Here is a 55332-nt window from a genome sequence, read left to right as displayed (position 1 = left end):
TACAATGAATGATAGATCCTTTTGTGGGGCTGTTGCTGGAGGTTTACATTACAATGAAAAGCCATTAACTAATATTTCATATGAACAACAAATCTTTGGTGAGTTTTTTTATATGAATTTAGGGGCATCCATATTTTTTTAAGGATTTAAATTCTGAAAACACAAGTTAAAGATGGGGATAATTTTGGAAATCAATTTTTTTAATAACTTTAATTTGAAATGGAGTTTATGAAGATATTTAGTGGGCTTCAATAACACCAGCCCAACTGACTTTGTTGTTTATTTAACTGTTCGCTGGAAGCCTCATATACTCTCCTCTTGTTTCGGACCTGAGAGAGACTACGAAAGCCTGCAAATTCCCCGGAGATAAAAAACAATATATAGAAAAAACCAGGCGTGAATCCTGATGATAAAAACAGGTGAGCAGCTATACACGGATTACTTAATACTAGTTGAACTTGAAGCATCGTGCATCATTCTCCGTAATCTTCATGAGCAAAATAGTTAATTATTTCATTGAAGATAACTCAATGCTTTTGATTTTTAATTCTTTGATTCTTTGGCCGCTGAGAAAACTTGGAAAAAAAAAAGGTTATATTACTTCTATCTTCTTATTTTCTTTGAAGGATATATAATTGAAATTTGATTGAACCAATTGAAATGATTCTAGATGCATCTAATCCTTCTATGCACCTGTAGTTGTTTAGTTTAGTTTTCTGGAATCATTTCTGAGATCTCCTGGAGCCAGAATGATAATATTTTCCAATTACTAGTTGTATTGTTACTAAAATGATCGATGTTATATGTAATTAATATTTTCTTATTACTTTTATGTTGAATGGTACTACTATGACGTTATTTTCTTGTTACTTTTATGTTGAATGATACTACTATGAAATTATGCTCTACCAAAATGTTTTTTTTTTTGGTTACCATGACCTGATAAGTCCAGTGATGATAATTGGGGTTTACATTCCAGTACCATATTGTTTCACATGTTGAGAAATTGAATGATTAGTAGAAGATTCATTTGCAGAATTTTGTTTTGTTTGGATAGGTTTTGTAAACTAGGTTCAGAGGTCATCCTTTGAGGTGCAAGCTGAAGATATTTATTGAGTTTAATTTACATAGCCCGATGGTTGCTTCCAAAGCAGTTCTACAGGTTTTCTCGAGGGCCTCGCCTTGTGTGTATTCATATGATCGGGGTATCTATAGTTCAAATTCAGTTCTTTCCCCTAAATCTAATGTAATCTGTATAAAGAACAAAGGAATTGGATACACCAAATGGCATAACGGTTTGCAAAACCGCTTGAGTGTGTATGGTTTTCGCTGTGGAGAACCTGGAGATGGTGATTCTCATGGAAAGACAAGTGGTAATAGGTTGAAGTTTTTTATTTGCAAATGCCGAGGAGTTGAAAGCACTGGTGGCCTAACTGCAGATGATGGAAGAAGAACATCACTTCCTGTTAATGGGAAATCTAGTGTGCCAAGAAGTCAAGATTTTGAGTTTACCCAACAATCAAAAAATGAAAATGGAGGTTTTGCATCAAATGATAAGTCAGAAGCTTCTGGAGCAATTATAGATACAATCGATAAGGCTTATTCAACATCAATTGAGGAAGAGGCATGGGATTTACTAAGAGCATCCATGGTTTATTACTGTGGGAATCCTATTGGAACAATTGCTGCTAATGACCTAAGTAGTTCTACCATCCTGAACTATGATCAAGTATTTATTCGTGATTTCATACCATCTGGAATAGCATTCCTTTTGAAAGGAGAGTATGATATCGTACGGAATTTCATTCTTCACACCCTTCAGTTGCAGGTAATATGCATATCTTGTTTAGTTATCCAATTAGCTGTTGCAACCAGTTGCTTGATTCATGTAGGTGAGTATTAGCTTTCATGAAATGAGCATTTTTTTCATTTTTTCCGTTGTTTTTCAATATCCTTAATTCAGTTTTAGTGCTGGAGTTTCTTTTCCCAGTGATAACCACCACATCTCCTGTCAATACATTGCTGTATTTAAAATGCTTCTACATACCTGATTTTTCTGAGCAATTGAAATTAGGCAAGCACTTATCCTTTGACTATGTAGTTCTAAACATACTCTTAATGAGAGCCTAACTATGTAGGCATTGTGGGCGGGAAGATTGTCTTAAATAGATATTGTAGGTCCAAATGTCTTGGCTTTCAGGGAATTGGTTTAGAAGCTTACAGGAGGTTATCTGCTGATAATGTATTGGTGGTTGCAAGTTTCTTTCTGTCCTTAAATTTAAATTCACATTCATGCTTGGTATTTTCTATTATTTGATGGCTCTGTTGGAAGCACAAATCTTGATTCCTACTGTCACTTTGTAAATTCATACAACTTCGGTTATTATTTCACCGCTGAAGTAAATAAACTTGTTGCAATGATAGAGCTGGGAGAAAACCATGGATTGTTATAGTCCTGGTCAAGGACTGATGCCTGCCAGTTTCAAGGTGCGCACTGTTCCACTAGATGGTGATGATTCTGCAACTGAAGATGTATTAGACCCTGATTTTGGTGAAGCTGCAATTGGTCGTGTTGCACCTGTTGATTCTGGTAAGAAACTAGTCTTGCATATATGTTTGTGTTGAATCAATTTTGAGAGTGTTCTTTACAAGTTCTGTTTGTACTTCCAGGATTGTGGTGGATCATATTATTACGAGCGTACGGAAAATGCTCTGGGGATCTTTCAGTGCAGGAGAGAGTTGATGTGCAAACTGGCATTAAAATGATTTTGAAGCTGTGCCTTGCTGACGGTTTTGATATGTTCCCAACTTTATTGGTAACTGATGGTTCATGCATGATAGATCGTCGCATGGGAATTCATGGCCATCCTTTAGAAATTCAGGTTATCTACTTTCTTTTTGAAACTTTTCATTGTGTTTCTTAATACCTCTAATTTTATCTCATCCCTCCAGCCCAAACTTTGCAGAAGATTTTTGTCTATTGCTTTTTAACATCATATTTATCATTATGTTTCACAAGTTTTTGTATCATCTTATAGGCACTTTTTTATTCTGCATTGCTGTGTGGACGTGAAATGCTTGCTCAGGAGGATGGATCTGCTGACCTTATGAGAGCTCTGAACAATCGTCTAGTTGCATTGTCATTCCACATCAGGGAATATTACTGGATTGATATGAAAAAACTTAATGAAATTTACCGTTACAAGACAGAGGAATACTCTTATGACGCAGTTAATAAGTTCAACATCTACCCAGATCAAATTCCTCCCTGGCTGGTGCAGTTTATGCCCGATAGAGGAGGCTATTTGATTGGAAATCTTCAGCCAGCTCACATGGAATTCCGTTTCTTTTCTCTTGGAAATTTATGGTCTATTGTAAGCTGTCTTGCTACACTGGATCAATCACATGCCATATTGGATCTCATTGAAGCAAAGTGGGCAGAATTAGTGGCAGATATGCCCTTCAAAATATGTTATCCTGCTCTTGAGGGTCAGGAATGGCGAATTATAACAGGCAGTGATCCCAAGAACACGTACTACATTCACTTTATCATTATAATGTTCTTATTAATTTCACAACTATGACATCTTATTTCCTGTTTCCTGGTTCTTACTTTAGACTTTATATTCTGTTGCAGTCCTTGGTCTTATCACAATGGAGGTTCTTGGCCTACATTGCTCTGGCAGGTTGGTATAATTTTTTTAAATTACATTAAATGATTTATTGCCTCCACTGCCTTGAGACTAGCCTCAGTGCTATAATAGAATAATATCCATCTCTTTTGTGCTATAATATGCCACTGCATGAAACATGAATGCTCTTGATATAAAGAGGCTTTATGTTTCATTTAAAGTCTTCTTTAGGGTCAGTGTATATATTTTTACATTTGACTTATGCTTGTCCAGAAATTAGTTAAAGTTTATGGAATATAGTTAGCTTGCTTTTAAGGTTAATTAGACGAATTACTTTAGCAGGAGGAGCTAGATAGAGGCTAGACCGGGCTGTAGCCCAGCCTAGCTTTTTGAAAAAATAATTATATATTAGGACGAAAATACCCTTAACAAGTGAAATGTAACTACTAGATTTTACTCAATTTAATTCTTTTTACCAATTTCAACCCTCATTCTTACTCGTTTTTCATTACCAATTACAACTCTCATTTTCACTCATTGTCTTGTCAGGATTTTGCTTATTCTTACAATCATTTCTTTATTTCTCTACCTCTCTCTCTAACTTTTTTTAAAGTATTATAGTATAATTTATGAGTTTTTATTGTTTTACTCTCTCAAAGTCCAAAATGGCCTTCGTTTTTAAAATAATCATATATATTTTAAACTTTAGTTTGTGATTTTCATTTGTAATTTTTAATTCTCTCAATATTAGTTTCTAATATTGTAATGTTGTTAAAGATGTCAATTGATTTAGACATATTATATATGTAAGTTGAATTTTTGAAATGTGATTTTGGGGCTTAGTAAGTTTATATGTAGGAAGTGTGGAGTAGGATCCTTTTTATAAACATAAAGATAATACCCAAATGAGGATCTTTTTAATCAAATTTAATAAATATAGTGTTTCTATGGATTGTAAGACATAATAAAGAAAATCTACTCATTATTAAGACTAAGAACTTAATGAAATTATTGATTAATTAAGATTCAGCCACAAATGAATTTTACTTTTTGAAACATCACAGGGCAAAGTTTTAATAGCATTTTATTATTTTTATATCACATGTTTATTTTTTACTTTGTTGTAGTATTTTTTTAGTACTTTTTTTGAAGGAGTAAGATTTATTGGGTTCCCCTATTAATGTGTATATAGTTTATTATTAATGAAATTTTCTCTAATCATCAAGGTTTATGTAAAACATATATTAAGTAATTGTAAATAATATTTACATGATATAAAGTTTGATTTTAGCCCGGCTGGAAAAAAAATTCCTAGCTTTGCTCCGGACTCTAGCATCCGTCTTCTTTTGTTCCTGAAAAAGATAACTTTTCTTCTGAATTACATAAGGCTATCTCATGTAGGAAAAATTGTCTTGGAACTTTTCTTTTTGGCTTCGCAATTATGACCCAGATATATAAAAGTGAATCCCAAATCTCTAAACCTAAAACAAAACATTTTCTCCAGAGATTGACATAAATGCATAGTTGAGGACCGTGCTATAGTTATGCACTTCTTGGCCTAGGTGCAGTTTTGATAGACACTTAATTTCAGCCAACAATCACGTTGATGAGGAAAGTCCACCAAGAGAACCACTGGTTTATTCCAGAAGAAGAAAAGATATGGTAAGAGGTAATTCAAGAACTCAAATTAAGGGCAATCAATCTACAAAAATTAAAGAGCTGATTTCAAGGGAATAAATGGGGAGGATATTATCAGAATAAAAGAGATTACATTGGTATTATATATACGGCAACTAGCAGACAACATGGCATCATGAGTATAATTTTCGTTTTGGCTCTTTAAGAGTTGTAGTCGGGTTAATCCTCGAACAATTGTTTTAATTCTTTGATTCCTCTTTTGTTTTCAATCTTCTCTCAAATTAATAAAATCAAGCTCCATTTTTTTATACACCGTTTTCACTCAAATTGGTCCGACCTGCCGGTCCTTTGACTCATGCCAGAGACCAAAATGGAGTCACACATGGTGTCGGACAAATTTGTTAGAATGAAAATGGTGTATAAAGTGGAGCTTGGTTTTATTAATTTGAGAGAAGATTGAAAACAAAAGAGGAATAAAAGAATTAAAACAACTGTTCCAGGATTAACCCGACTACAACTCTTAAAGAGCCAAAATGAAAATTATACTCATGTTGTCTGTTGGTGGCCGTATATATACTACCAATGTAATCTCTTTTATTCTGATAATAATCCTCCCCATTTATTCCCTTGAAATCAGCTCCTTAATTTTTGTAGATTGATTGCCCTTAATTTGAGTTCTTGAATTATCTCGCTCTATCTTTTCTCCTTTTGGAATAAACCAGTAGTTCTCTTGGTGGACTTTCCTCCATAATGTGATTGTTGGCTGAAATTAAGTGTCTATCAAGTTTGCTCAAAATAGTGAACAGCAACAATCAGTTTAATGGTCATCTGAGAAAAAAATGGGAGAAAACTGCCTTTTGACATTTGATCAATAAGCTTGAAATGGTCAAGAATACCAAAATGGTCTGTTAAGGCTAATAAAACAGAAGATACATAGTTTAATTAGTAATTTTCTATGCGTATTGTGCTGAGCATTTTTATGTAATTCTATTCATTAGAAAATCTTGATATGGGTTTGTATTTCTAGTTCCTTTGACATGTTTGGACAATTGTATTAACACTTACTACTGTTAGTCTGGGACATGTATAATATGTGGCTGTGTATGAAGATGCAGGAATCACAACTTTCCGTTTAACTTTTTTAATATTGCAGTTTTCGTTTGAAAATAAATCTTAGAATATTGACTTCATTTCTGGTGCTGTCTCAGCTTACTGTTGCATGCATAAAGATGAATAGACCAGAGATTGCTGAAAAAGCTGTCAAACTTGCTGAGCGGCGTATATCTGGAGATAAGTGGCCTGAATATTATGATACAAAGCAAGGAAGATTTATAGGGAAGCAGTCACGGCTATTTCAAACTTGGTCAATTGCTGGGTATCTTGTGGCGAAGCTCCTCCTCGCCAACCCAAATGCCGCAAAAATTCTTGTAAATGAAGAAGATTCAGAACTTGTAAACACCTTTTCGTCCATGATTAGTGCTAACCCACGTAGGAATCGTGGCCGAAAAGTATTGAAGCGGTCCTTCATTGTATGAGTTTAGACTATGAAGCAATGAAGGGTCACAGCATGGTAATACTAATACCATACTGTTGTGAAGTAGTTTCGTTTTAGCAAATACAGTTTCTGTAAATATGATATATAGCCTCATAGTATTATCAAGATTGATATAGTGTCACACCACTTGATCCTTTTCCTTCTGGTTTTGTAACCGTGGACCATTTTTCTCTTTTGAGGACTTGAGGAAAATATGAATGTGATTAACGCAATGATTTGTCAGGTTTTGTTGCTCTAATTTTTCATATTTATGTTGGCTGATGTTGCAAGCAATTGTGAGGACTGGCACTGGAAAAGAAATATGTTAATCGGGTGAATATATTTTAAACTGCATATATGAACATGAACTGTATAGGCATGTCTTGCAATTGTGAATTAGACAATCTCAATAGATTTCTGCTTTCTTCCAAGTTCTATGGACATAAAATTTGATAAAAGAAACCCGGTGAGCAAGGTACCGTTCAACATGTAATAGGTGCAGCATGCAGGTGAGGTTGTGAAGCTACTTGGGATTAATATTTTTGTTTTCGTCCAAATTTGGAGTTAAATTAGCCCAAGTAAAACAGAGAGGAAAAAAAGATGTTACATTCAGAGAGAGAGAGAGAGAGAGAGAGAGAGAGTGAACATACCAATTGGAAAATATTGCTTAAAGCGTCAAAATTGATTGTTGTTTTTAGGTGTTAATCTTCCGATTCCCAAAAACATTTTAGATGGATTGGTATCTTAGTAATACTCTGAAAAGGATCTATTTCTGTTTGTTAAATATTGTTATTTCAGGTTGCAACTTAAAGAGTCAAAATTGAGTGCTTTTGCCTATAAATATAATGAGTAATGTCTCATTGCCTCGCACCAAATATCAATCGTCGCTGACCTCTTTAAGAAGTGCCTTCAAAATTACACCATTTATCCAAACATCAATAATAATTTCTTTAAGAAAGGCTTAATTTCAAGTCATTCATATATTCTTATGCATTTATCCATTTAATAATCTATACCATATATGTTTATGTTACATCTACTTCACTTCATGCTATAAGTCTCTCCCTTGTGGGGAAAAGTTTCTTCCAGTTGACATTTTAGGTTTAGAAATCACTCAACCCCACAACGTATTTTTTCCTGTTTTATAACAGATTCAATTTAAGGACGGATCTGATATGAATCAAACTTAAGACATCTTTAAATAATACACCCAAGAGTTCTAATTAACCACTCAATCACCCAGTGACGATTAATCATACNCTACTTCACTTCATGCTACAAGTCTCTCCGTTGTGGGGAAAAGTTTCTTCCAGTTGACATTTTAGGTTTAGAAATCACTCAACCCCACAACGTATTTTTTCCTGTTTTATAACAGATTCAATTTAAGGACGGATCTGATATGAATCAAACTTAAGACATCTTTAAATAATACACCCAAGAGTTCTAATTAACCACTCAATCACCCAGTGACGATTAATCATACTTAAGTTGGCATTTCAATATTTTAACTTTCATGGCATGGATGCACCCAAACAATAGTTACACATTTGCACAAAACACAGTTATATTCATATAGCAACATTATGTCCAAATTCCATCTCTGCTGCAATAATATAAGGAATACAATTGACCCACTGGGATTTTTTATATTACATCATGATGACCGTGACTGAATGTAACTTAATAAGGTAACTAATAAAACATTATGCAGTATAAGAACAAATACTTCATCCATCGAGATCAACCCCAACAACACGTAGCAACTTCCAATCAGGAGTTCAGAATTTACATTAGATTGTTCTCCGCCACAATGCTGTCTAACAATGACTCGCAACCATCTTCAAGTAGATCTAAAACCTGCCATGGCAAAAGATTAATAAGTTGAGGATCATACTAAATTAAATCAATTTTAAGAGGGCCTGTAATACTCAAATACCACCAATATTAGCAATAAGCTGCTTTATATAGTAGAAAATGCTGAGAACCAAAAATTGTTATAAGATGACGCATACTTCAAATAAGTAAAGAATAAATGACCAACTGGTGTCTTGGATATATAAATTAGAGGTCAATGCATTTTGGGCAATATTAGGCAACATCATTAGCTTAACGGAAGCCAGAAATATATCTAACATAACTCATACAATTTCTAGGCCAGGTAAGCACATCCATACAAATGCCAGTATTTGCTACAGCGAAGAGCCCTATCCATCTTTTAATTTCTAGACCAAATAATTATATAATTTCTTACACCAGGCTTCAATGCTACGGCAACAATTTATTCACAGGATAACGACCCAAGATAGGAAATAAATATGTATGGATTAGCTGCTCCTTTTTCTAAGGGAAATCTATACCAGCAGCCATTGCTCTGTCATCATGCCATTGTCTTTAATGCTTTCACCACCATCACAACCAAAATGTCATTGCCAATATCAACTTATATTAACCAGCACTACCATGCTTCCAACAGGCTATCATCATACCCAAATAAACAAGCACCACCACCACCACTTGCAAACCAGCATCACCATGCTACCATGATCATGATGGCCACCACCACAACAAGCTGTCAGTTCAAAACTTTAACTAACATCCCATGAGCTATACAATCATTGCTTTAGAACTACTGCAATAATGTAGCCACACCAAGTAAAACAGAGAAAAGAGATACCACCTTCAATTCTAGGAATGAACCAGTGCTCATCCGAATGTGCAAAAAGGTCACTAAAGTGGGATAACTTAATTTCACAAAGGATCGATCCTATCTTATTTATGAGTTGGCAAATCCAAAAGAGCCTCAAAACATGCCTTCTTAAGAAATAATTATCATTAAGCCACTAGAATAAACTAGTGTTTGACATAATAAATCAAAAGTGCCACAACTAATTTATCATGTCTCAATTAATATATCATCATAACAAATGACATTGCTGCATATCATTTATTCTGGAAAGTTTCATCTCCTAAATATGCACAAAAAGAACCGAGGTATCTGCTCTTCCATCTCACTTTTCATAATGTAATTGATATATAATAAAATACACATATATTACCTTCTCAAATCCTTGAGGTCCACCGTAGTACGGATCAGGCACTTCTGTTTCATCATGTTTCTTACAATAAGAGCACATCAACCTAACCTGCAACATCAACCAACGCATAAGATTACAGATTTAACAATCCCAATAAAATTTTACAAACTACCCACGCTATATAGCTAACCTTTTTGTGTGCATCCTCAGGAAGTGGTTCCTTAAATTTCCACTTATTAAAAGCACCCAGTATATCCTCTGCACACAATATAGAGGACCATCCAAACCATAAATTTAAGCCCGAATGATCAAAAACAAAATAAAAACAGCATCTTAATACTATTATACCACTGTTTTGCTTGTCCATTGCAAGAATAAGATCAAAATCTTTGAAATCAGACGGCTTGATTGGTCTTGAAATTGATGTTATCTCAATCCCACGCCGTTTTGCAGCCGCTCTCATTCTTGGGTCAGCCAAATCACCCTTGAATGATAATAAACCATTGAAGAAATTCGTTAAGGTGTAACTTGAGGATGATAATACCAATGCAGGTTACTCATAAGAAAACAAAAGAACGTCCCCAGTGATCAAAATTTTGTATTTTATGCGGCTTTAAATGCACCCAAAAAAGGAAAAGAATAGAGATTGGTAGAAATACCTCATGGAAACCAATGGTGCCAGCAGAATCAATGTTGAAGTTAGAATCAAGGCCTCTCTTTTTGACAATATCTCTAAACACACCCTCTGCAGCTGGGCTTCTACAGATGTTACCTAAACACACAAACAGAACAGAGAAGGGTTTGGTGGCTGACGAAGCCATTGACGCTTTTATTGAAGACCCGGANCAAAATTTTGTATTTTATGCGGCTTTAAATGCACCCAAAAAAGGAAAAGAATAGAGATTGGTAGAAATACCTCATGGAAACCAACGGTGCCAGCAGAATCAATGTTGAAGTTAGAATCAAGGCCTCTCTTTTTGACAATATCTCTAAACACACCCTCTGCAGCTGGGCTTCTACAGATGTTACCTAAACACACAAACAGAACAGAGAAGGGTTTGGTGGCTGACGAAGCCATTGACGCTTTTATTGAAGACCCAGATGAAGAAAAAGAAGTGGGTTTATAAATTTGATCAAACTTGATGGAGATATTGGTGCAGCGCTGGGTTGGCGGAAGAAGAGTGAGAAACGATGACGTTAAAGAAAGAGGATGGCAAATTCGTAAATTACAAAATGTCAAAACTCTAATCGTAGGGGAAGTAGTGTGCAATGAAAGTGATGAATGCATCACTTTCATTGCAGCTGAAAGCCTGGAAAATGAGGATGAATTTGAAAGTTTTGACAATGGGGCTGATGATTAGATTGAATTTAGTTAGTGGGTTGGATATGACTGAACAATTATAGGCCTTTGATTTTGTTGGGCTCAAGAAAGAAGATAGATGCCGAATTATATAATACAAGTTAAGTTTATAAGCAACAAAATCAGAACAATTTTTTTTTGATAATTTTAAAACATAAAACTATCCTAAAATTACTTTATTGAATCTTATTTCCCCCTTAGTTAGCAGTAAATATCTATTTTCCCCCTATTCCATAAGGAATAATACTACACATACATCGTTCCCATACAACATTTCTCATACAACATTATTGGACAAGATGTGATTGGGTGAAAGTTTAATTTTAAATTTAAATTAACCAATCATATCTTGCCACATAATGTTGTATGAGAAATGTTGTATGAAAATGATGTATGTGTAGTATTACTCATTCCATAAGGGTTTAAGGGTTTTACGGTTTAATTTAACGAAATGTATTAGTCAGAAAACACTTCGATTGTAAGGAGTAAATTGTTATTTCATGTAGTTGAAGGGAACTTTGCTGCTTTATGATACCTCAGGAGGCAAATTGTTATTAACTTTTATGTTGTAGGACATAGTTCAAAAATTATTTTTTAGAATAGTGAAAAATTTGGCATTTAGTATTACTTGGGAAAAGACCTAAAAAATCCCAATTCAGTCAGTTCCCAGTTTGCCTGTGCCCATGGAAGCCAAGTGTTACCAGCATCCCTCAGTAATTCCTGTTTGACAATTTATACAAATCAAATATCATCTTCCCACTTCCGTTAGTACCCATCATCCATCAACACTGAATTTTTTACAAAAACTCGGCTCAAAACCTGGTAAAAGAAAAGCTTAAAATTCCCAAAGAATCATGAATGCTGAGCCAAAACAGAATGAACACTGATTTTGGGACCTTATACTACTACTCTAGTATATATACTATATATTGTATCATACTCAATTAACTTGCGCCTTTACATTATATGCTATGTATCAGTTACAACAAGGATGACAAATCTCAGTTTCCCAAAAAGAAAAGCAAGCCTCTGCCTCTACCATATTGTGCAAGTTTTAGCTAAAACATTTCAAACTCCACATTCTCTTCTGTAACCTGCAACTCCTCACACTTTATATTCTCCTTTTTCTGTGAAGCCATGGCCTGCGAAACAACAGCAGCATCACATGACTTAGGCAGCTCCGGGGGTATTGCACACCGTATGAGAGCCCAATTAAGGCCTTCGAAAAAAGGGTGTTGTTTAATTTCTGCAGCACCTTTCACAGATCCTAGTCGGTTATCAGGTTCCTTTACTAGTAGCCCTCTAATCAAGTCTCTTGCATGAAAGCTAACGACTGGGTAACCAGGGAACCTAAGGCTCTGTGATACCACATTTGATAGTGTTTCATCATTTGCTGATCCCTTGAAAGGGGTCCTTCCATATAATAGCTCAAACAGAAAGATTCCAAACGTCCACCAGTCAACAGCACTCCCATGACCCTCCCCCTTGATGATTTCTGGAGCCAAGTATTCATGAGTTCCAACAAAGGAGTTTGATCGGGCACTGGTTGGTTCCACTATAAGCTGTGGCAGTGGACTAACCTGAGCAGCTAGGTCAGATTTTATCTTACGAGATTTTGCAGCAGCAACTGAGAGAAGTCTAGGAGTGAAGCATGAGACTTGCCAGGATGGATGGAGGCAAAAAGGGTCAATGCAGCTAGATTCAGTGCACGGACTTGATGCCTTTTTTGTGGGTTCCACAACAGGTGAGGATGATTTAAGCAGCATAGGATTCACAGCACATCTGAGTGACAAATCAAAATCTGAGAGCATGATGTGCCCATCTTCTCGAACCAGGATATTTTCTGGTTTTAAATCTCGATACACAACTCCAAGCATGTGTAGGTACTCCAATGCAAGAAGCACTTCAGCAACATAAAACCTGCACATATGACGACTCCAAATTAGAACTGAGAATATATATGGTTCATGACATGAAATAATGGATGAACAATCATGCGCTAGCTCCTAAATTTTTAACTGAAACTTGATGAGGTTTAGCCTCCATTTATCCCAGTGGTGTCATGTTTGACCAGTACTAGTTAGACTGACAGAAGAAAACCTAATAAAAAGTAGTTCCACAACGATGTTAGCTAACTATTTATATATTCTGCATGACCAAACAGAACCACTTAATCTATATGTCAATGCAATTGCCATCCAGTTCAATTGGTAACAACCGAAGAACAAGTAATGATCTTCCAAAAATAATTCCCCTAATGTCACCACAAGGTAAGGGTTTTGGCCCTAAAACAGCTTCTGATTTAATGCCGTCATGAAAAAAATTTAAATAAGATGAATATGTCACCTAGAACCCAAAACAGAAGCACTTATGAAGAAGCAAGAAAATATGAATGTGGCTAAATTTATGAAATAACAAACATGAGATACATCATAGATTCAAACCTGGCTGCTTGTTCAGAGAAGCATCTGCTAGGTTGCTTTTGCCGTAAAACGTGCAAATCTCCACCTGGACAATACTCCATCACCAAGCACGAGAATTTCTCTGTTGTAAAATGAGAAAAGAGTGTAGGAAGGAATGGATGATCCAACATTTGCAGTATCTCTCTTTCAGTTTGGGCCCTAGGCATTTTCTTCCGACCCATCAAAAAGTCATTGTCCATCACTTTTAACGCAAATAAGCAGCTTGTACCAGTTAGCTCAGCAAGATAAACAGTACCAATGTCCCCACACCCGAGCTTCTTGATAAGCTTAAAGTGCCTTAAACCCAAGCATCCATGATGCTTCTGAGCATGGCGAATGGCTTCCCATCTCAAGTCTTTTGACATGTGAGGCCTACTGCCACCACGACTAGATCCACTAAGAGTGCTATCCTCACTAATGCTTGTGCTACTACTGTACTCACCAATGCTACTTTTAGAGCTTTGGGAGAATTCACCCTTTTCTCTTGATCTTGATTTCTCATCCACTTTTGTCACTACTTTAGCTCTGTTACCACTAATCAAACTTGATCCTGGTTTGCTTGTACTTGTATCTGTAACATTTGAGTTAACTTCAATGCTCATATTAGTACTGTTGGAAGCTGGAGAAGCTTTCATATTTTCTTTCCTTTCATTGTCCACAGCAGAGTTGTGTGTATGGCTGTCCATACAACTTGTACTAGGACGCAGATCATTATTAGCACTTCCATCACATGGATTAGAACTGCTGGACGCAGAAGTTGAATCCTGCTTTCCTTTTTTCTTAATAAAGCTCTTGTTCCGAAAGACTGGTTTGATTAGACCTGGACTACTGCTAACACATTTGTTCACAATATTACCAGCGCTGGAACTAGAAAGAGAAGACCCAGGATTCAACTTGCCTTTTAGCACCTTATCTGGCACTGCAGTGTTGACAGGAACCTCAATTGAGGCAGAAGCTATATTTTCCCCCTGCTGCACTTCCTTGCTGGCAACAGCTACACATGAAGAATCTATAGAAGTTTGCTTTTGAAGCTCTGGCTTTGATATTTCCTTCTCAGTCTCCGTTACAAAAGGAACAACCTGATCCAGCGATGGTACTTTGGTCATCATTGCCTTTGATGTCATTGGCATATCCAAGGGGGTAGATGGGTAAGTAGCTTGGTTTGGAGACTCCGATTTGGGTGCTTCAGGCATCTTCTCGGAAATATTTGATGTTATTTTTTCTGGTACAAGAGAAATTTCAACTACATTTCCTTTACCTTCATTCAGGGGAAGACCAGATTCATTGGCCTCAACTACTACAGCCCTGTACAAACGCTTGATAGTTCCTGCTTCTGAGGACCTTGAAGAACCTGATGGTTTGGACAATCGCTTCATAGCAGCCATCTCTGCAGCCTGAGAAATGCATAATCCTCTAAGAGCCTGCTTCAAACTCACAGGCTCTGAAATTCCAATCCCCGATGCTTGAGACGAACCGACTCTAATTGGTCTTTTCAAAGCACTCTTCCTTAAAGCATCCAGACCCCTCGCTGAAGTTCTAACATCAATGGCTTCAAAAAGACTATTAATATCATCCTCTATAGAATACTTATTTCCTGATTTTGGCACACAATTTTTTTTGCCTTTCTCATCTACACTAAAATTAAAATCTAATCCTTCAGTTGATTCAACAATTTCACAGGTACTGGAGAATGTATCCATCCTTGTTGGATTCAATCAAACACTAGAAAAGAGCAATACAACAGCGCAAATTCACACTAACCCATTTCCGAAGAAGAATTTCGAAGATAAAGATGCACAGAGTACAGAGAGAATGCCATATATCCAGCAAAGTTCACTTCTATCATACCGATTCCCAAATTTGAATAACCAGTTAATAATATTCTCACTATTTCCAAAATGATGCATCCCAGTCCTGCCATGATAACCAAATTTCAGATGATTAAATAAATTAAACTCATGCTTTAACTGTCAAACAAGTACTAAAATTAGGGTACAAAAAATTATTGAAATTAATTAATCGGTTATAAGTCAAAATTTGTATACAAAAATGATTAAAAATTATTTAATTTCTCAACTACAATCATATATTTTCATTTTTCAGAACAACTAAGTTGAACAAGCAGATAGTCATAACAGACACAACTGCTCACTTAATATAAAAAATTTAGTTATCAATAAACCACGCAAACATCCAACGTGTCTTTCATAAACAAAATCTGGTCATGTGATTACCATATAAACGGTGTACAACAACTATTTGGACTCTTAAAGACAATAAAAGCTTCAAACTTGAAAATAAATTTACAGCCCAGAAAACAACTGGGTAAACTCGTTTGGAGCTCGTCTTAAAAGTTCCTAGAAAAGTTAATTTCTAAACTTCAAAAAGATTCCAAATTCAATAAGCAATGTTTATAATTTCAAAAACATACACATAAAAAATCCATCACCCCCTCAAGATTTTGCAGATACATCATGCCTAATACTGAGCCGATGCACAGATAAAACCATCCAGATCTTTCCAAACAATTAAAGAAACGATAAAATGAAAAAAAAAAAATTTACTTTTTATCTCAAATCAGCTAAAAATGCTAAAACAATCTAATAACAATTTTCTTTTATTAATTGAAAAAGTTATTATCGCTTATTTATTTAAAATATATTAATAAATACATAGAACCGACTAGTTTTTTTCATTTTAAATGGACACATTCTGGGAACTCCACTGATCATCAATTAGACGAAAACAAAAATCCGTCGGAAATAGAGAAAAAGGTTTTAAATTTTTTAGGATTCCACAAAGTTATGGAGAATCATATAAATCAAAACCAAAAAAAATAAAAGTAATCAAAGAAAGAAAGAACAGAAGAGAACAGAACAGAAACGAAACAAGAAAGCTCAAAAGTGAAGATTTTAATGAAAAGGAAAAACAGTGACAGCAACAGTAAGAGAAGGGAAAAGGGTACCTGAAAAAGGATCAGGACCGTTGGAAACAGCGAATCAAAGATGATAATCAATCAGAAACCCAGAACACAAACACGACGCCGCTATTGTTTATGAAGAGGGGGAAAAAAAAGGAGATAGTTGAGATAGTTGTTTAGGGTTAGGGCACGAGAGAGAGAGAGGTTGAGGAGTGAATGAAGAAAGAGAAGAAGAAGAAGAAGAAAGAAAAAAAGTTGAGAAATGCAAATGCAAATCACGAGAAGTATAAGGTAGACTGCTGTTTTGCTAAGCTATACTACTGTTAATAGCAATAACAACTGTTCTGTGTTCTCTCTGAAATGGCGGAAAAACTATGAAAACAAAAACCCACATTTTATATATATATATATATATATAAATCAATTATATTTATACTTCTGCTTCTTTTTCTTCAAAGTTCGAACCATTTCTATTGTTATGCTCTCCATCATGTTCTAGGCTATAACTGGTTTTTCCTTTACTCTTAAGTTTTTAACAATTATGAATATTGCTTACTACTAAAATAAATATAACAAAATATCTTTTACATATTAATTTGTTTACATATTTTATTATTTTATCTTTTAATTTGCGAATAATTACTAAAATCAGACATGTGAAATATAAATACGACAGAATAACCCAAATTATCCAAAAGTAGAAATATCCATTGTACCCCCAAAGTTTGTCTCCATCCCTCTCATTTTCTATTTGTTCACCTTTGACCACTATAATTTTAGTTTTACCTTTATTTTCCTTAGAGTAATGCTATACATATATTTTTATACAATATTTTTCATACAACTTGATATGACAAAAGATGATTGGATGAATTTTTTTTTTTAAATTTAAAATCAGTCAATCATATTTTATCACATCAAGTTGTATGAGAAAATATTATATATATAATATTATTAGAAGAATAAATAGTTAGTTTGTAATTGTATAATGTTATGTATGCTAGATAAATTGACAAAATTGCCCTTTTACAGTTAAGTTTAACGTGAATTCAAGAAATGACGGTAACATTGGGTATTTTTCAAATCAAGAGGGGAAATGTTCTTTCACAATACATTGGGGGTCATAATGTTATACGGCCTTACAAATATTTACTTTCCATTTGGTGTACAATTTGATGGAGACTATATAACCTTAATTAACAAGTTTTGTATAAGCTTTAAGAGTAAATTAAGTTAAAAGTAAAAGTGATTGTTGAATACCTGAACAAAATTTTTAATATTAATTAAAACTTTAATTAATAATAAAACAACCTTAATCCCAACTTAATTATTTTCCTTCAAAGCTTGGATACCCTTTTGGGGCTCTTTTCTTTTGATGTACCTGCTGGTGGTGGCCCTACATACAAGAATATCTAAGAAGAAAACTTTGTGTTATTGAGACCATAAAAAAAGCCCACAAAACCTGTAGCTTCATCAATAGATGAAGAAGAAGAAGAAGAAGAGGAAGGGGGCCACATGATAGGCCTTTTTCTGGGCAACCATATTAATTATAATCAACATGTAAATGTAAACAATTTCAAAATATTGTCTTATAAATAATTTTTTGTAAAATATTACTTTATGCTAAGTTGTCTGGCGCTTAAATTATGTTGTATCATGAGTCAGGCAAAATGGCACGAATTGTTTTAGTGTACACTTTATAGCGTCTTTGGCAATATATTTTACACCATCATAAACATTTTAAAAATGAGAAATGCTAGATGTATAAAAATTTTTATAAATAATCTTTGTATAAAGTAATGTGGTAACTGCTACATCACTAGTTTATGAAAAGAAATAGAAGATTGATGTGAAACTAGTGGTGTAGAATATGTCACCTCACTTTGTACAAAGGCTCTTTGTAAGAGCCTTTGTACCTCTAGTATTTCTTTTTTAAAATAGAGTAATACCTCAACTACATTTGGGATTTTCAAAGAGACGAATACTAAAACTCCCCCATTATCAGTCTATTATGCCTAGATCTTGACATTTCATCTACTAGAAATGAGTAAACAGCTTTTTCCCATCCAAATAATGGTTTAATGATATTTTTTTATCCACATACTTTTAAAATATCATTTTATTATCAAAATTTATATTTCATTTCCGATTCTGACATTATTGTGACCCCACACCACTATCATTCTTTTTTCCGATCATCACTTACCAAAACCTCTTAAACCTTACTATCGTTGACCTTATCAATCACCAACAATCGAGCGATTAGGTTTGCACAGCCGCCCCTCTAAAGTCAAATTCTAATCAATCTCAACCACCAAATATAACATTTTACCACCAAAAGACTCATCAGCCTCCCCTCTTCAAAAGTATTAACAGTCTAGACTAAGTTTACTCTTTGTTTGTCATCAGAATATAAATTTGAGTAATAACGTAGTATTTTAAAAACTATAGATGAGAAAATATCATTAAACCATTATTTAAATGGAAAAAAGTCGTTAACTCTACTAGAAATTTAAAAACTTCTCTTGGGCTAATATCCCTAAAATAATTGTTTTAAAATATTTACCAAAAAATAAAAATAGTGATAGATTAGAAACCAAATATATAACAGTAATGTATATAATACAAAAAAGCAACAGAAAAAGCATGTTATCTGTCTAATCTTCTAAACTTGTCGTTTGGCTAATATCCCTCAACAACTAATAGCCCTTTACCACCAAATCAAATAATGTTTTTACTTTAAATTAATGCCTTGACCAACACAGGACTTTTCATATGCTTTCCTCCCAAGTATTCCATCACTCAAAAGCTCAAAAAGCTCTGGATCCGAGATTATTATCCGGCCGGATATGTTAGGAACCCGGGCATCAAACTTACCCAGTAATTTAAAAAAAAATATATTATTATTTTTCAAATATGGGTATAAAATTCGGGATTAGATAGACTTGGGACCCATACGAGTATTACTCGGATCCGTATCAAGAGTTATTTCCGAGTGAATTTCCGAGTCCACGTCTAAACCCACATGGGTCTACCCGGACCCTGATTTTTGCCAAGCCCAGCTCAAAAGCACTAAAAGAAGTTTTTCAACCCCCTTGAGGTTTAACCAAATAGATTTTTCCTATGATATTTCAAAAATAACATAAATCACCCACCATTAGTGACCCGTTAGTGTACTGTTAGAACTTATAACATGATAGGTTAATAATATTTTACCATAATTTATTTTTGTTGTCTATTTTAAGACCAAAAACTAAATGTCAAGAAGATTTTTATTATTACTACAATCACAGGGGGATTTTGTAATTTGATGATATCTCAAGGGATTATTGTTATAAACCCTAGTTTGCTTTCCAATTTAACAGACCCTGTTGGTCCCAGCCTCAAACACGAGTGATTTACAACCCTCGTCAGTGTATAAACAAATTACAAATATATAGCACTTGAGATTTATATCTGATAATGAAGCTCTCCATATAATGTAAAAAAAAAAAAAAATGGTTTACCAACTAACAGCAATATAGAAAATGACACAATATGTTAATTACGGAATTGAAATGAAGTACAAACGCATAATTATAATTAGATCCGAATTAAGATTGTTAATTTTTGGAAGTTTCACCTTTTCATTACCAGAAGAGGGAATTTTTTTTTTTTTTTAAATCTGTTTGTTTTAGTAATGCCAATATTTACAGCACAACAAGACAACTTAGTTATGATTAGAGTAATTTTACTTTGGCCTTTAGGTTGGAATATGAGAATGTTTAATATTGTTAATCAACGAATTTTAATTTATATAAATAATCCAAAATTATAGAATAAGGTATGGATCTAATTCCTTTATAATTATAAGCTTGATTAGGTGGGTTTGTGATTATGATGTGAGTAATGGCTTACATCTAATAAATTATGAAGTGAAGAATATTTAATTTATATATATATTTTTTTTTATAGTTGATAATTATATATAGAAAAAATTATAACCTAAGCCTAACGAACCCGAAAGAGCACGACCTTAAATAAGAAAGGGATGACACTTAAGAAAAAGAGCAAAGAAGTCAGAATTTACACAATTTACAGACCCAACCACAACCTTAGAACAACCAAAAAAACCAGCCCGGGGTGGTTATACAAAGGCCCTTTACGATTTATAGTTTATTTTGTTTTATGGTATATTTGAAGTAGTTATATGTAGAGTTTAAATTTACGTAATTGGTTAAGTATAAAGCATAAATCAATAATTAATTCCACTAATCAAATATTTGTTTAAAAATGAGAAACAGCTTGACTTTGCCTTTAAAAGTTTCGAAAGTTGACACAAAAAAAAAAAAGTGAAAGAAAAAAGGTGGAAGGACACAAGAAAAAGGCATAATATCCCACCACTTTAATATGTTGCTAACTAGACAAATTAATTGAACTTGAAGTCATGATACCTTAACGAGAAAGAGAGTTTGATTTTCTTTATAATTATGATAACATACAACAAAATAATCAAAGATGAAAGAAGAAAGAGGTTTGCTTTATGGGTTAATTAAGTGAAGTTACTTTTACTTATCTTGATAGGTGGAGACCCTTATTGTTTTAACCATTATTATCATTATGGGATCTTTGACGAATTAGTTTTAGGGTTTGAATGAGCGCCAATTTCTTTAAACAAACAATACTATCAACCTTACCTTTTCTCTTTGATTACTTACTATTTATTTCTCAAGTTCAGCTATGTAAAACTGTATATTACAAGTTTTACCTTATGAATTTTTAAATTTTACTAAACCATCTATCTTGCCGTTGTTCTTCAATGAGAGCTTCTAATAACTGGGGTGTTTAGGCTAGTTTGTGCGTACCTCTACTAATTTTCGGATCTATTGAATATCTTACAAATTTAATATTTTAAAATAAGTCACAAATATAAAAAATGACTCCAAGGATCGAAACTAGAAAATTAATGAAGGGAGAAAATTTTATTAAAAGCTAGACCAACCGCTTGGAGTTTGGATTTTGAAAATTGGCCTACACCTAATAATATTATGAGTGATGTGGATATCGGATACCATAGTAGATAAATCAAATCTCTGTCACAGCAACATTAACAAACATTAGCTAAGCACCAATTCTCATTAATTCATACTTACTATTTTTGTTCTTATTAATGTGAACGCCGCAATTTCGTGATCAATAACAGCTAGAAAGTACGCGCTTTTTCATTTTATGTGTGATTTGGGAACACTTTTTACTTTTTATTTTTGTAGTTTTCTTTTGAGCTGGAATTCAAAACCCATGGGCTTAGTGAGTGAGCCCAATAACATCGGTAATGTTCATTCTATTGGTTCGTGTCCAAAGTCGGTCCATGCAGCGTTGAGAAGAGAAAGATAACGACAATTGAAAAAGTACTTATATGACAGAGCATGAGCATCCTTGCTGTTGTTCTGAAAGTTTGGGAATATAACATAAATCCAAATGACTAAAAATATTCATCGTTTAGCTCTTCGTTTCCCATCTTACTTGACGGTGAATAAATTGACTCCACAACTTTGACACTTAAATAATATAACATATATCTAATTTATATAATATTTGTCAAAATAGCTGTGTTTTAAAACTAGGTCCGACCTAGTTAGTTGAATCGGTTCAACCGGAACCTGGGGCCTTTACTGGGGATGTTTTCAATACTGGGGATGTTTTCAATTTTGATTGTTAATGGCAAACATTAGAAATTAGGATAATGATTGGTGAATAATTGATGACTGGAGGTGATTTCCGGTGAATGAAACGACTGAAAATAGTAAAAATCAATTGTTAGAAACAGCGGGCTGTTGTTGGTGATTAGCGAGGTGAACGAGAGTGGTGTGAGATGAGTTTTGGTCAGGAGGTTAAGGAAAGAGTTTTCATGGTGATAGAGCGTGTTGTGGACGTCAGAAACATACCTTATTTGGCATGAGTTGTTAATGCCGACGATATAATTTAAGGTGTTTTTACAGGATTTCAAATCTTTTACATGATGACATCACTGGTCAACCCAAGACTTGATCGCTTTGCCGGATTTCACTCCGGATTGGGTTTTAAAACACTGCAAAATATATCAAAATGTTTCAATAATACACACGATTAGCACTTTCAAAATTAAATCGTTTTAAAGAACTTTAGAAAAACTATTGTCAAATTACTGAATACATTAACCTTAGAAATATATATATTTATATGTAAATTATTTCTAGTTGATTTCTAAAGTGAAAATCATATCAACCCAAAACTAGTGACAATGTTATTGGTTTATGTCAGTATATTATTAAATCATTATCCATCGTTTGACTTATTACTATCTGGTTCTATGATATTACTGTCGGTAATGTAGAATTGTCAAAAAAAAAAAAAAAAAAAAAAAAGGGAATGGCGTTTTTCGAATTGCTGGAAGTGGGTGTCCTATAGTGAAAGTAACATATTTATTATTTTTAGAGTTAAGGACATGAAGAAGTTGTACATGTTAGATTTAGTGGTTATTAGTAAACGTGGGTCATTTTCATTTACTTATGTAACGATAAAGGAGAGGAGAGGAAAGGAAAGGTGTGGTTTTGTCTTTTAGCTTATGTGTTTACTGGTTTAGAGAAGTACGTGGCTGTAGACAAACCAGCTAAGTCCAACAAGTGGAACAATTTAATACATTGAAATTGACATGGACTAATCAGCCTTTCTAATCCACAATCGTGACTTAATTTGTCCATCTATATATCCATCTATGTTCTATCCATAATTGATGTGAACCTAATTCAAGCTTGTCATTTATAACGTCGGGAGAAATATGTCAAGCTTATCGATGTACTTAAAACTTATGAATACAAGAATGTGGCTGACATGGTGAGTTGATCATGATCATGATCTTAGAAGAATTATTTGTATAATTAAGTAAAGAACCAACAAAATAATAATGTGTATTATTATCATAATCATGATATTCAACGAATGTGACATAAAATTCATAAGCTAAGAATTAAATTGCTGCCAATAATAATAATAATTTAGTTGCTACCAGCATTAATTCTTTATCAAACAAATAATAATGATAATCTTTTTTTTTTTTTTTGGGGGTAATCGGGGTGTCCAAACCAGCTTGCACATACTTCAATCACTCTTCAGAGCCCATTGAATACTCTATAAACCGAAAGGATCAGATAAGTCAAAGTAATAAGTGACCCTAAGATTTGAACCCAGACACTTAATAAAGAGAGCAAACCTCCTTGACTGTCACACCAATCATTTGGGGTTAACAATGGTAAGTATCTGAACACGTTTTCAAAGGTATTAAAATCAATGTGGTTTGATTCTTAAGGGTTGAAAGTAGGGCTGCAAACGAACCGAACAGTTCGTGAAGAACTCGATGTTCGTTTGATAACTGTTCGCGAACAGTTCGATATTCGTTCGATAATATGTTCGATCGAATTCGAACATGGGCTTTTCGTTCGATTATGTTTGCAAACATTATACGTTCGACCGATCCATTCGTTTGCGAAAAATCTGTTCGATTGTTCGTTCGTTTATGTTCGAAAAACATAGTATGCATTATATATATATATATTTTTTTTCATTTTTATATTATGTTTGGTTTAGTTTGGATGAATTTTATTTTAATGGTAATCAATAATAAAATATTATGATACTTTTGTTTTTCTTATATATATATAATATGTTTGGATCTTTTTTTTCCAAATGTCATTAATAATTAAATATATAAGTATATAGCATTTTAATTAAAAAGTAATAAATTATTATGATACATAGCATGACAAATTTAATAACATAATAGATTGTATAATCAAGTGATAAATAATATAGTAAATCCAATAACATAATAGCTTCTTATTTTTCCAAATGTAATCAATAATTAAATATTATAAGATAACATTTCAATTAATAAATAATAAATACAGTATGGTAAATTGATTAACATAACATATTGTATAATCAACGGATGTATAGCATAACAAATTTAATAATATAATAGATTAGTTAAATATAGTATGATAAATTGATGAATATAACATATTGTATAATTAAGTGATCTATAACATGACAAATTTAATAATATAATAGTCTAATTAAATATAATATGACAAATTTATGAACCTAACATATTGTATAATCAAGTGATATATAGCATAACAAATTTAATAACATAATAGCTTAATTAAACCTAAATTAATCATACATTTGTATTGATCATATATTACAATAAACTTTCATACCACTATGAATTTATATGTATTGATACAAAATATAGATGTAGACAATAATGATAATATATATAACAAATTAATCACACATATGTATTGATTATTTATTACAATAGACTCTCATTTCACTATGAATTTATAGGTATTGAAACAAAATATATATGTAAACATTTAAAATATTTATGATAATTTATGTAATGATAATAAATGTATGATCAAGGGCGGATCCAGCCTACTTTTGGCCCACCCTCAATTTTATTTAAAAAAAATACTAATATATATAATTTATAGATTTTGGCCCATCCTAACAAAAATATTAATATGTAAGTAGTTTTTATTTTGGTCCACCCTAACAAAAATTTTTGGATCCGCTACTGTAAATGATAACCTAAAATTTTGATAATTTCATAACATATTTAACTTATGATTAATGTATGTATGATAGTAATTTTGTATATACACAATTACACATTATATATATATGTCTATGCAAAATGCAAATTCCTTTTGTTTATGTCATGTTTGATATGGAACCAAATTTGTTTTGAACAATTTATTGTTCTGTTAAATTTATTTTGAAGTTTTATTATTTATGATGGTTAGTTATTTTAATTTACTGAGTTTTTATTGATTTATTTAAAATATAAATATAGATAGAGAGTTGATTTATTTTCAAATGTTGAATTAAATGGGTATGAATTATAAATTGTTGTATATTTGTTTTGTAGAGCATGAATTGGAAAGTTGTTGTATATTTTTTATTCGAACAGCTATTCGAACGAGTTATTCGAACATGTATTTACAAGTTATCGAACGAGTTATTCAAACATATATTTACAAGTTATCGAACGAGTTATTTGAACAGGTATTTACGAGTTTGTCGAACAAACACGAACAATCATAATGTTAATCGAGCAAACACGAACAGTCATTATGTGTTCGTTCCAGTTCAAACACGAAATCGAACAATCCTTCATGCTTATCGAATGAGTTTCAAACAGGGCTGTTCGTTCTTGTTCGGTTCAATTGCAAGCCTAGTTGAAAGGGATGATGGCGGTTTTTCTAAGCAAATACATACACATTTTTCCCAAACTTATAATTAAATGATATTAATTCTTGATAAACAAGTAAAGACCTCTCCTAATCCAAATTAATCTTAATCTTTTGATCTCGCCTAAATCTTTGCCTCTATTACATCCAAAGTAAAGCAATTTCCATTTCACTTCAACGTGTTGTGTTGCTTCAAAAGTGAAGCACTTTAAAGCGCCATTAAGCATTTTTCTTCCAACACCTTCAAACTACCATTTTAATTTTGTAAAGAAATTGTCTTCAGCATAATTTATTTTAATTTCAAAAACTAAAATAGTATTATATTTTATAATATATTTAATAAATCAAATCGAAAAACCAATAGATATTGTTCATGTGCGATTTTGATACCAATGACCCGCACGTGCAAAGTGCTAAACTGTTCTTAAAAATTACATGTGATATAATTGATTCAAGAGTTAATCAATATAATTGAATACAAAGACTGAATAATAAATGAGAGATAATTTTTATAGTAGTTCAGATGCTTAAAGTGATACCTACGCCCACTGTTTCTTTTATATATGAGAGTTTACAAGAAGTCGCGTATAGCGAACAATGAGCGGAGGTACAATAACTGAGTATTCAGAGAGAATATCAAGTCAGTCTCTTTCTCATAAGTTATCTTTGCTCTGAAAATAAAGACTACAATCAGAATCAGAACCCCCAGAATGAGAGGTAGAGTCATCTATATATAGTAGCTGAATTCAAGGTAATGATTACAAATCTGCAAGTGCGTAGGTGTCGAGCAAATCCTTCATTGCCTCCCATTGGTTGATAACTTAGGAAATATCCTCAAAATAGAGGTGGGCAGGGACCAGTCCCAAGCAGGCCCGGGCCTGGGCCCGTTTGGGACTGGTCCCACGCAATGGGTCTGGGACCAGTCCCAGGCCCATGAGCAAAATGAGGACCCGGACCGGTCCTAAGGACTGGTCCTATGGGCCCAGACCGGTCCTATAGGCTTGGACAATTTTTTTCCCCCTGATCTTTTTTTATATTTTAGGAGCGAAATGAAATTTTGTAGGGGTTTTTAGTATTTTTCAAGGGTAGATTAGTAAATTTCTAAAAATTTAATTAATTTTAAAAAATAATAAATTAATTACTAGTTAATTTTAATTTTTAACATAAATTCATGTTTCACACATTCAAGCTTCACAAATAAACAATTAAATGATTTTTTTTAATTAAATTATTCATTTTCATCATCAACAATATTTACATCATTCAAATCTGTATTCCTAAAGAGTTCGAGTGGTTCGGGATCTTTAGGGTGTTGTTGTAGCCTTCTTTTTGCAAAAGTCCAATCTTGTAAACACGTTATCACTTCAATCATCTCATCGGTTAAAGAACATCTTCTGCCTTCAATAATCCGACCACTCGTTGAAAATGTTGACTCGGATGCAATTGTAGAAACCGGCATAGATAAAATGTCACGTGCCATTTGGGCTACAATGGGGAATCGACTTTCATGTTGGTTCCACCACTGAAAAATATCCATATCATGTTGTTCCTTCATCGTCATAAAGGACATGTCCACTTGTAGGTAGCAATTCAGCTCATTTGGTCCATGTATGTATGAGCTAGAGCTTCTACTTCCGTCACGTTCCATATACGTCCACTTGCTCGATCCTTGACAGAGGGCTGCATTAAGGTCCGAATCCTCTCTCCTGAACGTTCCACTTCCATTGTACCTGTTCTCATATAAAGAAAAAAAGGCTATCCAATTTTTGTTTAAAGTTAGTCAAATAAGAAGTATAATCATGTCCTAAATGCTGGCCTATCTCAGTAATTATACAGTTAACTACGTGTAATTTAAACCTAGGATCTAGAACAAGGCCTAATCCATATAAGAATGGAATATCTAACCAATATCTCTTATATTTTTCTTCCATATTTAAAACAATTTCACTTAAAATGTTATTATATCTATGTTGAGCAAAGTTTTAACAATTTGAAGTAAAATATCTAACACTAAATTAGTAGTTGGATAATAAATACCACTTAATTTATTAGTAGCATCATAAAAAATTTGAAGAAATGAATAAAAAAGTTCACAAACCGCCCAATCATCATAGCTGACAACTTCCTCTAGACGGTTCTTCCGGTTGACGAAATCTGTAATTTGTTTCGTGGTTGGCAAAGCTTTTTCTAACATCAAGTAGGTAGAGTTCCAACAGATAGGCATGTCTGTACATAACTTCAAAGGTCGAACCGGTGGGTCCTCTTGCTTACAATATTTGACGTACTCCTGCCATCTTTTATTGCTACCGCCGACGATAAATCGGATAGCTTTGCGCACCCTTTCCATCTTCGAATGTATAGCATCTAAACCTGTTTTAACTATCAAATTGATGATGTGGCAAACACATATTTGGTGAAAAAATTTGCCTTCACTCGCGGATCCAATCTCTTTTCAAATAAAGAGATTGTCACGGTGTTAGCAACTGCATTATCAAGCGTTAGCGTTACAACTCTATTAGTTAATAAATATTCTTGCAAAACTTCAAGAATTGTAAAATAAATAGTTTCAGCACTATGTTTTTCATATAATGGTTTAAAACCTATCAATTTTTGTTGTAAACCCCAATTATGATCTAAGAAATGTACTGTGACAGTTAAAAAATCGGTTTTTGATCTACAAGCCCATATGTCTGATGTAAGTGCAATAGATATATTCCTAAAATTTTGAAATTCGTTTTTAAGTTTATTATTTATTTTGTTATAAAGTTTTAGTATATCTCTTCTACTTGTATTCTACTAACAAGGGTATATGCTGGACAAAATGCAGTTTTAACCATATGAATAAAAAAAATGATTTTCAGATAAACAAATGGGAGAGTCGTAGCAACTATATATCTTGCCATTTCCTCTCGTGCAACATGTCATTGTATTGCCATGTTGAGAGAGTTGAGGATTGTGGATTAAAATTAAGTTGAGTTTGAATTTGTCTACCTGATCCGCTTGAAGATGCATCGGGTAACTGCATTATTTGGGGGTGCTTCCTCTCCACGTGTCGTCGCATTGTCGAGGTCCCCTTCTCAGCGCCAATAATGGTTCCACAAAATTACATACCCCACACGATTCTTCCCCCTCCCATTTGTCTTTGACCGTTTTGATTTGGTAAGTATCGCCATACATCGGACACGACCCTCTTTGACGGTCGGGGGGTTTGGGCTATGCCCATGCCCGTTGACTCGCAGCGCATGTGTTTGGCTACACCTCGTCCCGACCGAATGTGGTTATGGAATTGCAGCTGCTTCCTTCTGGAGGAAATGGTGAAATGGATTGAAGCCTCCATTTCTTCGGTGGTGGATGGAATGTAAAACTCATTTGGGGAAGCCATTATAAATTTATGATAAAATAATAAATATTAAAATGAAAAGAAATTAAATAATAATATGAAATTATGATGTATTGAAAAATAGAAAAAAATTGAATAATATAAATAAATAATATGAATAATTATTAAATATAAATTAAATGAGAAATTGATTGGAGATTTGGAGTAGAGAGATTGAAGAATGATTGATGTGGAAAAAATGAAAGATTTTGAGTTATTTATAGTGTAGTTGGGGGGGGTTGGGGGGGGGGGGGGGGGGTTTGGGTCGGGGTTATAATTTATATTATAACCGTTGGCTGGCATGTGACCGTTGCCAGCCAACGGTTTGGTTAGTAAAACTTTTTTTTTTTATAAATTTTATAAAATTTTATTTTAGCCCTCGTAATTTATGTTTATTTTACATTTGATAGGGGGTTTTATGTAATTGTGCAGGGGACTATATTTAAAAAATCCAAAAAAATTTGGGCCCAGGCCCGAGCGTTGGAGGAGGGCCCTCCTCCTTAGGCCTGGTCCCATTTTGGGACTAGGTCTCCTAGGACCGGTCCTCTCAAGGACCGGGTTTTGGGGCTGGGCTTTTGGGCCCAGTCCCAAATGCCCACCTCTACCTCAAATCATCTAGAGCTTGGACATGTGTGTGGTCCTTAGTCACTTATAAATAAAACCTGAATCTGCTAAGTTGATGACAACCGTATTCTTTCTGTCTTGGGGCGACGTGGCAGCTCCTAGACGGCGCAAAGTCTTCTTGAACTCTAATTGATGCTTGCTGATGTAAGCTTACGTCAGCCCTGATTGTTTAGGCATAACAGAAGCTCCCCAATTCTTAAGGTTCAAGGATTGAATCTTTAGAACCTCATGATTATGCTGCAATTTGACTTGTTTCCAGGAATGTGTGCTTGAACCAACAGCTAAGAACAACCACATTGTTACAAATGACATGAGGCTGATGGCTTGATCCGACCAGCGAATTGAGTGTAGATTGTGACATGGATTTCGCGAATTACACAAGCAACCTGATGTGATCGTTCACAAATGTCTAACGACTTGAGCTAGATCCTGTCCAGCGCTATGAAAATGTGTTTTGAACTCTATCTGTTATTCACAATCTGAAAACACTTAGAACATTTTGTTATCAAAAACTGAGAATCATCTCGTTCAGTGTTCGAATCTGACATGTGGAAAAAATGTCTTATTCGGACGACCTCCTCAGATGTTATCCGTTGCGCTTGACAGTTGTCTTAGTCAATAAAATAAGCTTTATCTGACAGACGTGTCTTTGCGCAATAAGTGTCAACCATAGGCATTAAATGCAAGCCATGTTGAAACGATATTCTCTTTCGAAACATTAAATGTGGACTCATCCACATTTAATGTGGAGGAGATAATCACATCGGCGCTTGACAATTTCGATAAAGAGAAGCGCCGATTGATTTCCACGAAGTGTGAAGGTCACTCTTCGCGCATATTGGTGGCACGTGGTCACAATCAATGGTTGGAAGCGCATTCCCGCCCAAACGTCGTTTACAAACAAAATCAAGTGTCGTCTTTCACCTTATAAAACCCTAAGCCCTTTCCAAGTTTTTTCACAGAACTTGAATTTTTAGAGAGAAAATAGTGTTTTTGCACTCAAAAAATTAGTTCATCCTCTTCCCGATTAATGCGCACTCAATGATACAACAGAACATCCATTCCCAACAATCAAAAGGTAAAGAAATTTTTTCCCTTTTTCTCTTTTTCATTTCTGTCAAAAAATTAGTTTTTACAATAATGGTGGTCATGGCATCTGGTAAGCTTAAATGATGAAAATTCTTGGGTAATGTTTGAAAGAAACTCTTTTTAAGAGTGGAAACTTAGGGCATAGATATTTAGAAAATCATCCTTAAGAATTTTTAGGGTTTTGGCAGCTATGAAAGAGAAACCAGGGTTACTTTACTCTTTTGAGTTGTCGTATGAGGTAGATTATGCAAAGTTCGAGTCACCCTTACATGTTGCACCTTTACAGACTCTAAGGACAATGGACATCCCTGAGGCAAGAATAGCTAGAGAGGGAAGCTCGCAACCACCAGGCACCTTGACAGGTCCCGGAAAGGTGATACGATCTGTTGTTACAAAGGATGAAATTCAAAAAGCAATAGACCAATAAGCGATCAACATGGACGTGTATTGGTACAAGTCGCATACTGCTCAGGATCCTCCTGAAGGAATGGCCGCGATCTTGGAAACGATCTTCAAATGTGGAGTAAGGATACCCCTCCACCCCTACATCAGGTCAATCCTCGACCACTTCTAAGTTGTGCCATTCCAGCTGATGCCAAATGTATATATGATAGCAGTCGCTATGTATATTGCATTCGACAACAGTAGAGAAGCTCGGCTGCGCCTATTATTTAAAGAAGAGTAAAGACAACGATTCGTACTACCTCTCCAAGCGATCAACAATCGAGGGAGGGATATTTGGTTACCTTAGCAACGTGGGGGCTTATGAACACAAGTACTTTTTCTTCGAGTGCGATGAAGTCTGTAAATTTAAGGAACCAAGTTGGTTTTCCATTTAATTTCCAGACCGTTCGTCTTTTAACTTTAACTTTTCCTTAACATATTAGGCTAACAAACCTTTTGCTTTCTTGCAGGAAACAAAACGATTAGATTGTTAATGCTAGCTGATCAAAGTTGCATTGAAGCATTTGGTTGATTTCCTGACTAGAGGCGCGACGCAAAGCTGCTTGTGACCACTGCAAATCTTCGGAGATACAGGTTTTTTAGTCCTGACTCATACTTGGACGGTTTAGCTCGTAAGTATTTCTTATACAGAAAAACTTAAGTCTTTTTAACCAAATGAGACTCTTTTTGCTGACATGTCCACATGTCATGCAACAGCTTTGCCACCAAAGATTACGAAAACGACTAAGAAGTCTGGGGGGTTCACATTCCTCAGAATTAATCCAGCTGGACCAACTGAAGTGACCTCCAGCAATATCCCTGTAACGGGGATACAAATTGGTGCTGAAAGAAAACCACCAGCTAAGCGACATGAGGAAGCTCCCCAGCCTGCCGCTACTCGCCCTCCGAGGAAGAAGACCACAACCTTGAAGACGAAGAAGAGAAAGATAATACCCACCCAAGAGGAAACTGAGTCAAAATGAAAAGGCTTCGGGATATTGCCAGAAAGGCTACATCCATATCAACTCTTCTCTGCGAGAACGACCTCGAAGGACTCTCCTGAGAGTGTGCAAGGGAAATAAGGAGCAACCATTGCCGCTCAAGAGGGAGCAGGTGAGAAATAGGTCGAAGAGGTATTTGCCGTAACGAGCTTGACCCGTCCATGTTGGATCTTTTAGGGAAACTACCAGACCATCTATGGCTGGTGGTTTACACCCTTTTGGAATGCCAACTTACCACAAATTTCTAACATGTATGTGGTCTCTCAACCTACTGATCTGTGGCCATTGCACTTCAGATGCAAAGTCAGGTAATACGACTTGTTCTCTATGAGAACATTTTCATATAAGTCAAACCTTTCGCTTTTTAAGAAAAAAACTAACTCTTTATTCCTTTCCTTGCAATCTTTGCTCGCTCTGAATGTGGCCCATAACAAGATGAAGATCAGCTCTTCCAGCAAGCTCCATGAGATGAAGGAGGAGATCGTCAAGCTGAAGCAAGATTTTACAGCTTCAGATAAAGAGGCAAAGGCTGCCCACATTCAGGCGAATGTTTATCTAACAAAAAGGAACTTTGTTTTGCGAGCAGTAGACTTCCAAAAGACCAAGCTCCAGAAGAAGGATAACGACAATAAAAGGCTCCAACTAACAGTAGCGAGGCTCACTAAGGAGTTGGGCCAAACAGAAAAGAAACTGCAAGAGAGCTTAGAGCATGAAAAGGCAACAAAAAAGACTCGAGCTGACTTATGGGAAAACTCAGAAAAAAGAGAAGAGAGCGAGGTAGACAGATCTTGAACTGGCTCACAGGCGAATCATTTCGCTAACTGAGCAGATGAAGCAACATGACCTCAAGATGGAGAGGAAGGCTGCTCATTGGGCGCTGCAAGCTATTTACAGCTTGCGGTCGAACAATCCTAACATGGTTATCTCCGACCTCCTTGAAGAGTATCAAGTTGATCTTACTTCCATGATATTTGCCGAAGAGCAAGAATAACAGGAGCTTGGGTAGGTGTGCGGTCCTCAATCACTTATAGACAAAACATGAATCTGTAAGTTGATGACAACTGTATTCTTTTTGTCTTGGGCCGACATGATAGTTCTTGGACAACGCAAAACCTTCTTGGACTCTGATTGGTACTTGTTGATGTAAGCTTACGTCAGCCTTGATTTTTTAGGCATAATATATATTCTATTAAAAATACACATCTTTTTCAAGAATAAGATTTTAAGAAAATAGTGATACAAAATCATGTTTTGACATTTCTACTAGGAAAATATTTGGATGAAATTATTTATTTATGAATTGAATTTTGAAGACGGTCAAACAAATATAAACATTAATAAATTCTCATCGTTATTAAAAACAAGAATAATGCTACACTTACACAATTTTTTTACACAATTTTGTAAACATCATGATGTGGCATATGCTACAACCACACAAATTCTATTATAATATTAAAAATTTAAAATAATTAAAAATTTGTGTGGTTATGATATATGCCACATCATGATATAATAAAAATTGTATAAAAAAGTGATGTAAGTATAATATTACTCTAAAAACAAAAGGGCAGAGACGATTCCATCGACAAATAACTTCAATCTTATAAAATAGATAATGATAATTTACGTTTTTTTATTAATAAAAATAATACGTAACATATCAACATAAAGGCGGCCCACTATTTTCCCAAAATTCCACACAATCCAACCTTTCCTATAGCCCACGTTTTCCAAGGGTGAGATATTTCTAAAATTTAATTAATTTTAAAAAATAATAAATTAATTAATAGTTAATTTTAATTTTAACGAAATTCATTTTCCAACATTCAAGCTTCACAATAACAATTAAATATTTTTTTAATAAATTATTCATTTTCACATCAACATATTTACATCATTCAAATCTGTATTCCTAAAGAGTTCGAGTGGTTCGGGATCTTAGGGTGTGTTGTAGCTTCTTTTTGCAAAGTCCAATCTGTAAACACGTTATCACTTCAATCATCTCATCGGTTAAAGAACATCTTCTGTTCAATAATCGACCACTCGTTGAAAATGTGACTCGGATGCAATTGTAGAAACGGCAAGATAAAATTCACGTGCCATTTGGGCTACAATGGGGAATCGACTTTCATGTTGGTTCCACCACTGAAAAATATCCATATCATGTTGTTCCTTATCGTCATAAAGGACATGCCACTTGTAGGTAGCAATTCAGCTCATTTGGTCCATGTATGTAGCTAGAGCTTCTACTTCCGTCACTTCCATACGTCCACTTGCTCGATCCTTGACAGAGGGCTGCATTAAGGTCCGATCCTCTCTCCTGAACGTTCCACTTCCATTGTACCTGTTCTCATATAAAGAAAAAAGGCTATCCAATTTTTGTTTAAAGTAGTCAAATAAGAAGTATAATCATGTCCTAAATGCTGCCTATCTGTAATTTACAGTTAACTACGTGTAATTTAACCTAGGATCTAGAACAAGGCCTAATCCATATAAGAATGGAATATCTAACCATATCTCTATATTTTTCTTCCATATTAAAACAATTTCACTTAAAATGTTATTATATCTATGTTGAGCAAAGTTTTAACAATTTGAAGTAAATATCTAACACTAAATTAGTAGTTGGATAATAAATACCACTTAATGTTATTAGTAGCATCATAAAAAATTGAAGAAATAATAAAAAAGTTCACAAACCGCCCAATCATCATAGCTGACAACTTCCTCTAGACGTTCTTCCGGTTGACGAAATCTGTAATTTGTTTCGTGTTGTGCAAACTTTTCTAACATCAGTAGGTAGAGTTCCAACAGATAGCATGTCTGTACATAACTTCAAAGGTCGAACCGGTGGGTCCTCTTGCTTACAATATTTGAGTACTCCTGCATCTTTTATTGCTACCGCCGACGATAAATCTATAGCTTTGCGCACCCTTCCATCTTCGAATGTATAGCATCTAAACCTGTTTAACTATCAAATTGATGATGTGGCAAACACATTTTGGTGAAAAAATTTGCCTTCACCGCGGATCCAATCTCTTTTCAAATAAAGAGATTGTCGGTGTTAGCAACTGCATTATCAAGCGTTAGCGTACAACTCTATTAGTTAATAAATATTCTGCAAAACTTCAAGAATTGTAAAATAAATAGTTTCAGCACTATGTTTTTCATATATGGTTTAAAACTATCAATTTTGTTGTAAACCCCAATTATGATCTAAGAAATGTACTGTGACAGTTAAAAAATCGGTTTTTGATCTACAAGCCCATATGTCTGATGTAAGTGCAATAGATATATTCCTAAAATTTTGAAAATTGTTTTAAGTTTATTATTATTTTGTTATAAAGTTTTAGTATATCTCTTCTACTTGTAGTTCTACTAACAAGGGTATATGCTGACAAAATGCATTTTAACCATATGAATAAAAAAAATGATTTTCAGATAAACAAATGGGAGAGTCGTAGCAACTATATATCTTGCATTTCCTCTCGTGCAACATGTACATTGTATTGCCATGTTGAGAGAGTGAGAGATTGTGGATTAAAATTAAGTTGAGTTTGAATTTGTCTACCTGATCCCTTGAAGATGCATCGGGAACTGCATTATTTGGGTGTGCTTCCTCTCCACGTGTCGTCGCATTGTCGGGTCCCTTCTCAGGCCAATAATGGTTCCAAAAATTACACCCACACGATTCTTCCCCCTCCCCATTTGTCTTTGACCGTTTTGATTTGGTAAAGTATCGCCATACATCGGACACGACCCTCTTTGACGGTCGGGGGGTTTGGGCTATGCCCTGCCCGTTGACTCGCAGCTCCATGTGTTTGGCTACCCTCGTCCGACCGAATGTGTTATGGAATTGCAGCTGCTTCCTTGGAGGAAATGGTGAAAATGGATTAAAGCCTTCATTTCTTCGGTGGTGGATGGAATGTAAAACTCATTTGGGGAAGCCATTATAATTTAATAAAAATAATAAATAATTAAAATGAAAAGAAATTAATAATAATATGAAATTATGATGATATTGAAAAATAGAAAAAAATTGAATAATATAAATAATAATATGAATAAATTATAAATATAATTAATGAGAAATTGATTGGAGATTTGGAGTAGAGAGATTGAGAGAATGATTGATGTGGAAAAAATGAAAGATTTTAGGTTATTTATAGTGTAGTTGGGGGGGGGGGGGGGGGGGGGGGTTATAATTTATATATAACCGTGGCTGGCATGTGACGTTGCCAGCCAACGGTTGGTTAGTAAAACTTTTTTTTTTTAAATTTTATAAAATTTTTTTAGCCCTCGTAATTTATGTTTATTTTAATTGATAGGGGGTTTTATGTAATTGTGCAGGGGACTAATTTAAAAAATAAAAAATTGGGCCCAGGCCGGCGTTGGAGGAGGGCCCTCCTTAGGCCTGGTCCATTTTGGACTAGTCTCTAGGACCGGTCCTCTCAAGGACCGGGTTTTGGGGCTGGGCTTTTGGGCCCAGTCCCAAATGCCCACCTCTACCTCAAATCATCTAGAGCTTGGACATGTGTGGGTCCTTAGTCACTTATAAAAAACCTGAATCTGCTAAGTTGATACAACCGTATTCTTTCTGTCTTGGGGCGACGTGGCAGCTCCTAGACGACGCAAGTCTTCTTGAACTCTAATTGATGCTTGCTGATGTAAGCTTACGTCAGCCTGATGTTTAGGATAACAGAAGCTCCCCAATTCTTAAGGTTCAAGGATTGAATCTTTAGAACCTCATGATTATGCTGCATTTGACTTGTTTCAGGAATGTGTGCTTGAACCAACAGCTAAGAACAACCACATTGTTACAAATGACATGAGGCTATGGCTTGATCCGACCAGCGAATAGTGTAGATCGTGACATGGATTTCGCGAATTACACAAGCAACCTGATGTGATCGTTCACATGTCTAACGACTTGAGCTAGATCCTGTCCAGTGCTATGAAATGTGTTTAACTTTCTGTATTCACAATCTGAAAACACTTAGAACATTTGTTATCAAAAACTGAGAATCATCTCGTTCAGTGTTCGAATCTGACATGTGGAAAAAATGTCTTATTCGGACGACCTCCTCAGATGTATCCGTTGCGCTTGACAGTTGTCTTAGTCAATAAAATAAGTTTATCTGACAGACGGTTTCTTTGCGCAATAAGTGTCAACCATAGGCATAAATGCAAGCCATGTTGAAACGACTATTCTCTTCGAAACATTAAATGTGGACTCATCCACATTTAATGGGAGGAGATAATCACATCGGCGCTTGACATTTCGATAAAGAGAAGCGCTTGATTTCCACGAAGTGTGAAGGTCACTCTTCGCGCATATTGGTGGCACGTGGTCACAATCAATGGTTGGAAGCGCATTCCCGCCCAAACGTCGTTTACAACAACACAAGTGTCGTCTTTCACCTTATAAAACCCTAAGCCCTTTCCAAGTTTTTTCACAGAACTTGAATTTTTAGAGAGAAAAAGTGTTTTTGCACTCAAAAAATAGTTCATCCTTTCCCGATTAATGCGCACTCAATGATACAACAGAACACCATTCCCACAATCAAAAGGTAAAGAAATTTTTCCTTTTTCTCTTTTTCATTCTGTCAAAAAATTAGTTTTTACAATAATGGTGGTCATGGCATCTGGTAAGCTTAAATGATGAAAATTCTTGGGTAGTGTTTGAAAGAAACTCTTTTAGAGTGGAAACTTAGGGCATAGATATTTAGAAAATCATCCTTAAGAATTTTTAGGGTTTTGGCGGCTATGAAAGAGAAACCAGGTTACTTTACTTTTGAGTTGTCGTATGAGGTAGATTATGCAAAGTTCGAGTCACCCTTACATGTTGCACCTTTACAACTCTAAGGACAGATGGACATCCTGAGGCAAGAATAGCTAGAGAGGGAAGCTCGCAACCACCGGCACCTTGACAGGTCCGAAAGGTGATACGACTGTTGTTACAAAGGATGAATTCAAAAAGCAATAGACCAAAAGCGATCAACATGGACGTGTATTGGTACAAGTCGCATACTGCTCAGGATCCTCCGAAGGAATGGCGCGATCTGGAAAGATCTTCAAATGTGGAGTAAGGATACCCCTCCACCCCACATCAGGTCAATCCTCGACCATTCTAAGTGTCCATTCCAGCTGATGCCAATGTATTATGATAGCAGTCGCTATGTATATTGCATTCGACACAGTAGAGAAGCTCGGCTGGCCCTATTATTATAACATTTCAATTAATAAATAATAAATACAGTATGGTAAATTGACTAACATAATATATTGTATAATCAAGTGATGTATAACATAACAAATTTAATAATATAATAGATAAGTTAAATATAGTATGATAAATTGATGAACATAACATATTGTATAATTAAGTGATATATAACATGATAAATTTAATAATATAATAGCTTAATTAAATATAATATGACAAATTTATGAACCTAACATATTATATAATTAAGTGATATATAACATAACAAATTTAATAACATAATAGCTTAATTAAACCTAAATTAATGATACATTTGTATTGATTATATATTACAATAAACCTTCATACCACTATGAATTTATAGGTATTGATACAAAATATATATGTAGACAATAATGATAATATATATATATAACAAATTAATCACACATATGTGTTGATTATATATTACAATAGACCCTCATTTCACTATAAATTTATGGGCGTTGAAACAAAATATATATGTAAACATTTAAAATATTTATGATAATTTATGTAATGATAATAAATATATGATCAGGGGCGCATCCAACCTACATTTGGCTCACCCTCAATTTTATTTTAAAAAATACTAATATATATAATTTATGAATTTTGGCCAATCCTAACAAAAATATTAATATATAATTAGTTTTTATTTTGGCCTACCCTAACAAAAATTTATGGATCTGCTACTGTATATGATAACCTATAATTTTGGTAATTTCATAACATATTTAACTTATGATTAATATATGTATGATAATAATTTTGTATATACACAATTACACATTATATATATATGTCTATGCAAAATGTAAATTCCTTTTGTTTGTGTCATGTTTGATATGGAACCAAATTTGTTTTGAACGATTTATTGTTCTGTTAAATTTATTTTGAAGTTTTATTATTTATGATGGTTAGTTATTTTAATTTACTGAGTTTTTATTGATTTATTTAAAATATGAATATAGACAGAGAGTTAGTTTATTTTCAAATGTTGAATTAAATGAGTATGAATTATAAATTGTTGTATATTTGTTTTGTAGAGCATGAATTGGAAAGTTGGTGTATATTTTTTATTCGAACAGCTATTCGAACGAGTTATTCGAACATCGAACAAGTTATTCAAACATGTATTTACAAGTTATCGAACGAGTTATTTGAACAGGTATTTACGAGTTAGTCGAACGAACACGAACAGTCATTATGTTAATCGAACGAACACGAACAGTCATTATGTGTTCCTTCGAGTTCGAACACGAAATTGAACAATCCTTCATGCTTATCGAACGAGTTTCGAACAGGGCTATTCGTTCGTGTTCGGTTTGATTACAAGCCTAGTTGAAAGGGATGATGGAGGTTTTTCTAAGCAAATACATATACATTTTTCCCAAACTTATAATTAAATGATATTAATTCTTGATAAACAAGTAAAGACCTCTCCTAATCCAAATTAATCTTAATCTTTTGATCTCGCCTAAATCTTTGCCTCTTTTACATCCAAAGTAAAGCAATTTCCATTTCACTTCAACGTGTTGTGTTGCTTCAAAAGTGAAGCACTTTAAAGCGCCATTAAGCATTTTTCTTCCAACTCCTTCAAACTACCATTTTAATTTTGTAAAGAAATTGTCTTCAGCATAATTTATTTTAATTTCAAAAACTAAAATAGTATTATATTTTATACTATATTTAATAAATCAAATCGAAAAACCAATAGATATTGTTCATGTGCGATTTTGATACCAACGACCCGCACGTGCAAAGTGTTAAACTGTTATTAAAAATTATACGTGATATGATTGATTCAAGAGTTAATCAATATAATTGAATATAAAGACTAAATAATAAATGAGAGATAATTTTTATAGTAGTTTGGATGCTTAAAGTGATTCCTACGTCCACTATTTCTTTTATATATGAGAGTTTACAAGAGGTCGCGTATAGCAAACAGCGAGCGGAGGTATAATAACTTAGTATTCAGAGAGAATATCAAGTCAATATCTTTCTCATAAGTTATCTTTGCTCTGAAAATAAAGACTACAATCAGAATCAGAACCCCCAGAAGGAGAGGTAGAGTCATCTATATATAGTAGCTAAATTCAAAGTAATGATTACAAATCTGCAAGTGGGTAGGTATCGTGCAAGTCCTTCTTTGCCTCCCATTGGTTGATAACTTAGGAAATATCCTCAAAATAGAGGTGGGTAGGGACCAGTCCCAAGCAGGCCCGGGCTTGGGCCCGTTTGGGATTGGTCCTTTGGGACCGATCCCACGCAATAGGCTTGGGACTGGTCCTAGGCCCATGAGCAAAATGAGGACCCGGACCGGTCCTAATGACTGGTCCTATGGGCTTGGACAACTTTTTCGCCCCTGATCTTTTTTTATATTTTGGGGGCGAAATGAAATTTTGTAGGGGGTTTTTAGTATTTTTTAGGGATAGATTAGTAAATTTCTAAAAATTTAATTAATTTTAAAAAATAATAAATTAATTAATAGTTAATTTTAATTTTTAACGTAAATTCACATTTCACACATTCACGCTTCACAAATAAACAATTAAATATTTTTTTAATTAAATTATTCATTTTAATTGTCAACAATATTTACATCATTCAAATCTGTATTCCTAAAGAGTTCGAGTAGTTCGGGATCTTCAGGGTGCTGTTGTAGTCTTCTTTTTGCATGAGTCCAATCTCGTAAACACGTTATCACTTCAATCATCTCATCGGTTAAAGAATATCTTCTGTTTTCAACAATCTGACCACTCGTTGAAAATGTTGACTCCGATGCAATTGTAGAAACCGGCACAGATTAAATATCACGTGCCATTTGGGCTACAATGGGGAATCGACTTTCATGTTGGTTCCACCACTGAAGAATATCCATATCATGTTGCTCCTTTATCGTCATAAAGGACAGGTCCACTTATAGGTAGCAATTCAGCTCATTTGGTCCATGTATGTATGAGCTGGAGCTGCTACTTCCGTCACATTCCACATACGTCCACTTGCTCGATCCTTGACAGAGGGCTTCATTAAGGTCCGTATCCTCTCTCCTGAACGTTCCGCTTTGATTGTACCTGTTCTCATATAAAGAAAAAAAGGCCATCCAATTTTTGTTTAAAGTCAGTCAAATAAGACATATAATCATGTCCTAAATGCTAGCTTATCTTAGTAATTTTACAGTTAACTACGTGTAATTTAAACCTAGGATCTAGAACAAGGCCTAATCCATATAAGAATGGAATATCTAACCAATATCTCTTATATTTTTCTTCCATATTTAAAACAATTTCACTTAAAATGTTATTATATCTATGTTGAGCAAAGTTTTAGCAATTTGAAGTAAAATATCTAACACTAAATTAGCAGTTGGATAATAAATACCACTTAATGTATTAGTAGCATCATAAAAAATTTGAAGAAATAAATAAAAAAGTTCACAAACCGCCCAATCATCATAGCTGACAACTTCCTCTGGACAGTTCTTCCAGTTGACGAAATCTGTAATTTGTTTCGCGGTTGGTAAAACTTTTTCCAACATCAAGTAGGTAGAGTTCTAACAGATAGGCATGTCTGTACATAACTTCAAAGGTCGAACCGGTGGGTCCTCTTGCTTACAATATTTGATGTACTCCTGCCATCTTTTATTGCTACTGCCGACAATAAATCTGATAGCTCTGCGCACCCTCTCCATCTTCGAATGTATAGCATCTAAACCTACTTTAACTATCAAATTGATGATGTGGCAAACACATCTCTGGTGAAAAAATTTGCCTTCACCACGCGGATCCAATCTCTTTTCAAATAAAGAGATTGTCGTGATATTAGCAACTGCATTATCAAGCGTTAGCGCTACAACTCTATTAGTTGATAAATATTCTCGCAAAACTTCAAGAATTGTAAAATAAATAGTTTCAGCACTATGTTTTTCATATAATGGTTTAAAACTTATCAATTTTTGTTGTAAACCCCAATTATGATCTAAGAAATGTACTGTGACAGTTAAAAAAATCGGTTTTTGATCTACAAGCCCATATGTCTAATGTAAGTGCAATAGATATATTCCTAAAATTTTGAAAATTGTTTTTAAGTTTATTATTTATTTTGTTATAAAGTTTTAGTATATCTCTTCTACTTGTAGTTCTACTAACAAGGGTATATGCTGAACAAAATACAATTTTAACCATATGAATAAAAAAAGGATTTTCAGATAAACAAATGGGAGAGTTCGTAGCAACTATATATCTTGCTATTTCCTCTCGTGCAACATGTGCATTGTATTGCCATGTTGAGAGAGTTGAGGATTGTGGATTAAAATTAAGTTGAGTTTAAATTTGTCTACATGATACGCTTGAAGATGCATCGGGTAACTGCATTATTTGGGGGTGTTTCTTCTCACGTGTCGTCGCATTGTCAAAGTCCCATTCTCAGTGCCAATAATGGTTCCACAAAAATTACACCACACGATCTTCCCCTCCCCATTGTCTTGCCGTTTTGATTGGTGAAGTATCGTCATACATCGACACGACCCTCTTGGCGGTGGGGGTTTGGGCTATGCCGTGCCGTTGACTCGCAGCTCAATGGTTTGGCTACACCTCGTCTCGAACGAGATGTGGGTATGGAATTGCAGCTGCTTCCTTTGGAGGAAATGGTGAAAATGGATTGAAGCCTTTCATTTCTTCGGTGGTGGATGGAAAGTAAAACTCATTGGGGAAGCCATTATAAATTTACAATAAAATAATAAATAATTAAAATGAAAATAAATTAATAATAATATGAATTAGAGATATTGAAAAATAGAAAAAAATTGAATAGTATAAATAAATAATAATGAAAATTTAAATATAAATATAAATATAAATTGAATGAGAAATGATTGGAGATTTGGAGTTGAGAGATGGGAGATGAGAGATTGATTGGTGTGGAAAAAATGAAAGATTTAGGGTTATTTATAGTGTAGTTGGGGGGGGGGGGGGGGTTGGGTCGGGGTTATAATTTATATTATAACCGTTGGCTGGCATTTGACTGTTGCCAGCCAACGGTTCGATTAGTAAAACTTTTTTTTTCTTATAAATTTTATAAAATTTCATTTTAGCCCTCGTAATTTATGTTTATTTTAAAATTGATAAGGGGTTTTATGTAATTGTGCAGGGGACTACATTTAAAAAATAAAAAAAAAAATTGGGCCTAGGCCTGGGCCTTGGAGGAGGGCCCTCCTCCTTAAGCCTGGTCCCGTTTTAGGACCGGTCCTCTCAAGGACCGGGTTTTGGGGCTGGGCTTTTGGGCCCAGTCCCAAATGCCCACCTCTACCTCAAATTATCTAGAGCTTGGACATGTGTGCGGTCCTTAGTCACTTATAAAAAAAACCTGAATCTGCTAAGTTGATAACAACCATATTCCTTCTATCTTGGGGCGACATGGCAGCTCCTAGACGACGCTAAGTCTTCTTGAACTCTAATTGGTGCTTGCTGATGTAAGCTTACGTCAACCGTAATTGTTTAGGGATAACAGAAGCTCCCCAATTCTTAAGGTTCAAGGATTGAATCTTTAGAACCTCATGATTATGCTGCGATTTGACTTGTCTCTAGGAATGTCTACTCGAACCAACAGCTAAGAACAGCCACATTGTTACAAATGACATGAGGCTGATGGCTTGATCCGACCAGCGAACTGAGTGTAGATCGTGACATGGATTTCGCGAATTACACAAGCAACCTGATGTGATCGTTCACAAATGTCTAACGACTTGAGCCATATCCTGTCCAGTGCTATGAAAATGTGTTTCGAACTTTATCTGTCATTCACAATCTGAAAACACTTAGAACATTTTGCTATCAAAAACTGAGAATCATCTCGTTCAGTGTTCGAGTCTGACATGTGGAAAAAATGTCTTATTCGGAAGACCTCCTCAGATATTATCCGTTGCGCTTGACAGTTGTCTTGGTTAATAAAATAAGGTTTATCTGACAGACGTGTCTTTGCGCAATAAGTGTCAACCATAGGCAATAAATGCAAGCCATGTTGAAACGACATTCCCTTTCGAAACATTAAATGTGGACTCATCCACATTTAATGAGGAGGAGATAATCACGTCGGCGCTTGACAATTTCAATAAAGAGAAGCGCTGATTGATTTCCACGAAGTGTGAAGGTCACTCTTTGCGCATATTGGTGTCACGTGGTACAATCAACAGTTGGAAGCGCATTCTCGCCCAAACGTCATTTACAAACGAAACCAAGCCTCGTCTTTCACCTTATAAAACCCTAAGCCCTTTCCAAGTTTTTTCACAGAACTTGAATTTTTAGAGAGAAAACAGTGTTTTTGCACTCAAAAAATCAGTTCATCCTTTTCCCGATTAATGCGCACTCAATGGTACAACAGAGCATCCATTCCCAGCAATCAAAAGGTAAAGAAATTTCTTCCCTTTTTCTCTTTTTCATTTCTGTCAAAAAAATTAGCTTTTACAATAATGGTGGTCATGGCATCTGGTAAGCTTAAATGATGAAAATTCTTGGGTAGTGTTTGAAAGAAACTCCTTTTAAGAGTGGAAACTTAGGGCATAGATATTTAGAAAATCATCCTTAAGAATTTTTAGGGTTTTGGCGGCTATGAAAGAGAAACCAAGGTTACTTTACTCTTCTGAGTTGTCGTATGAGGTAGATTATGCAAAGTTTGAGTCACCCTTACATGTTGCACCTTTACAAACTCTAAGGACAGTGGACATCCTTGAGGCAAGAATAGCTAGAGAGGGAAGCTCGCAACCACCGGGCACCTTGACAGGTCCTAAAAAGGTGATACGATCTGCCGTTACAAAGGATTAAATTCAAAAAGCAATAGACCAGCAAGCGATCAACATGGACGTGTATTGGTACAAGTCGCATACTGGTCAGGATCCTCCCGAAGGAATGGCCGCGATCTCAGAAATGATCTTCAAATGTGGAGTAAGGATACCCCTCCACCCCTACATCAGGTCAATCCTCTACCACTTCTAAGTCGCTCCATTCCAGCTGATGCCAAATGCATATATGATAGCGGTCGCTATGTATATTGCATTCAGCAATAGTAGAGAAGCTCGGCTGCACCTATTATTTAAAGAAGAGTAAAGACAACGATTCGTACTACCTCTCCAAGCGATCAACAATTAAGGGAGGGATATTTGGTTACCTTAGCAACGTGGGGGCTTATGAACACAAGTACTTTTTCTTCAAGTACAATAAAGTCTGTAAATTTAAGGAACTGAGTTGGTTTTCCATTTAATTTCCAGACCGTTCATCTTTTAACTTTAACTTTTCCTTAACATATTAGGCTAACAAACCTTTTGCTTTCTTGCAGGAAACAAAACGATTAGATTGTTAATGCTAGCTGATCAAAGCTGCATTGAAGCATTTGGTTGATTTCCTGACTAGAGGCGCGACGCGAAGCTGCTCATGACCACTGTAAATCTTCAGAGATAAAGGTTTTTTAGTCAAGAAACATACTTGGACGGTTTAGCTCGTAAGTATTTCTTATACAGAAAAACTTAAGTCTTTTTAACCAAAGGAGACTCTTTTTGCTGACATGTCCACATGTCATGCAACAGCTTTGCCACCAAAGATTACGAAAACGACTAAGAAGTCTGGGGGGTTCACATTCCCCATAATTAATCCAGCTGGACAAATTGAAGCGACCTCCAGCAATATCCCTGTAACGGGGATACAAATTGGCGCTGAAAGAAAACCACCAGCTGAGCGACATAAAGGAGCTCCCAAGCCAGCCGCTACTCGCCCTCCGAGGAAGAAGACCACAACCTTGAAGATGAAGAAGAGAAAGATAATACCCACTGAAGAGGAAACTAAGTCAAAATCAAAAGGCTTCGAGATATTGCCAGAAAGGCTACATCCATATCAACTCTTCTCTGCGAGAACGACCTCGAAGGACTCTCCTGAGAGTGTGCAAGGGAAATAAGGAGCAACCATTGCCGCTCAAGAGGGAGCAAGTGAGAAATAGGTCGAAGAGGTATTTGCCGTAACGAGCTTGACCCGTCCATGTTGGATCTTTTAGGGAAAATACCAGACCATCTATGGCCGGTGGTTTACACCCTTTTGGAATGCCAACTTACTACAAATTTCTAACAGGTATGTGGTCTCTCAACCTACTGATTTGTGGCCATTGCACTTCAGATGCAAAGTCAGGTAATACGACTTGTTCTCTATGAGAACTTTTTCATATAAGTCAAACCTTTCGCTTTTTAAGAAAAAAACTAACTCTTTATTCCTTTCCTTGCAATCTTTGCTCGCTCTGAATGTGGCCCATAACAAGATGAAGATCAGCTCTTCCAACAAGCTCCATGAGATGAAGGAGGAGATCGTCAAGCTGAACAAGATCTTACAGCTTCAGACAAAGAGGCAAAGGCTGCCCACATTCAGGCGAATGTGTATCTAACAAAAAGGAACTTTGTTTTGTGAGTAGTAGACTTCCAAAAGACTAAGCTTCAGAAGAAGGATGACGACAATAAAAGGCTCCAACTAATAGTAGCAAGGCTCACTAAGGAGTTGGGCCAAACAGAAAAGGAACTGCAAGAGAGCTTAGAGCATGAAAAGGCAACAGAAAAGACTCGAGCTGACTTATGGGAAAACTTAGAAAAAAGAGAAGAGAGCGAGGTAGATAGATCTTAAACTAGCTCACAGGTGAATCATTTCGCTGACTGAGCAGATGAAGCAACATGACCTCAAGATGGAGAGGAAGGCTGCTCATTGGGCACTGCAAGCGATTTACAGCTTGCGGTCGAACAATCCTAACATGGTTATCTCCGACCTCCTCGAAGAGTATCAAGTTGATCTTACTTCCATGATATCTGCTGAAGAGCAAGAATAACAGGAGCTTGGGTAGCTGTGCGATCCTCAGTCACTTATAGACAAAACATGAATCTACTAAGTTGATGACAACCGTATTCTTTTTGTTTTGGCCTGACATGATAGCTCTTGGACGACGCAAAGCCTTCTTGGACTCTGATTGGTACTTGCTGATGTAAGCTTACGTCAGCCTTGATTTTTAGGCATAATATATATTTTATTAAAAATACACATCTTTTTCAAGAATAAGATTTTAAGAAAATAGTGATACAAAATCATGTTTTGACATTTCTACCAGGAAAATATTTGGATGAAATTATTTATTTATGAATTGAATTTTGAAGACGGTCAAACAAATATAAACATTAATAAATTCTCATCATTATTAAAAACAAACGGGCAGAGATGATTCCATCGACAAATAACTTCGGATGCGTTTGGTTTATTATTTTGGATAGGATTTTGGGGATAGTATTGGGTTGTTGGATAGGGGAGTATTACGAGGTAAACTTTAAAAATTTATAAAAAAGCCCTTAGGTTTATTAATTTAATTAAAGACCCTAATATATAAAATGAAAAAAACACCCCCACCACCTGCAGTGCCAGATTCCCAGCCACCACCACCGCCGGAATCTGGCCGAAAAATTTCGTTACGACACAGACCGATCGGATTTGTGCCGTAACGCGTCGTTATGGCCTTTTCCTGCCAGATCCGTGGATCTAAGAACTGCTGTGGCTGCGACGGCCAGAGAAGGCTAAAACGACAGCCATCTTTGGTCATCGTTGACTGTAGATCTGGCCTTTTCCGGCTAGATCCATTGTGGATCTGGTTGGAAAAGGCCAGATCTGGCCATTATCGGCTATTTTCGGTGGCTGTGTGACTATTGTGATAGATTTCGGCTATTACCGGTGGTGGTTGCCGGAATCTGGTATGTATTGGTGGGTGGGGGTGTTTTTGTTAGTTTTTAAACTTTTTTTCTGGGGGGTATTTAATGAAATTAATAAAATTATAGGGTCTCAAGGTAATTAAAAAAATAGACTAATATTTTGGGAATAACGTGCCAAACAACATTTGAAAAATAGGATTGAAAATATGGATAAAAACAATAAGCCAAACGCACCCTTCAATCTTATAAAATCGATAATGATAATTTGTGTTTTTTTATTAATAAAAATAATACGTAACATGTCAACATAAAGGCGGCCCACTATTTTCCCAAAATTCCACACAATCCAACCTTTCCTATAGCCCACTTGATCCATACCCGGCCCATCTCGTTCCCTTCAAAAACAGATACTCTCTCACTCACAATCGCTCTCTTTCCATCTCTCTCTCTCTCTCAAAACGCTTTCTCTTCCTCCAATGGAGCCATGGCTCGACGACTTAGCGGACGATCTCCAAAGCATTAGCTTCACCTCCACTAACACTACTACTACAACAATCAACCGCAGCACCAGCTCCGGCTCCTCCGACGCCGCCGCACTCACGCCGGCTCCCTCCGCGCGCGGCTCATTCTCGTCAAAATCCAAATCCAACCACTCCCTCTCCCTCTCCGACCTCCGCTTCTCTCTCCGGCTCGGTTCCGGGGACATCGGCTCCGTCTACTTGGCGGAGCTGAAAAAGAACAATGATAGTATCACTATCAGTACCAATAACAACGGCCTTTTCGCGGTTAAAGTGATGGACAAGAAAGAACTTGCTTCTAGAAGCAAAGAAGGAAGAGCCAAGACTGAGAGAGAAATACTTGAACAGTTGGACCATCCTTTTCTGCCAACGCTTTACGCGAGTATAGACTCGCAGAAATGGCTCTGTTTGTTAACGGAGTTTTGCCACGGCGGTGACCTCCACGTGCTCCGACAACGCCAGCCTAACAAACGCTTCGACGAAACTGCCGTAAGGTACGCAAGGCACATTCTTTAATTTAATTTAATTTAATTTTTATTTATTTTTGCAATGTTTTCAAATAAATATTAAACGAAGAGTGTAGTGAGTGTTGACGGTGATGGATCGGGTGTGGTTGTGATGTGGGGCTGATAACGTGGCGGAGGCAGGGAGAGCGTCAGGTGGGGGACCCACTGACTGGCGTTGTCTGAGTGAACATGATTTACGGGGTGTGTTTTTTTTTTTTTTTTTCTGTTATTGAGTTTGACGTACACCGGATCATTTCCGTTACGGTAGAGTTTGGCCAGTTGCATTGCATGATGTGTTGAGCAATTATTGGGTGTGAGCGAGCTCATGCAAACTGCATGCTCGTGAGTTGTTCAACCCCTGTTGGGTTGACTTTTTAGGGAAAATTTATTTTAGTTTTCTATTTACTAGGTTTCAAAATGGTCGTACCAAAATATATACATTAACAACTAAATTGCACATGAAATTTCCCCGAAGATTAATAAAACTTAATTCTTTGTAGGCAATAAAGAAAGACACGTGAAGTAGCACATGGAAAATTTACATAATTGCCATTATTAAATGTTAATGTGTAGTGGATGAGTGGATGGTGATAAAAATTTAGGAAGCCAGCTACTCTGGAACCCTAAAGTAAATGGAGGAGGTTAAGCTGTACATTGATAATTGGCAGTCCATAATGTAGCAATCTATTAGGTCTTTCAATGTGTTCAATTAGGGGGTGGTTGAGTGATTTATGGCTTTAATAAAACCATATAATTAATTTGCTTACAGATATAGATGATGGTTTTATGTAAGTCTAATGATATAGATTGCTAATGATAGATTTTAGGAGATATTAATTTATATTTCAACTTGTATTACATAAATGAGTTGGGTTCGAAGTCTATATATATAATATGTTAATATGATTATTGGTGATTTGGGTGGATGGATGATGTCCATTCCCTTTATGTGCAACTAAATTTATGGGGACAGATGAAACTATTTCCATGTGGCATGATAATGTTATCAAAAATAATGTTGGTGAGGGGTCATAGTCCATAACAAGAAAACGAATAATAATTGTGAAAGCTGTTATAGAAGTAGATTTGAAAACAAAAACCTTAGATTAATGTGGTGGTAATTTCTCTTTAAACTAGTCAAATCATTAGTTGATCTGGAAAAAGAACCAGTTAATGACTCATGACTCATGGGTTCATTATTATGGGATCAAGTTAAAATGTCGTAGCACGTGTTATCATCATGGTATATAATTAAAGTTTCTCTCAACTTTTAAGTTTAATTAACTTCTAAAGCAATGGCCATTTTTCACTGTGGGTCAAACAATTTTATACTGGTTTAGTTAAAACGGATTTAAGGTCTAGCTGGGATTGATTGTTTCTGACTGATAGTTCAACTGGTAGATCCAGTTGGGATTTAAAAACACTGGTTTAGCAAGAGCAAGGTTATTATTATTATTATTATTTTTATTTATTTATTTATTTTTGTTTTTGGGGTTGGGGGGGTGTTTCCAATAGTGGACAATATCAATGCAAATATTGGGGTTCCCTCATCTTTTGCCGGATTAATGGGATTCCTTTTATGGATTCAATGTTATTTTGCCTCAAATTGGTGGACCTTGTTTCTTTTTATAGCCTTTTTGGGCCCTCTTTTCCATATTTTAAAGTCTAATCTCCTAGTGTATTTATCTATTAAAGGTCAAATTCAAGTCTTTGAAACAAAAGGGTTATTTTATATATGTCGACCCTTTTTAATTATTTCCATATGATATTTTAAAGTAGGCATACAAGGGAAATTCTGTGCTGTGTTGACATATCTGGCACTGATAATGTGAATCTTCCGCAAGAGACTCTCATCCTCACTCATACACATGCCCGTAATTAAGACAAAACAAGACACAAAGAAGAAAAACTTGATCATGTCATGTGAATCCATCTGTTTTTAAGTACTAGTCTACGAGATTAATTGTAACATAATAATTTTAGCTTTAAGTTTACAACTAACTACAATTAATGCTCATAATATTATTAATGAAAGTAGTTAATGAATACAATAATTAATATAACGTTACACCTATCTTCATGTTTGAACAGAGTTATGTATTCCATTTATATGTGGCATAGTTATTATTTGTCAAATTTAATTGATTAGTTAGTGCCTCATAATATCGTTTGCGAGGTCAAAGACACTGTTTTCAAGTGTTGATCTTTAGATATATATTGCTTTTAATTTTTCTAGGGGCAATGACGAAACCCGCATTGCATCTCCACTATTGGTATAAGATCTTCCCATAAATTTTAGATACATATAAATATTGCATAAATTATATATTTCAAGTCTTCTATTGGGAACGTAATCATTTCATGGTTTTCACATACTTGTGGGGCACACTAAATAATAGGGAGAATTGAATACTCTTCCAGCACACAAATGAAGAAAATTTTTAACTACTTAACTTCTCGCCGCTTGAGAGAAATATATTGAGTGTTTGTATAGGAAGATATGAAGGGACAATAAATCTCGATATAAGCTTTTAAAGAAGAGACATGTAGGTCCTCTTGTTGCATGCATTAGGTGGTAGGAACTCGAAGCAAAATAATTTATTGTCTTTTGACATCTTTCCATGATATAAAAATCATGAATTCAGGTCTCCTGCTCTCAATAACAAACTAGTAGGTCCGAATAGACTCTGTTGACATCTCAATTACTTTTGGTTAGCTATATATTGATCTTAGAGTACTTCTTCATAATTATTAATTAATTTTAGTTTGTTGAAATATTTAATTAAATATTTAAAGTTTCATGTCCTTGTGTCTCCAGATTCTATGCATCAGAAGTGGTAGTAGCTCTAGAGTACCTTCACATGCTGGGGATTGTTTACCGTGATCTTAAACCCGAAAACGTGCTCGTTCGATCAGATGGCCACATCATGCTCACAGATTTTGATCTCTCATTGAAATGTGATGATTCTACATCAAAGGCTCAAATCATTTCTAATCAAAACCCTCCACTTTCGGCCCCACAAAATGACTATCCTGTTGATCATCCTCCTTTCACATCTTCTTCATGCATTCTTCCAAATTGTATAGTCCCGGCTGTATCATGCTTCCACCCAAAACGCAAACGGAAAAAGAAGTCGGCTCACCAAGGTGGGCCTGAATTTGTAGCTGAACCTATTGATGTGCGGTCCATGTCGTTCGTTGGGACCCATGAGTATTTGGCGCCGGAGATTGTTTCTGGCGAGGGGCATGGGAGTCCAGTGGATTGGTGGACGTTAGGGATATTCATATTTGAACTATTTTATGGGGTGACACCCTTTAGGGGTGTAGACCATGAGCTAACCCTAGCTAATATTGTGGCCCGAGCCCTTGAGTTTCCTAAGGAACCCGCCATGCCAGCTGCTGCCAAGGACCTGATTCAACAACTGTTGATTAAGGATCCAGCAAGGCGGTTAGGATCTACTAAGGGTGCGTCGGCAATCAAGCACCATCCTTTTTTTCAGGGGGTGAATTGGGCATTGTTGAGATGTACACCCCCACCATTTGTTCCCCCACCCTTTAGTAGAGAAGTTGTATCAGATGAAAGTTGTCCTGAAACACCAGTTGAATATTATTAGTGAAACTAAAAATGAAATGTTAATAAACATCGATCTCACAATATCACAAAATTACTTTCGAATTATTGTTTCAATCGCATGCATACTTTTATCCTTGTCGCATCTGGGCATATATTCAAGGCTAAGGATGCGCTTTAAGACTTTAACAGGTCTTCTTAATATTAAAAAATATATATATATATTATTTTCAAATAACAAAGATTTGCATGCAATTAAAGCTGGGCATGTGCATTTCAATTATTTTTATTTGTGGGGTGGAGAGGAACATTTTTATTTTGATTTTGGAGTCGTAAACTATAGTTTATAGATCAGGTATGGAGAATTTTCATCTAAACCAACGTGCGTGAAGAAAATAATGTCAATGTACATTCCAGTATTGCACCTTGGGTCTTAGTTTTACAAATTTGCCCCTAACTGAAAAATAAATTATAAAATAACTTCAAGTTATACTCCCATTTTTCTGTTTGTACTGTCAAAACTAAACCTCTTTTTCTCTACTTCCAAGACCGGTCTTTCTCTATTGCCCATAACTAATTCAACAACTTACATTTCAAATTTTTTCCTAAATTCTAATTCTTTATTCACACAAATGCAGTTCTCTCCCATCTATCAAGCCGACAAGCCTAGTTTTTCTTCAATTTGTCAAGTAATACTAATACATTTTATTTTTTATTCTTTTATTTTAAAATTTTAAGGTCAAATTATAGATTATGATTTAGGAAGATGAGATTGCCATTAGGATCACAAATTTTACCCATCTTTTTATATTGTCCTAGATATGCAGCTGCAAGAGTTGAATAATCGTTTTAATAAGGTAAACACTGAATTGTTTATTTGTTTGACATGTTTATATCCAAATGAATCATTTGTTGCTTTTGATAAACAAAAATTGATGTGTCTTGTCAAACTTTATCCGAAAGATTTTTCTGACTTACAAGTTATGACACTTGATTCTTAACTTGATGTTTACATTTTGAATATACACTCTACTATCAAATTTATGGGATTGAAAGGGATCGGAGATCTTGCAAAAATGATGGTTGAAACCTAAGAAGAATTGTTAGGGCCAAAAAATGTCCTCGGCCCAAAGATGAAGACACCTTCAACAAAGCTGGAAGCTACGGCCCAGTTCCGATTGGGCCCACGACAGAGTTCCGCAGATGAGGCCTGTCCGATACGCTTTTCAAGTTGCTCACCATTTGGACCCAATCAGCAGAGGCCCGACTTGTTTAGGCCTCACTGCTAGCTTATCTGAACCCAGGCCTTCTGATCCTATAACACCTTCTGGACTTACGATCAATTTGGAGCCTAGAGTCGCCTACGAACTATATTACTACTTGAATTTTACTAAAGAAGTCAATCACTATCCTGATGCATCTAAGGTCCGTATCCTAGGCACGCTGGGACTCCTTTTCCTACTGAGATAAAGGAGCCAAATGCTCCACTCTTTCGAAAAACCATCGCTATAAGGACTCCCAATCCCACCAGGATTCGAAGACCCTCCAGTCACTATTTAAACAGAGGTCAGCCCTCTCACAAAGGATAGTAACATTACACCTTTAGACCTTGGAGTTCCCACTCTTGAGAACTTCGCAGTACAGCTGTAGTTATAGTCTCCGATTAGACTTCTGGTAACTTTTCCTCTCTCTAACCCTCACTAAACTAGCCTTATTCAGCCTTGCTGACTTGAGCGTCAGAGTGCCTATGGCAAACACTATCCCGGTGTTTTTCGTTCGCTTCACGCTTGTTTTCTTGCGTGTGCAGGTGTAGCAAATCGCTAGTGGTCTTAACCTCACGGGATCAATCATTTTTTCCATAAAGGTAGATTTTTGCATCTACAGTTTGGCGCCCACCGTAGGGCCTCTGGCAATCATTCGTCTCACAAACCCTGTTACGTAAAGAAACTCTCTATGGCTAAAAATTCTGATAACGCTAATCCTGGCCTCAAGACCAAATTGGTGGCTCTAACCGCCCTCATGCAACAACACTCAAACAAGGTGGCCGCACTGGAAGCTGAAAACACTGCCATCCGGACCGAAAACCCCTCCATCAGAGCCGAAAACCCCTCCATCAGAGCCGAAAACCAGTTTCTAAAAGAGAAGGTAAGTCAGTTTTATGATCTTGAGCTTCTGCCTTGTCGGTACAACCTAATCGGTTCCGCACCTCAGTTTCGTCTATGCAACCTCTCCAAACTTCAAAGCACAGACCAACGATCTCAGATACAAGGTCACGCCAACTATATTCGTCATTAGTTGACGATTCAGCCCTGACTCATAGTGAACGGGGTCTGTCGATAGAACCACTCTCGGTCGATCTACTTCAAGCGTGAGATC

General features: G+C 35.3%; 5 protein-coding genes across 6 annotated transcripts in view; 3 read left to right on the top strand and 2 right to left on the bottom strand.

Moving 5' to 3' along the window:
* Positions 1-312: 312 nt before the first annotated feature.
* LOC116129022 (alkaline/neutral invertase E, chloroplastic-like) lies at positions 313-7047 on the top strand. The gene is made up of 7 exons (XM_031414756.1): positions 313-419; positions 1058-1828; positions 2425-2590; positions 2671-2882; positions 3039-3532; positions 3638-3686; positions 6479-7047. The coding sequence occupies exons 2-7, from the start codon at positions 1136-1138 to the stop codon at positions 6803-6805; spliced, it is 1941 nt and encodes a 646-aa protein (XP_031270616.1). The 5' UTR covers positions 313-419; positions 1058-1135; the 3' UTR covers positions 6806-7047.
* A 1327-nt stretch (positions 7048-8374) lies between these two features.
* Positions 8375-11245, bottom strand: LOC116129035 (putative low molecular weight protein-tyrosine-phosphatase slr0328). Of its 2 annotated transcripts, none has more exons than XM_031414776.1 (5): positions 10756-11245; positions 10188-10323; positions 10030-10097; positions 9861-9947; positions 8375-8661 (listed from the first exon to the last, which is right to left on the bottom strand). In XM_031414776.1, the coding sequence occupies exons 1-5, from the start codon at positions 11134-11136 to the stop codon at positions 8590-8592; spliced, it is 744 nt and encodes a 247-aa protein (XP_031270636.1). In that variant the 5' UTR covers positions 11137-11245; the 3' UTR covers positions 8375-8589. The 2 variants fall into 2 exon arrangements, with proteins under 2 accessions (XP_031270636.1, XP_031270637.1); XM_031414777.1 differs by lacking the exon at positions 10756-11245 and adding an exon at positions 10499-10678.
* Positions 11246-12058: 813 nt separating this feature from the next.
* Positions 12059-16962, bottom strand: LOC116129023 (serine/threonine-protein kinase D6PKL1-like). The gene is made up of 3 exons (XM_031414757.1): positions 16627-16962; positions 13644-15575; positions 12059-13119 (listed from the first exon to the last, which is right to left on the bottom strand). Exons 2-3 carry the CDS (start codon positions 15359-15361, stop codon positions 12258-12260), a joined length of 2580 nt encoding a protein of 859 aa, XP_031270617.1. The 5' UTR covers positions 15362-15575; positions 16627-16962; the 3' UTR covers positions 12059-12257.
* Positions 16963-48805: 31843 nt separating this feature from the next.
* On the top strand, positions 48806-53079 carry LOC116129030 (serine/threonine-protein kinase D6PKL2). The gene is made up of 2 exons (XM_031414770.1): positions 48806-49373; positions 52204-53079. Exons 1-2 carry the CDS (start codon positions 48838-48840, stop codon positions 52997-52999), a joined length of 1332 nt encoding a protein of 443 aa, XP_031270630.1. The 5' UTR covers positions 48806-48837; the 3' UTR covers positions 53000-53079.
* A 1830-nt stretch (positions 53080-54909) lies between these two features.
* LOC116129007 overlaps positions 54910-55332 on the top strand; it is a 2108-nt gene continuing 1685 nt past the window's right edge. Inside the window, exon 1 of the mRNA XM_031414744.1 lies at positions 54910-55101. Coding sequence (XP_031270604.1) covers positions 54910-55101 — 192 coding nt within the window. The remainder of the gene's footprint in view (positions 55102-55332) is intronic.

This window comes from Pistacia vera, unplaced genomic scaffold (assembly GCF_008641045.1).
Source record: "Pistacia vera cultivar Batoury unplaced genomic scaffold, PisVer_v2 Contig206, whole genome shotgun sequence".
NCBI classification, from domain to species: domain Eukaryota; kingdom Viridiplantae; phylum Streptophyta; class Magnoliopsida; order Sapindales; family Anacardiaceae; genus Pistacia; species Pistacia vera.
This window is presented reverse-complemented; position numbering and strand designations above follow the sequence as displayed.

Excerpts from the sequence above, each read along its gene's own strand:
- LOC116129022 (XM_031414756.1), top strand. The coding sequence starts at position 1,136 with ATGGTTGCTTCCAAAGCAGTTCTACAGGTTTTCTCGAGGGCCTCGCCT. Across the intron at positions 2,591-2,670 it reads TGTTGCACCTGTTGATTCTG|GATTGTGGTGGATCATATTA; the intron begins GTAAGAAACTAG and ends TTGTACTTCCAG. Across the intron at positions 3,533-3,637 it reads GGCAGTGATCCCAAGAACAC|TCCTTGGTCTTATCACAATG; the intron begins GTACTACATTCA and ends ATTCTGTTGCAG.
- LOC116129035 (XM_031414776.1), bottom strand. The coding sequence starts at position 11,136 with ATGAAAGTGATGCATTCATCACTTTCATTGCACACTACTTCCCCTACG. Across the intron at positions 10,324-10,755 it reads GCACCGTTGGTTTCCATGAG|GGTGATTTGGCTGACCCAAG; the intron begins GTATTTCTACCA and ends TTATCATTCAAG. Across the intron at positions 8,662-9,860 it reads GACCTCAAGGATTTGAGAAG|GTTTTAGATCTACTTGAAGA; the intron begins GTAATATATGTG and ends TTGCCATGGCAG.
- LOC116129023 (XM_031414757.1), bottom strand. The coding sequence starts at position 15,361 with ATGGATACATTCTCCAGTACCTGTGAAATTGTTGAATCAACTGAAGGA. Across the intron at positions 13,120-13,643 it reads TTCTCTGAACAAGCAGCCAG|GTTTTATGTTGCTGAAGTGC; the intron begins GTTTGAATCTAT and ends TCATATGTGCAG.
- LOC116129030 (XM_031414770.1), top strand. The coding sequence starts at position 48,838 with ATGGAGCCATGGCTCGACGACTTAGCGGACGATCTCCAAAGCATTAGC. Across the intron at positions 49,374-52,203 it reads TTCGACGAAACTGCCGTAAG|ATTCTATGCATCAGAAGTGG; the intron begins GTACGCAAGGCA and ends TTGTGTCTCCAG.